We start from the raw sequence: 72,089 nt of genomic DNA on the forward strand, positions 1-72,089 counted from the left end.
AAAGAAGCCAAATAAATAAAATCAAGAATGAAAAAGGGGATATCACAGCTAACACAGCAGAAATACAAACAATAATAAGAGAATATTATGAGCAATTATATGCCAATAAAATGGGCAATCTGGAAGAAATGGAAAAATTCCTAGAAACATATACACTACTAAAACTGAAACAGGAAGAAATAGAAAATTTGAACACACCCATAACCAGTGAGGAAATCAAACTAGTGAACAAAAATCCGCGAAACAAGAGTCCAGGGCCAGATGGCTTTCCAGGGGAATTCTACCAAATATTTAAGAAAGCAGTAACACCTATTCTCTTGAAACTGTTCCAAAAATTGAAATGGAAGGAAAACTTCCAAACTGTTTCCATGAACTCAGCATTACCTTGATTCCAAAACCAGACAAAGACCCCATTACAAGGGAGAACTACAGACCAATTTCCCTGATGAACATGGATGCAAAAATCCTCAACAAGTTATTAGCCAACTTGATCCATTTTAAAAAATTATTCACCACGGCCAAGGGGTATTTATACTTGGGATGCAGGGCTGGTTCAATATCCAGAAAACAATCAATGTGATTCATCACATCAATAAAAGAAAGGACAAGAAACAAATGATCCTCCCAATAGATGCAGAGAAAGCATTTGACAAACTACACCATCCTTTCTTGATAAAAACCCTCATGAAAGTAGGGATAGAAGGATCATACCTCAAGATCATAAAAGCCATATAAGAATGACCCAACACTAATATCATCCCCAATGAAGAAAAACTGAGAGCTTTCCCCCAAAGGTCAGGAATAAGACAGGGATGTCCATTCTCACCACTGTATTTCAACATAGTATTTGAAGTCTTAGCCTCTGCAATAAGACAACACAAAGAAATAAAAGGAATCCAAATCATCCAGGAGGAGGTCAAACTTTCACTCTTCGCAGATGACATGATACTCAATATGGAAAACCCTAAAGATTCCACAAAAAAACTGCTAGAACTGATTCATGAATTCAGCAAAGTTGTAGGATATAAAATCAACACACAGAAATCTGTTGCATTCCCATACGTCAATGAAGCAACATAATGAAGCAACAGAAAGAGAAGTCAAGGAATAGATCCCATTTACAATTGCACCAAAAACCATAAAATACCTGGGAATGAATCTAACCAAAGAGGTGAAAAATCTATACACTGAAAATTATAGAAAGCTTATGAAAGAAACTGAAGAAGACACACAAAAGGGAAAAAGTTTCCATGCTCCTGGAGAGGAAGAACAAATATTGTTAAAATGTCAATACTACCCCAAGAAATCTACATATTCAATGAAATCCCTATAAAAATAACACCAGCATTCTTCACAGATCTAGAACAAATAATCCTAAAATTTATATGGAACCAGGAAAGACCCTGAATAACCAAAGCAATCTTGAAAAAAAAAATCAAAGCAGAAGGCATCACAATCCCAGACTTCAAGCTATACTACAAAGCTGTAATCATCAAGACAGTATGGTACTGGCACAAGAACAGACACTAAGATCATGGAACAGAATAGAGAGCCCAGAAATGAACCCAGAAACATATGGCCAACTAATCTTTGATAAAGCAGGAAAGAATATCCAATGGAATAAAAAGAGTCTCTTCAGCAAGTGGTGCTGAGAAAACTGGACAGCAACATGCAGAAGAATAAACCTAGACAACTTTCTTACACCATACAAAATAATAAACTCAAAATGGATGAAAGACCTCAATGTAAGACAGGAAGCCATCAAAATCCTCAAGGAGAAAGCAGGCAAAAACCTCTTTGATGTTGCCCGCAGCAACTTCATACTCAACACGTCTCCAGAGGCAAGGGAAACAAAAACAAAAATGAATTCTTGGGACCTCATCAAAATAAATAGCTTCTGCACAGCGACAGAAACAATCAGCAAAACTAAAAGGCAACCGACAGAATGGGAGAAGATATTTGCAAACGACGTATCAGATAAAGGGTTAGGATCCAAAATCTACAGAGAACTTATCAAACTCATAACTCAAAAAACAAATAATCCAGTGAAGAAATGGGCAAAAGACATGAATAGACACTTCTCCAAAGAAGACATCCAGAAGGCCAACCAACACATGAAAAAATGCTCAACTTCACTCATCATCAGGGAAATACAAATCAAAACCACAAAGAGATACCACTTACCCCTGTCAGAATGGCTAACATTAATAACTCAGGCAACAACAGATGTTGGCAAGGATGCGGAGAAAGAGGATCTCTTTTGTATTGGTGGGAATGCAAACTGGTGCAGCCACTCTGGAAAACAGGATGAAAGTTCCTTAAAAAACTAAAAATAGAGGAGGTACCCTAAGCCCCAGCAATTGCACTACTAAGTATTTATCCCAGATATATAGGTATGCTATTTCAAAGGGACACATGCACCCCAATGTTTATATCATCACTATCAACAATAGCCAAAGTATGGAAAGAGCTCAAATGTCCATCGATGGATGAATGGATAAAAAAGATATGGCATATATATATACATGCACAATGGAGTATTATTTGGCTATCAAAAAGAATGAAATCTTGCCATTTGCAACTATGTGGATGGAATTGGAGGGTATTATGCTAAGTGAAATTAGTCAGAGAAAGACAAATATCATATGGTTTCACTCATATGAGGACTTTAAGAGACAAAACAGATGAACATAAGGGAAGGGAAACAAAAATAATATAAAAACATGGAAGGGGACAAAATATAACAGACTCATAAATATGGAGAACAAACAGGATTACTTGAGGGGTTGTGGGAGGGGATATGGGCTAAATGGGTAACGGGAACTAAGGAATCTACTCCTGAAATCATTGTTTCACTATATGCTAACTAATTTGGATGTTAATTAAAAAATAAATTAAATTAAAAAAAAACTTGGGAGTAGTGGAAGATGGCAGCATAGGAGGATGCTGGGATCACCTCATCATGCTGATCACTTAGATTCCACCCACACCTGCCTAAATAACCTAGAAAACCGCCAGAAGAATAGCAGAATGGACTCTCTCGAGCCAAGCATAGACAAGAGGCCCACAGAAGAGAGTAGGAAGAGTGGAGAGGCAGTGTGTGTTACACAGACTGGCAGGAGGGAGCCGGGGAGGTGGAGAGGCAGCCTGCCCAGCAAGGCGGAATCCCTGAGTCTGGCTTGCAAAAGTGAAGGGGCTGGACTCTGTGACTTCTGACAGCCAGAGGGACATAACACCTGGAATGTTATAAGACAACAAATCTGCTCAGAAAGCGGGAGGGTGAGAGAACACTGGGAGGGAGATGTGTTGGTCCCTGGAAGACAGAGCTCAGCTCAGCGGGGAACAATGGTGCTGGCCAGCACCATTACCCTTTCCCATACCCCAGCCACAACCCCAAAGGGAACCAGTTCACCAAACTTTCTTGCACCACACAAACACCCAACCCTGTGCTTCTGTGGATCCATGCCTCCAAAGGGTTGTCATCCCACCCAGTGCTGCAGGGCCTGTCCCGCAGGGGACCACCAATGGCAAAGTGAGCCAAACCTGCCCCTCCCACCCCTGTGCACCTTGCGGATCCACCCCGCTAATATGCCAGATCCCATCAAAGCAGCACCACAAGCCTGGCAGTGTGCAAGTAGCCCAGACAGAGGCCACAGCACTCCACAGTGAGTCCTGCCCCTGGGAGAGGGGAAGATAATGTACACACCAGTCTGACTGTGGCCCCAGCTGAGGGCTGGGGACACACATCAGGTCTGACTGTGGCCCCACCCACCAACACAAGTTATTCCAGACACAACAGGGGAAGTGCCCTGCAGTTCCACCACCCCAGGGACTATCCAAAATGATGAAACAGAAGAATTCTGCTCAAAAGAAACTCCAGGAAGTAGCGACAGCTAACGAATTGATCAAAAACGATTTAGGCAATATAACAGAACAAGAGTTTAGAATAATCGTCATAAAATTAATCCCTGGGCTTGAAAAAAGTATAAAGGACAGCAGAGAATCTATTGCTACAGAGATCAATTGACTAAGAAATAGTCAGGAGGAGCTAAAAAAAATGCTATAAATGAGGTGTAAAATAAAATGGAGGCGACCACAGCTCGGATTGAAGAGGAAGAGGAGAGAATAGGTGAATTAGAAGATAAAATTAGAAGAAAAAGAGGAAGCTGAGAAAAAGAAAGATAAAAAAATCCAGGAGTATGAGGGGGAGAATTAGAGAACTAAGTGATGCAATCAAACACAACAATATCCATATTATATGAATTCCAGAAGAGGAAGAGAGAGAGAAAGGGGATGAAGGTGTACTTGAATAAATCATAGCTGAGAACTTCCCTGATCTGGGGAAGGAAAAATGCATTGATATCCAAGAGGCACAGAGAACTCCCTTCAGACATAGATTGAATCGATCTTCTGCATGACATATCATAGTGAAACTGGCATAATACAAGGATAAAGACAAAATTCTGAAAGCAGTTAGGGATAAAAATGCTCTCACATATAAAGGGAGACCAATAAGACTAGTGACAGACCTATCTACTGAAACTTGGCAGGCCAGAATAGAATGGCAGGAAATCTTCAATATGATGAACAGAAAAAATATGCAGCCGAGAATCCTTTATCCAGCAACCTTGTCATTCAGAAGAGAGAGAGAGATAAAGGTTTTCCCAAACAAAAACTGAAGGAATTCATCACCACTAAACCAGCCCTACAAGAAATCCTAAGGGGGATTCTGTGTGTGAAATGTTGCAAGGACCACAAAGTACCAGAGACATCATACAAGCATGAAACCTACAGATATCACAATGACTCTAAACCCATATCTTTCTATAATAACACTGAATGTAAATGTACTAAATGCTCCAACCAAAAGACATAGGGTATCAGAATGGATAAAAAAAACCAAGATCCATCTATTTTCTGTCTACAAGAGACTCATTTTAGACCTGAGGACACCTTCAGATTGAAAGTGAGGGGATGGAGAACTATCTATCATGCTACTGGAAGTCAAAATAAAGCTGGAGTACCCATACTTATATCAGACAAACTAGACTTTAAATTAAAGGCTGTAACAAGAGATGAAGGAGGGCATGATATAATAATTATAGGGTCTATCCATCAGGAAGAGCTAACAATTATAAATGTCTATGTGCCGAATACAGTAGCCCCCAAATATATAAAACAATTAATCACAAACAGAAGCAACCTTATTGATAAGAATGAGGTAATTGCAGGAGACTTTAATACTCCACTTACAGTAATGGATAGATCATCTAGACACACAGTCAATAAAGAAACAAGGGCCCTGAATGATACATTGGAACAGATGGACTTGACAGATATATTTAGAACTCTGCATCTCAAAGCAACAGATATACTTTCTTCTCGGGTGCACATGGAACATTCTCCAAGATAGATCACATACTGCATCACAAAACAGCCCTTCATAAGTATAAAAGAGTTGAGATCATACCATGCACACTTTCAGACCACAGTGCTATGACACTTAAAATCAACTACAGGAAAAGTCTGGAAAACCTCCAAAAGCATGGATGTTAAAGAACACCCTACTAAAGAATGAATGGGTCAACCAGGCAATTAGAGAAGAAATTAAAAGATATATGGAAACAAATGATAATGAAAATACAACAATCCAAACGCTTTGGGATACAGCGAATGCAGTCCTGAGAGGAAAATACATTGCAATCTAGGCCTATCTCAAGAAACAAGAAAAATCCCAAATACAAAATCTAACAGCACACCTAAAAGAAACAGAAGCAGAACAGCAAACACACCCCAAACCCAGCAGAAGAGAAACAATAAAGATCAGAACAGAAATAAACAATATAGAATCTAAAAAAAAAATTGTACAGCAGATCAATGAAACCAAGAGTTGGTTTTTTGAAAAAATAAACAAAATTGATAAACCTCTAGCCAGGCTTCTCAAAAAGAAAAGGGAGAGGACCCAAAAAGATCATGAATGAAAATGGAATTATTATAACCAATCCCTCAGAAATACAAGCAATTATCAGGGAATACTATGAAAAATTATAAGCCAACAAACTAGACAACCTGGAAGAAATGGACAAATTCCTAAACACCCACACACTTCCAAAACTCAAACAGGAAGACATAGAAAGCTTGAACAGACCCATAACCAGTGAAGAAATTGTCTCAGTTATCAAAAATCTCCCAACAAATAAGAGTCCAGGACCAGATGGCTTCCCTGGGGAATTCTACCAGACATTTAAAGCAGAGATGCTACCTATCTTTCTCAAGCTGTTCCAAAAAAAATAAAGGTAAGGAAAACTTCCAGACTCATTCTATGAAGCCAGTATTACTTTGATTCCTAAACCAGACAGACACCCAGCAAAAAAAAGATAACTACAGGCCAATATCCCTGATGAATATGGATGCAAAAATTCTCAATAAGATACTAGCAAATCGAATTCAACAGCATATAAAAAGAATAATTCACCATGATCAGGTGGGATTCATTCCTAGGCTGCAGGTCTCGTTCAACATTCGCAAATCAATCAATGTGATACATCACATTAATGAAAGAAAAAAATAAGAAACATATGATCCTGTCAATCGATGCAGAAAAAGCATTTGACAAAATTCAGCATCCTTTCTTAATAAAAACCCTCGAGAAAGTTGGGATAGAAGGAACATATTTAAACATCATAAAAGCCATTTATGAAAAGCCCACAGCTAACATCATCCTCAATGGGGAAAAACTGAGAGCTTTCTCCCTGAGATCAGGAACACGACAGGGATGTCCACTCTCACCACTGTTGTTTAACATAGTGTGGAAGTTCTAGCATCAGCAATCAGATAAAAAAAGGAAACCAAAGCATCAAAACTGGCAAAGACAAAGTCAAGCTTTCACTTCTTGCAGATGACATGATATTATACATGGAAAACCTGATAGACTCCACCAAAAGTCTGCTAGAATGGATACATGAATTCAACAATGTCGCAGGGTACAAAATCAATGTACAGAAATCAGTCGCATTCTTATACACTAATAATGAAGCAACAGAAAGACAAATAAAGAAACTGATTCCATTCACAATTGCACCAAGAAGCATAAAATACCTAGGAATAAATCTAACCAAAGATGTAAAAGATCTGTATGCTGAAAACTATAGAAAGCTTATGAAGGAAATTGAAGAAGATATAAAGAAATGTAAAAACATTCCATGCTCATGGATTGGAAGAACAAATATTGTTAAATATCAGTACTACCCAAAGCTATCTACACATTCAATGTAATCCCAATCAAAATTGCACCAGCATTCTTCTCAAAGCTAGAACAAGCAATCCTAAAATTCGTGTGGAACCACAAAAGACCCAGAATAGCCAAAGTAATTTTGAAGAAGACCAAAGCGGGAGGCATCACAATCCCAGACTTTAGCCTCTACTACAAAGCTGTAATCATCAAGACAGCATGGTATTGGCACCAAAACAGACACATAGACCAGTGGAATAGAATAGAAACCCCAGAATTAGGCCCACAAAATATGGCCAACTAATCTTTGACAAAGCAGGAAAGAATATCCAATGGAAAAAAAGACAGTCTCTTTAACAAATGGTGTTGGGAGAACTGAACAGCAACATGCAGAAGGATGAAACTAGACCAGTTTTTTACACCATTCACAAAAATAAACTCAAAATGGATAAAGGACCTGAATGTGAGACAGGAAACCATCAAAACCCTAGAGGAGAAAGCAGGAAAAGACCTCTCTGACCTCAGCCACAGCAACTTCTTTCTTGACACATCCCCAAAGGCAAGGGAATTGAAAGCAAAAATGACCTATTGGGACCTCACAAAGATAAAAAGATTCTGCACTGCAAAGGAAATAAGCAACAAAACTAAAAGGCAACCAACTGAATGGGAAAAGATATTTGCAAATGACATATCAGACAAAGGGCTAGTATCCAAAATCTATAAAGAGCTCACCAAACTCCACACCCGAAAAACAAATAACCAGTGAAGAAATGGGCAGAAAACATGAATAGACACTTCTCTAAAGAAGACATCCGGATGGCCAACAGGCACATGAAATGATGCTCAACGTCGCTCCTTATCAGGGAAATACAAAGCAGACTCAGACATCACCTCACGCCAGTCAGAATGGCTAAAATGAACAAATCAGGAGACTATAGATGCTGGAGAGGATGTGGAGAAACGGGAACCCTCTTGCACTGTTGGTGGGAATGCAAACTGGTGCAGCCACTCTGGAAAACAGTGTGAAGGTTCCTCAAAAAATTAAAAATAGATCTACCCTATGACCCAGCAATAGCACTGCTAGGAATTTACCCAAGGGATACAGGAGTACTGATGCATAGGCGCACCTTTACCCCAATGTTGATAGCAGCACTTTCAACAACAGCCAAATTATGGAAACAGCCTAAATGTCCAACAAGTGATGAATGGATAAAGAAATTGTGTTTTATATACACAATGGAATACTACATGGTAATGAGAAAGAATGAAATCTGACCCTTTGTAGCAATATGAATGGAACTGGAGAGTGTTATGCTAAGTGAAATAAGTCATACAGAGAAAGACAGATACCATATGTTTTCACTCTTATGTGGATCCTGAGAAACTTAACAGAAGACCATGGGGGAGGGGAAGGAAAAAAATAGGTTAGAGAAGGAGGGAGCCAAAGCATAAGAGACTCTAAAAAACTGAGAACAAACTTAGGGTTGATGGGGGGTGGGAGGGAGGGGAGGGTGGGTGATGGGTATTGAGGAGGGCACCTGTTGGGATGAGCACTGGGTGCTGCATGGAAACCAATTTGACAATAAATTTCATATTTAAAAAATCAAAATAAAAAAACAAAAAATAACATAAAGTAAAAAATGAAAACCCTAAATTAAAACAAACTATTAGAAGTAATAAATTCAGTAAAGTTGCAGGATACAAAATTAATATATAGAAATCTATTGCATTTCTATACATTAACAATGAACTATCAGAAAAAGAAATCAATATTATTTACAATTGAATCATATAGAATAAAATACATAGCAATACATTTTACCAAGAAGGTGAAATATCTTTCGTCTGAAAATTATAAGACATTGATGAAAAAGCTGAAGACAACACAAATAAATGGAAAGATATGCTATTCTCGTGGACTGGAAGAATTAAATATTGTTAAAACATCCACATTACCCAAAGCAATCTATAGATTCAATGCAATCCCTATCAAAATACCAACATTTTTCACAGAACTAGAATTTTAAAAATTCTAAAACTTGTATAAAACCATAAATGATTTCAAATAGCCAAAGAAATCTTGAAAAAGAAAAGCAAAGTTGGTGGTATCACAATCCCAGATTTCAAACTGTATTACAAAATATCACAACAGTGTAATACTAGCACAAAACAGACACATAGATTAATGGAACGGAATTGAGAGCCCATAAATAAACCCACATATGGTCAATTAATCTATGGCAAAGGAGGCAAGAATATAAAATGGGGAATACAGTGTATTCAATAAATGGTATTTAGAGAACTTGACAACTACATGCAATAGAATGAAACTGGATCATTTCCTTACACTGAATAGGAAAATAAATTCAAAATAGATTAAACACCTCAACATAAGTTCTGGAGCCATAAAACACCTAAAAGAAAACATAGGCAGTAAACTCTTGGATATCAGTCTTATTTCAATATTTTTTGTATCTGTCTCTTCAGCAAGAGAACAAAAACAAAAATAAACAATTAGAACTACATCAAACTAAAAGGCTTTTGCACAGTAAAGGAAACCATCAACAAAATGTAAAGGCAACCTAAAGAATAGGAGAAATATATTTTCAAATGATATATTCAATAAGGGGTTAATATCCAAAATATATAAAGAACTTATGCAACTCAACACCAAAAAGCCCGCAAATAATCTTATTTTAAAATGGGCAAAGGACCTAAATAGACATTTTTCCAAAGAAGACATACATATGGCCAACAGACACATGAAAAAATTTTCATCACTAATCACCAGAGAACTGCAAATCAAACTCATAATAAGGTATTCACTTCACACCTGTCAGAGCAGCTAATATCAAAAAGATAAGAAATAATAAGTATTGGCAAGGATGTGCAGAAAAAGGAACCCTGTTCACTCTTTCTTTTTCATTTGAGAGAAAGGGTGTGTGTGTGTGTGTGTTAACAGGGGAGAGGGCAGATAGGAGAGAGAGATTCTTAAGCAGGCTCCATGATCAGCATGGGGCCCAATGTGGAGCTCAATCCCATGACTCTGGGATCATGATCTGAGCTGAACTCAAGAGTTAGACACTTAACCGACTGAACAACTAGGCACCCCAAGGAACCCTTGTGCACCCTTAATGGGAATGTAAATTGTTGCAGCCACTATGGAAAACAGTATCAAGTTTCTTCAAAGAATTAAAAATAGAAATACCACATAATGCAGCAATTCCACTCTTGGGTATTTCCTTGGAGAAAATAAAAACATTGAAAATATATATGTACCCTTATGTTCACTGCAGCATTACTTACAATAATCAAGATACGAAATCAACCTAAATGTCCATCAACATATGAATAGATAAAGGAGACATGGTACACACACACACACACACACACACAGGAATATTACTCAACCATAAAGAAAAATAAAGTATTGCCATTTGCATCCCCATGGATGGACCCAGAGAATATTTTACTAAGTGAAATAAGCCAGACTAAGAAAGACAAATACCATACGATTTCATTTATATGTGGAATGTTTAACAAGACAACAAACAAAATAATATAAGACTCATAAATACAGAGAATATATGATGATTACCAGAGAAGATGGGGTGACAGAGATTAAGGTGCTCCAGCTTCCAGTTATAAAATAAATAAATCACAGTAATGTAGAGTATAGTACAGGAAATATCATCAATAATATTGTATTAACTTTGTAAGGTGACAGATGATAATTACATTTGTGGTGAGCATTTAATAATGTATTTAAATTTGGAATCATTAAATTGTATACCCAAAAGTAATTTACATTGTATGTTGACTATACTTCAGTTTAAAAATAAAAATAATAGTAATAGTAATAATAATAATAACATGAAGAGAGAGAATTGCACTGCACATACTGAAGAGGTAAGAATTTAAAAATAAAAATATGCTTAATATACTTCCAAAAATAAAAAAGAAGGAATAAAAGATGATCGTATTTGACCATATAGCTTTAATAAAGTACCAAGTAGAATTTCTGAAAATGAAACTAATAATATTGAAATTTAAAACTCAGGGTCCTGGATGACTCAGTAAGTTAAGCATTCAACTCTTGATTTTGGCTCACGTCATGATCTGATGCTTCATGCATTCAGCCTTGCATCAGACTCTGCACTGACAGTGCAGAGCCTGCTTGGAATTCTCTCTCTCCCTCCCCTCCCCTATTCATTTTCTCTCCCTCTCTGTCTCTCTCTCTCTCTCTCTCTCTCTGTCTCTCTCTCAATGGACAGGTTATATAACAGAATAGACTTCACTGAAGAGAAACTTAGTCGACCAGAAGGCAGAACCAGCAAAATTACACAGAATTCACACCTGAAAGAAATATAAATTCAAAATAAGAAAAGCACTAAAAGTATAAATCAATACATTAAGTAAACAGATAAGTAAAATTATACTTCTGGAATAGCAGTGTGAGGACCCCTGCAGAACTGTTTTCCCGTGAAACAACCATAACTGGTAAAAATTAATCTTTCTAAATAAAAACCATTTTTAAGTCTCTGGGAATTTCCCTAAGGGTACAGAACAACTGAAGGAATATTTGCTCAAGAAAATTTACTAAGTCTCAGTGGGAACTGCTATAACCTGTGGAACTTAAGCCCCAACTCTCTCCCTCCCCTGCCCCGCCTCAGCTTGATGGAAGCTCCACTCTGTAGGGTATGGTCATGGAGATGGGGCTCCCTATCACTTCCATTCCCAATCAATGGATATGATATCATATCAAGGAATATGGTATCACTGGGGAGGACAGGAAATCAACCTTTCTCTTCCACTCCAACTCTGAGTTGCAGAAGCTAAATTCCTGGTGAATGTGACTGAGAGTTCAAGAGCTCCCTTCCTACCCTCATGCCTTATTCATAAGGTAGAGAAAGTTAAAATACTGGGACCCTGACCATCCTCCCCCACAACTAACTCATAGGATGGAGGCTTCATCCTGTGAGAGGTAAGACGAGAAGACCACAGACTAATATTCTCGCCCTATCTCCAGAGTAGTGACTCAGAGATTGTGCCCAGGGGGAGAGACAGGCCACAGGGACAGAGAGCTTCACAGCAATTCCCAAAGGAAGTGAATGAATGTGAAACAAATAAGCAAGTCCAAATCTAAAGGTGCTCTAGAAAAAAATGGAGATTTTGAATACAAATATTTAAGAATAATCTGGTAGCTGTCTGAGATCAATAAGCTAAACCATAGGCCAGTTAGGTTACCAGAGAGACAATGGAAAGAGATAGTCAAAGAAAGTCTGCTAAACCACTGTCATCCCAGCGTGACTGCACATGCCCAAGGCATTGAGTGAAGGTGCTGCATGCCTGCTTTCTCTAGTCTCCCAAGTACCTGTTTGCCATGGTAGTCATCAGCAAATACTTAGTGATTCAAACTAATCAAATAATTAATGAAAGAATAAAATACAAGGGACACATTAAAATATAAGACTGCAGAAAATCTGGAACTAAGATGATAAACCCATTAGGCAACTACTAACAGAAAGAAAGCTGGTACAGAAATGCTAATATCAGACAGCAAGCAGAAGTGCAGATGAGAGACATTCCAAAATGATAAAAAGTGCCAACCAAACAAAAAGTACAACAATCCTAAACTTGGAACACACAATAACAAAGCCTCAAGACACATATAGTGAAAACTGGAGGGACTTAAGGAAGAAATAGACAAATCCACAATCACAGAGGGAGGTTTTAACTTCTCTCACTCAATAATGTAAAACAAGGGGTGCCTGGATGGTTCAGTTAGTTGGGCATCCAACTTCAGCTCAGGTCATAATCTCACAGTCTGTGAGTTTGAGTCCTACATCTGGCTCTGTGCTGACAGCTCAGAGCCTGGAGCCTGCTTCAGATTTTGTGTGTGTGTGTGTGTGTGTGTGTGTGTGTGTCTCTCTTTCTCTGCCTTTCCCCCACTCACACTCTGTCTCTCTCCCTCTTTCAAAAATAAATAAACATTAAAAAAACATTTTAAATAATTGGTAAAACACGCAGACAAAAAAAAAAGTAGAGAGGAGGCACAACACAATAAACAAATTTGACCTGACTCCTAATGATAATAAGATATGCATTGTTTCCAAGTACACATGGACCATTTACAAAAAAGAAACCATGCAAGGCACAAAGTGGGTCTCAACAAAGTTCAAAGGGCTGAAATCAACAGGGTACATCTACAGTAAAATTAAGCTAGAAAAAAAAATCATTTAAAAATAAATAGAAAATCATAGGGGCGCCTGGGTGGCTCAGTTGGTCAAGCATCTGACTTTGGTTCAGGTCATCATCTCACAGCTTGAGAGCTCAAGCCCTGCATCAGGCTCTGTGCTGACAGTTCAGAGCCTGGAGCCTCCTTCTGATTCTGTGTCTCCCTCTCTCTGCCCCTCCCCCACTTGCTGTCTCTCTCTCCTTCTCTCTCAAATATAAATAAATATTTTTTACATTTTTTAAATATATAAATAAATAGAAAATCACCATATGTTTGGAAATTAACTAATACACTTTTAAATAACACATGAGTCAATGAGTTAGTTCAGATTGCCAAATGACTCTTCTAAGCATTTGTATTAACCTCAACAATCATGTGTAAGAATTTCCATTTCCCCAAATGTCCATTGATTGATGAATGGATAAAGAATATGTGGTATACATATACAATGGAATATTACTCAGTGATTAAAAAGAATGAAATCTTGCCATTTGTTACAAAGTGGATGGAACTAGAGTGTATTCTGCCAGGTGAAATAAGTCAGTCAGAGAAAGACAAATATCATATGATTTCACTGATATGTAGAATTTAAGAAACAAAACAGATGAACATAAGGGAAGAGAAGCAAAATAAGATAAAAACAGAGAGGGAAGCAAACCATAAGAGACTCTCAAATACAGAGAACAAACTGAGAGTTGCTGGAGGGGAGGTGGGTGGGGGATGGACTAACAGGGTGATGGGGCATTCAGGAGGGCACTTGTTGGGATGAGCACTGGGTGTCATTTGTAAGAGATGAATCACTGGGTTCTACTCCTGAAACCAGTCCTACATTGTATGTTAACTAACTTGAATTTAAATAAACAAATTAAAAAAAAAGAATTTCCATTTCCTACATCCCTGTCAATACTTTGTATTTACCACTTATTGCTGCAAATCAGAAGGATAAATTTGTTTTTTGAGAGTTTATTTACATTACCCGATGACCCAAAAAGTCAATTACTTGTCCATATGTGTACTAGTTTCCACTTCTTGGAGTTTTCAGTTCAAACCCACTGTTTATTTCTCTATTGGATTTCCAGTCTATTTCTTTTTAGGTTGCAAAAGATTGTTGTACATTCATAATATACATCCTTATGTGCTATATGAAAAAAAAAACATATCCACAACAACACCATATGTTTGGAAATTTTAAAAAACATCTTCGAAATTACTCATGGAGAAAGGAAGTAATAAATAAGTCCAAGAAGACATCATCATGGACATAACAAATCACTTAGCATTGAATAATAAAAATACTGCACAGCAAGTCCTGCATCGTGCAGGCACAGTGACACTTATGAGAAAGCTTATGCCTTAAATGTTTAGGAGAGTATTAGCTAAGCCTCCCACTTAGGAAGTTGAGAACAACAGATAAATGCAAAAAATAGAGGGAAGAGAATAATAAAAATGAGAGAATAAGTTAATAAAATAGGAATAGATGCACTAGATACAGTCAATAATGCCAAATACTTACCTGTACAATTTTAAATGGTTGAGATGATTTTTAAAATGAGATTGCATATATTAAATACGTGCATTTTATCATATGTCACTTATATTTCACTAAAACTGTTTCTTAAAAAAGGATAGAAGGAGCCAAGTTGGCGGAACAGCATGGAAGTTTTTTTTGTGTCTCACGTCCATGAAATAAAGCCAGATCAACACTAAACCATCCTGCAAACCTAGAAAACTGATTTGAAGGTTAACACAACAATCTGCCCAACCTGAACACAGAACTTGGCAGGAACATGGCATAGAGAGGTGAATTGGGGAAGAGAGAAGCCACAGAGGGCAGGGAGCTATTTTTGTTTGTGGAGAGAGGACAGAGATGGGGAGAGAGTATGGGAAAAGCATCCCTCCCCAAAAGCAGTTGGAGAGAAAGTGGAAAAGTGGAAACAGCTGCAGGGACTGAACTAAAAAAGGGAGAAAGGAGAAAGGAGAGGGTTTAAATTCAATTAAGACTCTATAAACAAGGGGAGCACGGAGTCTGAAACTCTGCAGCTTGATACCTGGCAGTGCTCGGGTGAGAAGGGCGAATCCCCAGGAACAAAGTGAAGTCTGGGGGTCCTCGGGCCACACAGAGAGAGGTGATTCCCTTGCTAGGAGGACATTTGGTAGAGCTGTGCAGCCCCACCCCCCAGACAAAGGTGCCAGCAGACCCTGGAGACCTACCACATTTGCTGGTGATGGGACAAGGTCACTAAGGGCGAAGCCCAGTGCCAGATGTGTGTTGTGATTCTCCATAATCCTTTAAATACTGCTGCTACATGATTGCATGAACATTTTATGGGGCAGCCTGGCACCCAGCTTCAGTCTCTGGGCATCAGCAGCAGCATAGTCCTCTGAATGTTCCTGAGTGCATCTGGCACCTGGCTATTGCTTGGTGAGCTCCTCCCCCAGAATGCCTGAATGGGACAAAGCCACAGTACCTCAGAAGTGAGGAGCTGGGAAACACAGCCACATCTGAGATAAAACTCAGGAGTGAGGTGCCACCTGGCAACCTGATGGCTTGGTCACAGGCAGTGTAAAAGCGGGCAGTGGACAGAAGCCAGAGACAAAGGACAGGTGCGCAATTGTGGATTGGCAAGAACAGAGTTGCAATACTAGAGACTGGGTAGCTGGGTGACACCATTGTCACCACTCCCACGCATGCACATATGCACCTATAAGCGACACAACAATCCACCCCAGTGGGCTAAGCAGCGCCATCAGGTGGAGAAAGGAGCCATTATATTAAGCCACGCCCAACTGGGCCAACCTCGCTCTTCAGGACCACCACAATTCTCTCCACGTGCCTACTTTACAGACTATAAATTGCTTTGTTGTTGACATATGGAGAAAACGATGTAATTTCAATCGCATTTCAGTGTTTGCTGATCCAGCTATTCAATTTTCTTTTTTTCTTTTCCTTTTTTTCTCTTTTTTGTTTTTTCTTTCTTTTTCTTGAATACAGAAAAAGAAAAAAATTAGTTTTATTTTCAATTATTAAAATATTTTCCTTAATTTTTCTCTGCTATACTTTTCACTTTTTTGTAAATTTTTCAAATTGCATTTTACTTCCATCATTTCATCTTATTCTATTTCATTGTATTCATTTTTTCAAATTTTCAAATGTTTTCCTTTTTTTCTCTCTCTTTTCCCCTTTTTCTCTATTCTATCAAGCCCCTTTCAACACACAGACCAAAACACACCTACGCTCTAGCATCATCTATTCGATTTTGTGTGTGTGTATCTGTTGTTTTTAATTTTTTAATTTTAATTTTTTTAATTTTAATTTTTTTTCTCATTAATTCCTTTTCTTCCTTAAAATGCCAAAACGAAGGAATTCATCCCAAAAGAAAGAGCAGAAAGAAACGACTGCCAGGGACTTAACCAACACAGAAACGAGTAAGATGTCTGAATGATACTTTAGAATCACGATAATAAGAATACTAGCTAGAGTCGAAAATAGATTAGGATCCCTTTCTTCAGAGATAAAAGAAGTAAAACCTGGTCAGGATGAAATAAAAAAAAAATGTTAAAACTGAGCTGCAATCTCAACTGGATGCCATGGCAGCAAGGATGAATGAGGCAGAGCAGCGAATCAGTGATAGAGAGTACAAACTTATGGTGAAAAATGAAACAGAAAAAAAAGAGGGAGATTAAGGCAAAAGAGCACCATTTAAGAGTTAGAGAAGGACCGGCAGAAGATGGCGGCGTAGGAGGATGCTGGGCTCACCGCGCATCCTGTTGATCACTTAGATTCCACCTACACCTGCCTAAATAACCCAGAAAACCACCAGAAGACTAGCAGAATGGAGTCTCTGGAGCCAAGCGCAGACGAGAGGCCCACGGAAGAGGGTAGGAAGGATGGAGAGGCGGTGCGCGCTGCATGGACTGGCAGGAGGGAGCCAGAAGGAGGGGCAGCCTGCTGGCTAAGCAGAGCCCCCGAGTCTGGCTTGCAAAAGCAGAAGGGCCAGATGGAGTGTGTTCTGACAGCAAGCGTGACTTAGCATCAGGGAGGTCATAAGTTAACAGCTCTGCTCGGAAAGCGGGAAGGCTAGAGGACAAAGGGAGGGAGAGTTGCTGAGCCCCGGGACAGAGCTCAGTTTGGTGGGGAAAAAAGGCACTCGCCAGCGCCATCTCCCTCACCCATCCCCCAGCCAAAATCCCAAAGGGAGCCAGTTCCTGCCAGGGAACTTGCTTGCTCCGCGCAAACACCCAATGTTGTGCTTCTGCATATCCATCCCTCCGGCGGCAGGTCGACTCCCTCCCGCTGCCACAGGGCCCCTCACAAAGCGGATCACGGAAGGAGAAGTGAGCTAAGCCTGCCCCTCCCGCCCCCGTGCACTTTGCCTATCCACCCCAGCTAATATGCCAGATCCCCAGCACCAGAAGCCTGGCAGTGTGCAAGTAGCCCAGATGGGTCACGCCACCCCACAGTGAATCCTTCCCCTAGGTGAGGGGAAGAGAAGGCACACACCAGTCTGACTGTGGCCCCAGCGGTGGGCTGGGGACAGACATCAGGTCTGATTGTGGCCCCGCCCACCAAATCCAGTTATACACCACAGCACAGGGGAAGTGCCCTGCAGGTCCACACCACTCCAGGGAATACCCAAAATGACCAAACAGAAGAATTTCCCTCAAAAGAATCTCCAGGAAATAACAACAGCTAATGAACTGATCAAAAAGGATTTAAATAATATAACAGAAAGTGAATTTAGAATAATAGTCATAAAATTAATCACTGGGCTTCAAAACAGTATAGAGGACAGCAGAGAATCTCTTGATACAGAGATCAAGGGACTAAGGAACAGTCAGGAGGAGCTGAAAAACGCTTTAAACGAGATGCAAAATAAAATGGAAACAACCACGGCTCGGATTGAAGAGCGAGAGGAGAGAATAGGTGAACTAGAAAATAAAATTATGGAAAAAGAGGAAGCTGAGAAAAAGAGAGATAAAAAAATCCAGGAGTATGAGGGGAAAATTAGAGAACTAAGTGATACACTAAAAAGAAATAATATACGCATAATTGGTATCCCAGAGGAGGAAGAGAGAGGAGGAAGGAATGGTGCTGAAAGTATACTTGAAGAAATAATAGCTGAGAACTTCCCTGATCTGGGGAAAGAAAAAGGCATTGAAATCCAAGAGGCACAGAGAACTCCCTTCAGACGTAACTTGAATCGATCTTCTGCATGACATATCATAGTGAAACTGGCAAAATACAAGGATTAAGAGAAAATTCTGAAAGCAGCAAGGGATAAACGTGCTCTAACATATAAAAGGAGACCTATAAGACTCGTGACTGATCTCTCTTTTGAAACTTGGCAGGCCAAAAAGGATTGGCAGGAGATCTTCAATGTGTTGAACAGAAGAAATATGCAGCCGAGAATCCTTTATCCAGGAACTCTGTCATTTAGAATAGAAGGAGAGATAAAGGTCTTCCCAAACAAACAAAAACTGAAGGAATTCGTCACCACTAAACCAGCCCTACAAGAAATCCTAAGGGGGATCCTGTGAGACAAAGTACCAGATACATCGCTACAAGCATAAAACATACAGACATCACAATGACTCTAAACCCGGATCTTTCTATAATAACACTGAATGTAAATGGATTAAATGCGCCAATCAAAAGACATAGGGTATCAGAATGGATAAAAAAACAAGACCCATCTATTTGCTGTCTACAAGAGACTCATTTTAGACCTGAGGACACCTTCAGATTTAGAGTGAGGGTATGGAGAACTATTTATCATGCTACTAGAAGCCAAAAGAAAGCTGGAGTAGCCATACTGATATCAGACAAACTAGACTTTAAATTAAAGGCTGTAACAAGAGATGAAGAAGGGCATTATATAATAATTACAGGGTCTATCCATCAGGAAGAGCTAACAATTATAATTGTCGATGCGCCAAATAAAGGAGCCCCCAAATATATAAAACAATTAATCAAAAACATAAGCAACCTTATTGATAAGAATGTGGTAATTGCAGGCGACTTTAACACTCCACTTACAGAAGTGGATAGATCATCTAGACACATAGTCAATAAAGAAACAAGGGCCCTGAATGACACATTGGATCAGATGGACTTGACAGATATATGTAGAACTCTGCATCCCAAAGCAACAGAATATACTTTCTTCTCGAGTGCACATGGAACATTCTCCAAGATAGATCATATACTGGGTCACAAAACAGCCCTTCATAAGTATACAAGAATTGAAGTCATACCATGTATACTTTCAGACCACAATGCTATGAAGCTTGAAATCAACCACAGGAAAAAGTCTGGAAAACCTCCAAAAGCATGGAGGTTAAAGAACACCCTACTAAAGAATGAATGGGTCAACCAGGCAATTAGAGAAGAAATTAAAAAATATATGGAAAAAAATGAAAAGGAAAATACAACAATCTAAACGCTTTGGGATGCAGCGAAGGCAGTCCTGAGAGGAAAATACATTGCAATCCAGGCCTATCTCAAGAAACAAGAAAAATCCCAAATACAAAATCTAACAGCACACCTAAAGGAACAGAAGCAGAACAGCAAAGGCAGCCTAAACCCAGCAGAAGAAGAGAAATAATAAAGATCAGAGCAGAAATAAACAATATAGAATCTAAAAAAACTGTAGAGCAGATCAACGAAACCAAGAGTTGGTTTTTTGAAAAAATAAACAAAATTGACAAACCTCTAGCCAGGCTTCTCAAAAAGAAAACGGAGATGACCCAAATAGATAAAATCATGAATGAAAATGGAATTATTACAACCAATCCCTCAGAGATACAAACAATTATCAGGGAATACTATGAAGAATTATATGCCAACAAATTGGACAATCTGGAAGAAATGGACAAATTCCTGAACACCCACACTCTTCCAAAACTCAATCAGGAGGAAATAGAAAGCTGGAACAGACCCAAAACCAGAGAAGAAATTGGATCAGTTATCAAAAATCTCCCAACAAATAGGAGTCCAGGACCAGATGGCTTCCCAGGGGAGTTCTACCAGACGTTTAAAGCAGAGATAATACCTATCCTTCTCAAGCTATTCCAAGAAATAGAAAGGGAAGGAAAACTTCCAGACTCATTCTATGAAGCCAGTCTTACTTTGATTCCTAAACCAGACAGAGACCCAGTAAAAAAAGAGAACTACAGGCCAATATCCCTGATGAATATGGATGCAAAAATTCTCAATAAGATATTAGCAAATCGAATTCAACAGCATATAAAAAGAATTATTCACCATGATCAAGTGGGATTCATTCCTGGGATGCAGGGCTGGGTCAACATTTGCAAATCAATCAACGTGATACATTACATTAATAAAAGAAAAGATAAGAACCATATGATCCTGTCAATCGATGCAGAAAAGGCATTTGATAAAATTCAGCACCCTTTCTTAGTAAAAACCCTTGAGAAAGTCGGGATAGAAGGAACATACTTAAACATCATAAAAGCCATTTATGAAAAGCCCACAGCTAACATCATCCTCAAAGGGGAAAAACTGAGAACTTTTTCCCTGAGATCAGGAACACAACAGGGATGCCCACTCTCACCGCTGTTGTTTAACATAGTGTTGGAAGTTCTAGCATCAGCAATCAGACAACAAAAGGAAATCAAAGGCATCAAAATTGGCAAAGATGAAGTCAAGCTTTCACTTTTTACAGATGACATGATACTAAACATGGAAAATCCGATAGACTCCACCAAAAGTCTGCTAGAACTGATACATGAATTCAGCAAAGTTGCAGGATACAAAATCAATGTACAGAAATCAGTTGCATTCTTATACACTAACAATGAAGCAACAGAAAGACAAATAAAGAAACTGATCCCATTCACAACTGCACCAAGAAGCATAAAATACCTATGAATAAACCTAACCAAAGATGTAAAAGATCTGTATGCTGAAAACTACAGAAAGCTTATGAAGGTAATTGAAGAAGATATAAAGAAATGGAAAGACATTCCCTGCTCATGGATTGGAAGAATAAATATTGTCAAAATGTCAATACTACCCAAAACTATCTACACATTCAATGCAATCACAATCAAAATTGCACCAGCATTCTTCTCGAAACTAGAACAAGCAATACTAAAATTCATATGGAACCACAAAAGACCCAGAATAGCCAAAGTAATTTTGAAGAAGACCAAAGCGGGAGGCATCACAATCCCAGACTTTAGCCTCTACTACAAAGCTGTCATCATCAAGACAGCATGGTATTGGCACAAAAACAGACACATAGACCAATGGAATAGAATAGAAACCCCAGAACTAGACCCACAAACGTATGGCCAACTCATCTTTGACAAAGCAGGAAAGAACATCCAATGGAAAAAAGACAGTCTCTTTTACAAATGGTGCTGAGGGAACTGGACAGCAACATGCAGAAGATTGAAACGAGACCACTTTCTCACACCATTCACAAAAATAAACTCAAAATGGATAAAGGACCTGAATGTGAGACAGGAAACCATCAAAACCTTAGAGGAGAAAGCAGGAAAAGACTTCTCTGACCTCAGCCGTAGCAATCTCTTACTCGACACATCCCCAAAGGCAAGGGAATTAAAAGCAAAAATGAACTACTGGGACCTCATGAAGATAAAAACTTCTGCACAGCAAAGGAAACAACCAACAAAACTAAAAGGCAACCAACGGAATAGGAAAAGATATTTGCAAATGACATATCGGACAAAAGGCTAGTATCCAAAATCTATAAAGAGCTCGCCAAACTCCACACCTGAAAAACAAATAATCCAGTGAAGAAATGGGCAGAAAACATGAATAGACACTTCTCTAAAGAAGACATCCGGATGGCCAACAGGCACATGAAAAGATGCTCAACGTCGCTCCTCATCAAGGAAATACAAATCAAAACCACACTCAGATATCACCTCACGCCAGTCAGAGTGGCCAAAATGAACAAATCAGGAGACTATAGACACTGGAGAGGTTGTGGAGAAACGGGAACCCTCTTGCACTGTTGGTGGGAATGCAAATTGGTGCAGCCGCTCTGGAAAACCGTGTGGAGGTTCCTCAGAAAATTAAAAATAGACCTACCCTATGACCCAGCAATAGCACTGCTAGGAATTTACCCAAGGGATACAGGAGTACTGATGCATAGGAGCACTTGTATCCCAATGTTTATAGCAGCACTCTCAACAATAGCCAAATTATGGAAAGAGCCTAAATGTTTATCAACTGACGAATGGATAAAGAAATTGTGGTTTACATACACAATGGAGTACTACATGGCAGTGAGAAAGAACGAAATATGGCCCTTTGTAGCAACATGGGTAGAACTGGAGAGTGTGATGCTAAGTGAAATAAGCCATACAGAGAAAGACAGATACCATATGCTTTCACTCTAATGTGGATCTTGAGAAACTTAACAGAAACCCATGGGGTAGGGGAAGGAAAAAAAAAAAAAGAGGTTAGAGTGGGAGAGAGCCAAAGCATAAGAGACTCTTAAAAACTGAGAACAGGGGCGCCTGGGTGGCGCAGTCGGTTAGGCGTCCGACTTCAGCCAGGTCACGATCTCGCGGTCTGTGAGTTCGAGCCCCGCGTCAGGCTCTGGGCTGATGGCTCGGAGCCTGGAGCCTGTTTCCGATTCTGTGTCTCCCTCTCTCTCTGCCCCTCCCCCGTTCATGCTCTGTCTTTCTCTGTCCCAAATATAAATTAAAACGTTGAAAAAAAAATTAAAAAAAAAAAACTGAGAACAACCTGAAGGTTGATGGGAGTGAGAGGGAGGAGAGGGGGGGTGATGGGTATTGAGGAGGGCACCTTTTGGGATGAGTACTGGGTGTTGTATGGAAACCAATTTGACAATAAATTTCATATATTGAAAAAAATACATAAATGCAAAAAAAAAAAAAAGAAACTCTATGGGACCTACACAGCTTGAAGGTTGATCATTTCCGTTCACTTGTATTCTGGGAACATTTATTTTCCAGTCATCTCAAGTTTATCAGTCTTAAATAGCAACAACCATCTCTTTATCTACTTTAGATTTATTTATTACTTACCAAGAAATAAACTGATGTCAAGACACCCCCCAAAAAAAAGAGTTAGAGAAATCAGTGACTCATTAAAAAGCAATAACATCAGAATCATAGGAGTCCCAGAAGATGAGAGAGAGAAAAAGGGGTAGAAGGTTTATGGGAGCAAATCATAGCAGAAAACTTTCCTAACCTAAGGGAAAGATACAGACATCAAAATCCAGGAAGCACAGAGGACTCCCATTAGATTCAACAAAAACCGACCATCAACAAGGCATATTGTAGTCAAATTCACAAAATACTCAGGCAAGGAGAGAATCATGAAAGCAACAAGGGAAAAAAAAGTCCTTAACCTACAAGGGAGAACAGATCAGGTTGCAGCAGACCTATCCACAGAAACTTGGCAGGCCACAAAGGAGTGGCAGGATATATTCAATGTGCTGAATTGGAAAAATATGCAGCCAAGAATTTTTTATCCAGCAAGACTTCATTCAAAATAGGAGAGATTAAAAGTTTTTTAGACAAACAAAAATTAAAGGAGTTTGTGACCAGTAAACTATCCCTGCAAGAAATTTTAAGAGGGACTCTCTGAGGGGAGAAAAGATTTAAAAAATATAATAATAATGATGATGATAATAATAATAACAATAACAATAATAATAATAAAGATCAAAAACAAAGACTAGAAAGGACCAGAGAACACCACCAGACACTCCAACTCTATAGGTGACATAATGGCAATAAATTCATATCTTTCAGTACTCACTCTAAACATCAATGGACTAAATTCTCCAATAAAAGACATAGTATAACAGAATGAATAAGAAAACAAGATCCATCTATATGCAGTTTACAAGAGACCCACTTTAGACCTCAATACACCTTCAGATTGAAAGAAAGGAGACAGAGAACCATCTACCATGCCAATGGTCAACAAAAGAAAGCCAGAGTAGCCATACTTATATCAGACTATCTAGACTTTAAAATAAAGACTTTAACAAGAGATGAAGACATTATATCATACTCAAGGGGTCTACAGACCAACAAGACCTAACAATTGTAAACATTTATGCTCCAGGGGCACCTAGGTGTCTCAATGGTTGAGTGTCTGACTTTGGCTCAGGTCATGATCTCACAGCTCATGAGTTAGAGCCCCATGTCGGGCTCTGTGCTGACAGTTCAGAACCTGGAGCCTGCTTCGGATTCTGTCTCCCTCTCTCTTTGCCCCTAACCCACTTGCATTCTGTCTCTGTCTCTCAAAAATAAACATTAAAAAAAATTTAAACATTTATGCTCCAAATGTGGAACACCCAAATATATAAATCAATTAATCACAAACATAAAGAAACTCATTGATAATAATACCATAATAGTAGGGGACTTCAACACCCCACTTATAACAATGGATGCATCATCTAATCAGAAAACCAACAAGGAAACAATGGATTTGAATGACACACTGGACCAGATGGACATAACAGATATATTCAGAACATTTCATCCTAAAGCAGCAGAATATACATTCTTCCCCAGTACACATGGAACGTTCTCCAGAATATATCACATACTGGGGCACAAATCAGCCCTCAACAAGTATAAAAAGATCGAGATCATACTGTGCATATTTTCAGACCATAACATTATGAAACTCGAAATTAACCACAATAAAAAATTTGGAAAGGTGACAAATACTTAGAGACTAAAGAACTTCCTACTAAAGAATGAATGGGCTAACCAAGAAGTTACAAAGGAAATTAAAAATATATGGAAGTCAATGAAAATGATAACACCACAACCCAAAACCTCTGGGATGCAGCAAAGGCAGACATAAGAGGGAAGTTTATAGCAATCCAAGCCTTCCTAAAGAATGAAGAAAGGTCTCAGACACAGAACCTAGCCTTACACCTTGAAGAGCTGGAAAAAACAACAGCAAATAAACCCCAAAGCATCAGAAGACAGGAAATAATAAAGATTAAAGCAGAAATCAATGCTATCAAAACCAAATACAGTAGAACAGATCAATGAAACCAGAAGCTGGTTCTTTGAAAGTTTTAACAATATTGATAAACCACCAGCCAGTTTTATAAAAAAGAAAAAGGAAAGGACCCACATAAATAAAATCAAGAATAAAAGAGGAGATATCACAACCAACACAGCAGGAATACAAACAATAATAAGAGAATATTATGAGCAATTATATGCCAATAAAGTGGGCAATCTAGAAGAAATGGAAAAATTCCTAGAAACATATAAACTACTGAAACTGAAACAGGAAGAAATAGAAAATTTGAACAGACCCATAACCAGTAAGGAAATAAAATTAGTAATCAAAAAACTGCCAAAAAACAAAACTCCAGGGTCAGATAGCTTTCCAGGGGATTCTACCAAGCATTTAAGGAAGAGCTAACAACTATTCTCTTGAAGCTGTTACAAAAAAATAGAAATGGAAGGAAAGATTCCAAACTATTTCCATGAACTCAGCATTACCTTGATTCCAAAACCAAAGACCCCATTACAAGGGAGAACTACAGACCAATTTCCCTGATGAACATGGATGCAAAAATCCTCAACAAGATATTAACCAACTGGATCCAACAATACATTAAAAAAAATTATTCCCCATGACCAAGTGGTATTTATACCTGGGATGCAGGGCTGGTTCAATATCCAGAAAACAATCAATGTGATTCATCACATCAATAAAAGAAAGGACAAGAACCAAATGATCCTCCCAATAGATGCAGAGAAGGCATTTGACAAACTACAGCATATTTTCTTGGTAAAACCCTCAAGTAAGGATAGAAAGATCATACCTTGAGGTCATAAAAGCCATATATGAAAGACCCAATGCTAATATCATCCTCAATGGGGAAAAAATTAGAGTTTTCCCCCCTAAAGTCAGGAACAAGACAGAGATGTCCACTCTTACCACTGTTATTAACATAGTATTGGAAGTCTTAGCCTCAGCAGTCAGACAACACAAAAATAAAAGGCATCCAAATGGGCCAGGAGGAGGTCAAACTTTCACTCTTTGCAGATGACATGATACTCTATATGGAAAACCCAAAAGATTCCACCAAAAAACTGCTAGAGCTGATCCATGAATTCAGCAAAGTGGCGGGATATAAAATCAATCCACAAACTGAGGGTTGATAAGGGGTGGGAAGGAGGGGGTGTTGGTGACGGGTATTGAGAAGGGCACCTGTTGAAATGAGCACTGGGTGTTGTATGGAAACCAATTTGACAATAAATTTCATATTAAATAAATAAATAAATAAATAAATAAAATCAATGCACAGAAATTGGTTGCATTCCTATACACCAACAATGAAGCAACAGAAAGAGAAATCAAGGAATAGAAAACCATAAAATACTTAAGAATAAATTTTGCACCAAAAACCATAAAATACCTAGGAATAAAGCTAACCAAAGAGTGAAAAATCTATACACTAAAAACTATAGAAAGCTTATGAAAGAAATTGAAGACATGAAAAAATGGAAAAATATTCCATGCTTCTGGATAGGAAGAACAAATATTGTTAAATGTCAATACTACCCAAAAATCAATCTACATATTCAATACAATACCTATCAAAATAACACCAGCATTCTTCACAGAGCTAGAACAAATAATCCTAAAATTTGTATGGAACCAGAAAAGATGCCGAATAGCCAAAGCAATCTTGAAAAAGAAAACCAATGCTGGAGGCATCATAATCCCGGTCTTCAAGCTGTATTACAAAGCTGTAATCATCAAGACAGTATGGTACTGGCACAAAAACAGACACTCAGATCGATGGAACAGAATAGAGAAGCCAGAAGTGGACCCACAAATGTATGGCCAACTAATCTTTGACAAAGCAGGCAAGAATATCCAATGGAATAAAGACAGTCTCTTGAGCAAGTGGTGCTGGGAAAACTGGACACTGACATGCAGAAAAATGAACCTGGACCACTTTCTTCCACCATACACAATAATAAACTCAAGATGGATGAAATACCTAAGTGTAAGACAGGAAGCCATCAAAATCCTCGAAGAGAAAGGAGACAAAAATCTCTTTGACCTTGGCCATAGCAACTTCTTACTCAACATGTCTCCAAGGCAAGGGAAACAAAAGCAAAAATGAACTATTGGGACCTCATCAAAATAAAAACTTCTGCACAGCGAAGGAAACAATCAGCAAAACTAAAAGGCAACTGACAGAATGGGAGAAGATATTTGCAAACAACATATCAGATAAAGGGTTAGTATCCAAAATGTATAAAGAACTTATCAAACTCAACACCCCAAAAATAAATAATCCAGTGAAGAAATGGGCAAAAGACATAAATAGACACTTCTTCAAAGAAGACACCCAGAAGGCCAACCAACATGTGGAAAAATGCTCAACATCACTCATAACCAAGAAAATACAAATCAAAACCACAATGAGGTATCACCTCACACCTGTCAGAATGGCTAACATTAATAACTCAGGCAACAACAGATGTTGGTGAGGATGTGGAGAGAGAGGATCTCTTTTACACTATTGAGAATGCAAACTGGTGCAGCCACTCTGGAAAACAGGATGGAGGTTCCTCAAAGAATTAAAAATAGAACTACTCTATGACCCAGCAATTGCACAACTAGGTATCTATCCAAGAGATACAGGTATGCTGTTTCGAAGGGGCACATGCACCCCAATGTTTATAGAAGCACTGTCAACAATAGCCAAAGTATGAAAAGAGCCCAAATGTCCATCGATGGATGAATGGATAAAGAAGATGTGGTATATATATATACAATGGAGTATTACTTGGCAATCAAAAAGAATGAGATCTTTTCATTTGCAAGTACCTGGATGGAGCTACAGGATATTATGCTAAGTGAAATTAGTCAGTCAAAGAAAGACAATTATCATATGAGACTTCACTCATATGAGGACTTTAAGACACAGAACAGTTGAACACAAGGGAAGGGAAGCAAAAATAATATAAAAACAGGGAGGAGGACAAAACATAAGAGACTTTTAAATATGAAGAACAAACAGGATTACTGGAGGGGTTGTGGGAAGGGAGATGGGCTAAATGGATAAGGGGCATTAAGGAATCTACTTCTGAAATCATTGTACTATATGCTAACTAACTTGGATATAAATTAATAATAAATGAATAAATAAATAAATAAATAAATAAATAAATAAATAATAAAATTAAAAAGGTATGGGATTGACCCTGATACAAACATGGAAAAATTTAGACAGTATGCTGTGAAATGGACAAAGGCAATTTGCAGAACAATGTAATCTCATTTTTGTTGCTCAAAAAGGGGAGCTGGAGAAAAGGAAGATTGAAAGACATCTCTTCAGACAGAGGTCACCTCCAGGAAGGGGACAGGCCATGAGGTGAGGACAGAGGAGGACATAGAGATGATGGGCTGGGTGCAAACTCAGGAAGGAGAAAGACAGTCCTGATGTCTGTCGCCTCCAGCTCCTTCTGCCAGGGCTCTGTCTTCCATCTTGGAAAGAACAGTGACATGAAGAAGGCCCCAGACTGCTCCCTTCATCCATGAAGTGGTGGTCCTCACTCATCTTATGATCTTAGTGGCATCTGTCCTTCCTTCTTGGGCCAGATGCCTGTAAATAGAGCAGCTGCTAGCCCTGTAGGGCCACATGATTTGCAAGGCAATGTCACCAGGTGGAGTCCGCATGCTCTCCCAGAGTTCCCTGGCCCCATGTTGATGGGCTGCACAGAATGTGTGTTATCAAGAACTATTAAACGGGGTGAAAGACAACTTGTTAGCAGCAAAGGAATCCTCATCAGCTTTTCTGCTCCACTGTGCCGCCCTGGCTCCACTGAACACCAACTGCCCCCCAATTCCCCACACAGAGAAGGAGCTGCTGATCTTACTGGCTGGGATGGGCATTTGCTAGGCCTCACTTACTAAAGGGCAGGGCCACTATGTCTTCAAAATCACCAGCCTTGGGGCGCCTGGGTGTCTCAGTCGCTTAAGTATCCAACTTCAGCTCAGGTCATGATCTCACAATTCATGAGTTTGAGCCCCACAACAGGCTCTGAGCTGTCAGCACAGAGTGCTGTGCTGACAGCTCAGAGCCTGGAGCTTGCTTCAGATTCTGTGTCTCCCTTTCTCTGCCTCTCTCTCTCTCTCTCTCTCTCTCCCTCTCTCTCAAAAAATAGATAAACATTAAAAATTAAAAAAAAATCACCACCCTTTTAGGGCCCTGAGCTTTCCTGCCTGCTTCCTGTCCATCTCATCCTCTTCCTCACCCCACCCAGCAGGCTTGGCTGAGCAAACTGGTCCCAAGATTTATACTTGTTTGGAGAAAGAAGGTCCACTTGGGAGGTCAGCATAAACTACACCTCCCCCTCAACTTCCTGCAGAGAGTTCTTCATGTGGCTGCCAGCAGGGCACACCTTTGTTCACAGCTGTGCCTGCAGAAGTCTTCCCAGTTTACACCCTCCCAGTAGAGAGGCACTGGATTCTAACACCCAGTTCATACAACAGACATCTCACAGCTCATTTTTTAAAATATTTTCTGAAACAATTTTTACTGAGCTATAATTCACGTAACATGAAATTTACCCCCAGCAGGGCACAGCAATTGGGGTCAAGTCTGTCTGAGGTCCAGCAGAGGCAGGTAACTGTGTTCTTGGGGTTGAGTGCCCAGGCCTAGTCCACAGCATAGCCTGCAGACCCAGCGGGAGAGGGCGGCGTGGTGACCTTGGCTTCTTTTGTCTGGTAATGCACACTGTGTGGGCAGGAGTTTGGTAGCAAGCCCCAGCAATTCAGACCAGAAAGACCTGGCCTCCCCTACTCCCCTACTGGCAGAGGGTGAACCCTTGGGCCTGGGCCCCCATGTGACTCCTCTCCTGCTCCTCTCTCATCAGAGCTGGCGTGAACCTGAGTGGGGCCCAGGGTTCTTGGGTATAAGGACAGGTTGTCCTGGTGCTGTGGGGGCATCCAGTGCCTGAGCCAGTATGGGGAAAAGGTGCACGGTACCGTGTGCTGTTGGGGCTCAACAAAACCTGTGCTTGGCTCATCCCAGGCAAGGAAGGAAGTAGAGACACCACCAACTGCCACAATGGAAAGCAAAATGAAGGGAGAAGGTGGCCACCCAGACCAAATGAATAACTTCAGGGTTCTCATGGTCAGCAGCCATGTGGCATCAACAGCATCTGTGGCTTCCATAGCAGGGGTCTGTGTGGCATGAATGGCTATTCCTCCTATCCTGCTGGCAGCACACAAAGGATTGAAATAAAATTAACAACCACTGGAGTGCAAAAGTCCCAAGTGACCCCCACAAAGGCTTGTGCAGACAAGGCTACAGAGCAGAGCAGAGCACATTGGGGAACAGGAGATGCAGTCTCCAGGGCCACCAGGAGAGCCACGGGCCCCAGGCTCTGAGGATCCAAACTTACAGCACAGCCTTGTGGGCTGAAATAAAATATGGGGCCAAAAACATGTGTGTGGGTCAGACTGAGAGAAGACTTCTGCCTGGCCAGGAGTCTTAGGCCAGCATAGAGAGGGGCTGAGGAGGAAGGAGGCACAGGAGATGCTGAGGGTTCACTTCCTGACACAGAAAGCACGAGGCTGTAACTCAGCCTTAGCACTGTACCTTGTGGTCATGGCCTCAGGGGAGGGTCAGATCTGGAAGCACACAGAAGAGAGCAGGAGGCCTCACAATGCTTCACTCTGCCCTGTGACTTTCCCATGCTCCCTTCCCTGGGAGACCTCCATTAGGAGCAAGGAAGCTGATGGTTAGTGCTTCAAACAAGACAAAGTTCAGTGTTAGAGTTGGAGCCACCACCACCAACCATTTTATATAAAAAGGAAGTTATGAAAAAGAACAAGAATCCAAAGGGATAAAGGAAACTACCTGCTCGTACCTATGGCATTTGGAACCGATTCAGGGTCTACCCACTGGCCTCTCTAGGGGCCCTGCCACATAAGTGTGCCCCAGTGGCTTCACCCCGCACCACATACCCCTCAACTCCCACCTAGGGCTCCACCAATGCTGCTTAGGTGGGAAAAGGCCTGGAAAGGCTGGGGACCAGCCCCCAGAAGCGCATCACCCAGTGGAGACGGGGCACCACTCCCCTGATCCGAGGGACCGCTTGGACAGCCTTTTTCCTCCATCCCTACTCACTCACTCTGCCCTCATTCCTGCTCCAGGACAGCACAGAAGTGTTTGCTGGGCTCCCAAATGTTTGCCATGGCTTTTGCAAAGGACCTCACTGTGAGAATCTGCATACGAACTGTTAGGTTTTATTTTCTTGAATAAAGGGCTTAGGTGAAAACTTTTCTGGCTGATGTTTGCTTGTTAGAGTTCTAAACCTTTTACTTTCCATCTCATAGAGTTGGTTTATGCATCAGTTGGGGGCCTGGCAAGGAGAAAAAGAAAGTGCCTTGATGTCTGGCCAAAATCTCCCCTACAATACCCTCAAACACTGTCCCAACAGTGCAGGGCCACCCCCAAAGGTCCCACTGAGAATGAAGCAAGCTCTGGGTCTCCGTTACAAGGTAATCCTGGGTCTCATCTGCTGCTCCTGCACCGATGTCATCCCCACCTCCCACGTTCCCAGTGTTCTCCTCCATGGCCCTCACACTGCCTCCTGCCTTCCTGTTCAGACACAGATGGCCCTTTCTAGCTCTCCAGACTCCAAAATGCCCTTTCAAAGACACTTATCAGCATCCTTCATGATAGGATATAATGACTGCCTGGGTTCCTGACTCCTATGTATATTTGCCTTCTAAGAGGACCATTCTGGTCCCAGGCTTACTATACATGCTTGTCTCTCCTCCCTTCAAAGCCAGAAAATAAGTTTAAAGGGGAATATAACCCTGTTACCAAAAAAAGAATTGGAAGCAGACCATCAGTGAGCAGACATGAGATTTCAATCAATTTCTGGGAGACAGAAGGCAGATGGAAATGCAGTGGTAGATGAAACAAAGGGTGGGGAGCCTCAACACAAAATACAGGCAGACGGGGGTGAGCATGTCTGGAAGGACCCAGAGAGGCCCCAGCCCATAGAAAGGGGGTAAATCTGAGGAGACATATCTGGAAAGAATACCACGGACACACCCAACAGGTTGTGAGGTCTGACTTCCTGCCCCTTAACCATGAAAATCCATAAGGAACAGCTCCTATCAGGCCAGAACAGGTTGCATTTTCTTTCCTTGGACTGTGCAGCACCTGGGATAGCATAAAGCAGAGTGAACACTTTTCAAATCGAGGTGACCACTCTCACCTCCTTTGCTTCATTCTCTTTTCCTTGTGACCAATGATCAGTAAAACAGGTTACACTATAAGGAAAGCAGCACCGACATCCAGAAAAAGTCCCACCTAACTGGGGAGACAGGGCTGAGGCCCCAAAGGCTGGACGTCAGGGCTACAGCATCGAAGGCCTCCTGCCACCACCAGGGATCAGGAGGCACAGTCCAGCTCAGCCCAGCTGTCCCCTCAGGCCATATGTCCAGGGCATGAGAGATGCCATGGGTGACACAGAGCATCCCACTCAAACGTGGTACAGTGTGACATGAACAAATAAAGTCAAGTGACAACAGAGTACTTTACAAGGACTAGAAATTTTCACTCCATCATCTTCTTCCCCCACAGATAGACACCCTCCCTTGGGGTCTGAAGATGCACATGGTGATAACAATCCTTTACATGGCAAACCAACCTGTCCTACTAGCTTTGTATGACCACACAAAATTAATCCTCATTCCAACTCTATGCAATAACAACTACCACCTTTCTTTTACAGAACAGGAGACCCAACACTCAGTGGTTGCCAAGGTCAAGCAGCTGGGAAGCAGGGGAGTTTAGACTTGAACCCAGACCATCTGCTCCCAGGGGACGCTCTCACCCAATGCTCTGCTGCCTGTTAACAGCACCATTGTTTGCTCTCTAATTTCTGTTTTAAATTAACATAAAGTAAAAGTCATTGCTTTGGAATACAGTTCTATGAGTGTGAACAACTGTATGCAGTCATGGAACCACCGCAACAATCAAGATTCAGAACAGTCTCATCACCCCCCAAACTCCCTCATGCTGCCATTTTGGGGCCAGCTTCACCCCCAATCCCTGCCTCTGGAAGCCGCTGAGCAGCTCTCCATTTCTACACCAGCAACACCTTTTTAAGGACAGCATGTTGGTATCCAGGACTTTACCCCATCCTACAGCCATGAGCACTGGAGTCTGGGGGTAAGTTGAATGGAGACAGAAAACATGTAGGTAATGAAAGTATAGAATAGATTTTGACACATGACTTCACACAACTGGAGTCAAACAAGGTGCTAGCCAAGCCCAGAATGAATGGAAAGCCTGCACAAAGATTCTCTAAGCCCCAGAGCATGTGACTCTCCACATCTTCTCTTTCCTGCCTATCAAACATGAACAGTGATCACCACCTTACATGGTATTCACATGCAAGAGAATGAAGTGGGACCCTCACCTCACACAATCTACAAAAATTAACTCAAAATGGATTCATGATCCTAATGTAAAACCTAGAACTATAAAATCCTTAGAGGAAAACTTAAGGGGAAATCTTCATGACATTGGACTTCACAACAATTTCTTAGATATGACACCAAAAACACAAGTAACCTAAGGACAGCAACATGTTGCTAGTTTGGACTTAATCGAAACTAAAACCTTTTGTGCATCAAAGGGACTATCAACAAAATAAAAGCGCACCTCACAAAATGGGAGAAAATATTTCCAAATTACATGCCTCATAAGAGATTAATACCCAAAATATATATATTTTTTTTATTTTTTTATTTTTTTTATTTATTTTTATTTTTTATTTTTTTAATTTATATATATATATATATATGAATTTTTTTATTTATTTTTATTTTTTATATATATATATGAAATTTATTGACAAATTGGTTTCCATACAACACCCAGTGCTCATCCCAAAAGGTGCCCTCCTCAATACCCATCACCCACCCTCCTCTCCCTCCCACCCCCCATCAACCCTCAGTTTGTTCTCAGTTTTTAACAGTCTCTCATGCTTTGGCTCTCTCCCACTCTAACCTCTTTTTTTTTTTTTTTCTGGAAAAAAAGTTTTTTAATGGATAAAAGACTTGAATAGACATTGCTTCAAAGAAAATATACAGAGTCAATAAACACATGAAAAGATGCTCAACATCGCTAGTTATCAGAGAAAAATCAAAACTACAATGAGATATCACTTCACATCCGTTAGGATGGCTATTATTAAATAATTAATTAAGTTTTTAAAAAAAGAAAATAACAAGTGTTAGTGGGAATTTGGGGAAATTGGAACCCTTGTCCATTGCTGGTGAGAATGTAAGATGGGGCAGCTGCTGTGGAAAGCAGTCTGGCCATTCCTCAAAACAACAAAAATAGAATTACATGTAATCCAGCAATTCCACTTGTGAGTATATGTGGAAAAGAATTGAAAACGTGGATTCAAGTAGATGTTTGGACCTCCATGTTCATAGCAGCATTATTCACAATAACTGAAAAGTGGAAACAACCTATCAGTAGAACAAAATGTGGTATTTACTTTACAATGTAATATTATTAAACCACAAAAAGGACTGGGGTTTGATACATCCTACAACATATATGAACTTCAAAAATACTAAGCTAAGTGAAATAAGCCATACACAAAGGGACAAATATATATGGCTCCACTTATATGATGTATCTAGAGTAGGCAGGTTTGTAGAGATAAAAAGTAGACAAGTTGCCAGGGGTTGGGGGAGGAGAGTGGAGAGTCACTGCTGAGTGGTTACAGAATTTCTGTTTGAGATGATGAAAGAATTGTTGGAATAGACAGTGGTAATTGTTGCACAACATTGAGAATGTAATTAATGTCACTGAATTTTATGCTTAAAATGTTTAAAATGGCAAATTTATGTTATATATATTTTACTAATTTTTTTTTAATAATGTAGTATATAAGAAAAGAATTGTAAAGGACTGAATTGTATGGAGTGTAAATTGTATGTCAGTAAAGCTATTTTAAAAGAGGGAAAGAGAAGGAGAGCAAGAGAGAGAGAAATGAGAAACTTAGTGGCAAAGACCACATGATTTGGGACATAGGGAAGGCTGATGCCCTTGGCCTTCAATGCTGGATACAGCATTTTGAAGTCATTATCTGCCTGTTAATAATGAGACCTACAACAAACCTCAAAATTCCAATTTTTTGTACCAGAAATGAAAATGGACAGTCCCCACATTTCCTGTTTACATGAGAACAAAGTTGTGCACAAGTGTGAAGCCATGTTTGTGCAGCAGAGTCAAGGACCTTGGAAGGACAGGGACCAAGGGAACCACTTGTGCACCTGCACAATGCTGCAAGGCCCCACATGTAGGAAGTGCTGGGAAGGGTGGCAGCCAATCTGAAGTTCTCTGTCCCACTCCTTAACAGCTCTATTTCATAATCAATCTCAATATGAGTAGTCAACATTATGAATCAAAGTACATATGCGAACTATCAACTTCATTTTATTGTAACCAATCTACTCAAGGCATTATATATGATTTATTGATTTTTTTGAAGAGCAAAAGGACCTCATTTCTTTACATGCACATTCTGTTCTGGACATTGCCAGCATTGTTTATACACAGAGCTCAAACTGAATGAGAAATCTGGACCTGATATAATAAGCACTGTGGGCTCTTTACTGGAATTGTCAGCGGAGAGAAGCAGAAACAGATTATTCTGATGCCCCTATGCAGCACTGGACAGCAGAGACTGATCCAACCAGAGTCCAGTGCGGAAGTGAAACTGTGCCCACAGGGTTATTGATGTTGACTAGCAGAAAGTTTAAAGTTTCTTTGTCAGAAAACTGTGTCACCCTAATCAGCTGTTGTGTCTTTTCGGACCCCACTAACAAGCCCACTAGCTGTCTCTACAGAAGCCTGGACTCAAGATCAACTGATATGGTTCCAGCCTAGGAATGAGCAAAGTCCTGAATTTCTTACCTGCAATAATAAGCTCAAGACCCCATCCAATTTATACAGGCTCTCAAAACATGCCCACAGCCCCTTCTCCTTGTCCTGAGATAACCTCCTGACATCAGGGACTGAATTTTGCCTTGGTGTGATGCTAAGTGTCCACTCCAAGTGAATATGGGAGGTATGTTACATATATGTTTGTTCAATGTGCATGCACCATCTCTCCTCATAAATAGTCATAAGTTTCCCCACCCTTTTTATCAATATGTATGTAAGCTCATGCCTATGGTTATAAAAAACTGATTCTCTCCCCCTTCAGGGAGGTAGATTCAAGACTTGCCTTCCTGTCTCCTCATTTGGCTGCCTCTCAAATAAACTCTCTCCTTGCTGCAAACCTGAAGTCTCAGTGACTGTCATTGCTACACATCAGGCAGACAGACTTGGGTTGGGTTACAGAAGAATTGCCATTGCTGCATCCAGGACTCATGCCCACCATGGGCGCTGGAGCTATCCAGAGGGACCTCATGGAAGCAACAGTGACCATAACCATTAAGAGGACTATTTCTACATGCCAGACCCAATTCCCTCTCAGGGCAACCTGGGAAAACTGAGCGTTGGGGAATTTGAAACTCCAGAAGTCATACACTAGGTGCAACAAAGCCTGGATGCCAAAACTAAGCCACTCTGGACCTGAAGCCAGCACCTTCAACCACCGAGCTGGACTACCTCCCCTATGCATGTGCTCCCTGAATCCATTAATGAGTGCCATAGGTTTCAAACATCTCCAAATAGAAGTTATGAGGAGCAACAGAAGAGTGACTAACACACAGAACCCCCAGAATTGTATTACAGCTCAACAATATTTGTTAAAATTATTTCCATCTTGTGTACAAACAGGTGAATATTCCTCTCTCCTTCTAACTAGCACTTTTGTTTCCGAAACAATCCAATCCACCATACTTCCTCCCTCCCAGTAGCAAGAAGACCCACACCCATGACATCACCTACCACTTGCAGTCCCCCCACTAGAAAAGCAGAGGGTTTTCCCCTGCCCCTTGCTTCTAGTGTGGCCAATAGCATAAGGCAGAAGTGATGGTATGCCAGCTCATAGCCAGGTCCCAATAGGCCTTGTGTGTTTCCACCTGCCCTCCTGTGGCGCTGCCAGAGCCATGGGACCATGTCCAGGTCAGCCTACTGGAGGATCTGAGACATATGGAGCAGACCACCCTGGCCTGTATTAGCCAGCTCTCAGCTAGCTGCTCATGCAGCTGATCTTTAGAGCACTGGTTATATGGCAACAGTTGACAGGTTCTGTGGTCATTACCTGCTTGAGGTGGGCACTCTGGGTGTCACACTTCCATCTCACAGCCCAGCCTTGGAACCCAAGGTCATACAGATTGCATGTGAAGGGGCTGAGAATTAAATGTAAGTCATCAGACTTGAAGGACAGTGCACTTTACCCCCTTCCTGCCATGCCAGAGCTCCTGAAATTACTTTGAACCAAATGGCTGTTTTTCCACTGGAGCTTTCTCTTTCTCTTCCTTGGATTCTGTGCATCAAATCTTCTGGTCCACTAAAAGCCAACAGAGATGTGAAGAGGGAAGCTTTGGAGATTGGATGAGGCCTTTCTTCAAGGGAGGTGGCCATCAGCTCTATCACACTGGGATTTAATTACGTTCTCTGCGTTAACAGGTCTTCATGGACATCTACTTGTGGTCTCCAGCTTCCCACCTATGCCTTGTAACTAATATGTGAAAAATAGAGCTAACCCTTTTAAGATTTAACACCAGCTGTGAACTCAATTCAAACCCCACTATGAAGACATGTGGGACATTCTAAAAAACAAAACAAAACAAAACAAAAACCTTGTTTGACAGCTTCCTTAGCTCAGGGGCAGAGTCTTCTGTTGCTTGTATTTATACAGAACAGGTCTAACTTCTATACTGCTAATATTACTAAATAGTATCACCTGCCTAGGGGCACCTGGGTGGCTCAGTCAGTTCAGCATGTGACTTCAGCTCAGACACGATTTCCCATTTGTAAGTTCAAGCCTGGCATTGGGCTCTCTACTGTCAGCACAGAGAGCGCTTCAGATCCTCTGTCCCCCTCCCTCTCTGCCCCTCCACTGCTCCCTATCTCTTTCTCTCCCTCTCCCTCTCTCTCTCTCTCTCTTTCTCTCTCTCTCTCCCTCTCTCTCTGTCAAAAATAAATAAACATTAAAAAGAAAGCAACTTAAAAAAATAGTGTCACTTTCTGAGAACTCAGGTCATTTTCAGGAGCCCAGTTCACAGGCACATATCGGCTCTTAAAACATGGGCCAAGGCTCCTCCATGGACAGTTACCAACCTACTAAATTTATTGGATACAAGTGTCTCAAATAAAGTTAGTCAAAAGATATTTCTCCTTTTCACGTCCAACAAATCTCACTGGTATTTAGACAACAGTGACACAACTCTAATGTGGAGCAGGGAGTGTTGGCAGGGAGTCATAACTTGTCAGAAGCAGACTTTGGAGCCTAATTCCTTTAGTAGTGCTTGTTTAATGTATGGGCATATGACCCAGTTCTTCTGCAATGAAACATTAGGAGAAATCCTCTCTGGATTTTGAAGGAAGCCATTTTTCCTCTGAGGTAAAAAGAAAGAAGAAGCCAAGATATCTATCTATCTATCTATCTATCTTTCTATCTATCTCACCTCCCAGGCTTTCTACTTGCTCTTGTACTTTGAACAAGATAATGTGGTGAGATAGTATGGCCTGGAGCTTTTGCAGCCATCTTGTAACCATGAGGCAATAAGCCTGAAGACAAAAAGTCAACAAGATGAGTATGGCAGAAAGATGGAAAGAGTTTGCATCTCAGATGACAACGATGAGCCCCCAAATCAGCCCTCCAACCATCTCCCTCACTACTCTTTCTGATGTGAAATAATTATGTGGCTTTTTAAGCCACTACTAAGCTGGTAATGAATTCCTTGCAGTTGAAAACAATAAAGTGACACATAGATACAGCAACTTGTTTTATGAAGCTACCATAATCTTGATTCCCAAACCTGAAAGGACACTTCGAAAATAGAAAATTACAGCTTAATCTTCTCATAAGCATACATACAAATATCTTAAAGGAAATATTAGCAAATCAAACCTAGCAATATATTTAAAGAGTAATAGAATGTCCAAATTGGATTTATCCCAGAAATGCAAAGTTGGTCTATCATTTGAAAATCACTTATAGTGTTTCACCACATTAACAGATTAAAAGAGAAAATAGAACCATTTCAATAAATGTAGACAAGCATTTGATAAAACACCCACATGAGGACATGAATGGCTGATCTGGATGAATGGTCCATGGATGTGTTTACTGCAAAACTTCATCAAGTTGTAACAGAAACTGGGCATTTTGTATGTATGTTACACTCAAAATGAAAAGCCTACTTAAGAGATGGCCCAAATTTCCTCATAACAATTTCAAAAAATTGAATAAGAAGATAAAATCTTCCCACATAGAAAGCACCAGGCCCAGATGGTTTTACAGTCAGCTGATATGTCAGATGACAGAGCTCTGCAATCACATTACCTCCCCAGAACATGTAAAAAGATTTTGATTCAGGGGCGTCTGGGTGGCTCAGTAGGTTAGGTGTCTAACTCTTGATCTCATGGTTCATGATATTGAGCCCCCACATCAGGCTTCCAGTGCAGAGCCTGCTTGGGATTCTCTCTCTCCTGCTCTCTGCCCCTCCCCCACTCAAGCTCTCTCTCCCTCTTTCTCTTCCTCTCTCTCCCTCTCTCAAAATAAATAAATAAACTTTTTTTTTAAAAAGAGCTTGATGAGGCACCTGGGTGGCTCAGTCAGATAAGCGTCATGATCTTGTGGTTCTCATGTTCAAGCCCTGCATTTGGCTTTCTGCTGTCAGCATGGAGCCTGCCTTGGATCCTCTATCTATCCACTTCTCTCTCTGCCCCTTCCCCACTTGTCCTCTCTCTCTCTCTCTCAAAAATAAACATTAAAAAAAGAGCTTGATTCATGAGGATAGTAAAACCTTGATATCAAACCCAAATGACTGACAAGATAAACTCACCCACAAACATAAATTCAAATCCCATACAAATTTCAGGAACTTGAATATAGCACTTAAAAATTGATAGCTTGGCAGTACACCTGGTGGTCCTGCAGATCTATTTCTTGCTCCAACACTGTTTGGATGGAACAGACCCAGGGATGCCCCTTCTACCAGCCTCTGACCACCCTCCAAACTTTTTTTCCAGTTTGAACCTTTGGAGGCATCTTCTCAGCCACCCTCTGCCTCTGGAACCAGCCAACACCTTATTTTGAGCTTAGCTCCATATTATCAATCAACCATGAGCTCTCAGATTCATAAGAATTATTCCACCAAGGTGGAGGCTGCCATCAACCACCTGGTCAATACGCACCTGTGGGGCTCCATACATACCTCTCTCTGGGCATCTATTTTGACCACAATGAGTTGGCTCTGTAGGGCATGGGCATTTCTTCCACAAGTTGACTAAGAAGTGCAAGGGCACTGAGTATCTCTTGAAGATGCAAAACCAGCTCAGCAAGTGGCCACACCCTCTTCCAGGATGTGCAAAGTCCATCTCAAGATGAGCGAAGTAAAACCCTAGAGGTCACAGAAGCTGCCCTGGTTCTGGAGAACCTGAACGAAGTCCTTTTGAATCTGCACGCCCTGGGTTCTTCCCACACAGACCATCATCTCTGTGACTTCCTGGAGAACCACTTCCTAGATGATGAGGTGAAACTCATCAAGAAGATGGGCAACCACCTGACTAACCTCTGCAGACTTGGTTGGGCAAGTGTCTCTTCAAAAGGCTCACCTTCAAGCATGACCAGGAGCCCCTGAAGCCCAGAAGCCTTTGAGGGGCCCCTTTAGCATCCCCTTGGTGCCAGGGCTTGTTCTTGAACCTCTCCCTGAAGATGCAGTAGGCAACTTTTTATCCATCTTGGAGCCTTCTCCCAAGACATGGACCAAATGGAATCAATAAAGTTTGTTGCAGGAAAAAAAAAAAAAAACACCTAATAGCTTGATCAAAAAGGGTTTATCTCAGAAATGCAAAGTTGGCTTAAAGTTGTGGAATGAGGTTTATCACATAATAGATTGAAAAAAAAGAAATGTCAATATCATCAACAGATGTAGAAAAGGCATTTGATAAAATTCAGTACCTTATACAAGTTAAAAACTCTAAGGGTGCCTGGGTGGCTCAGTCGGTTGGGCGTCTGACTTCGGCTCAGGTCAATCTCACAGTCGGTGAGTTTGAGCCCCATGTCAGGCTCTGTGCTGACAGCTCAGCACAGATTCTGTGTCTCCCTCTCTCTCTGCCCTTCCCCTGCTCATGCTCTATCTCTCTCTGTCTCAAAAATAAATTTTTAAAAAACATTTTAAAAAATTAAAAAAAAAAACTTCTTAACAAACACACTGGGAAGATGGCACAGTAGAAAGCACCAGGAATCCATATCCCCACAGAGACGGGACAATTGCACTGGCAGAATCCCCTGATGTAGCTATTTTGGAACTCTGGAGTCTATTGAAGGTTTGAAACTTCCAGGGGAAGGCTTGAGCAGTAAGCTATGGTTAATTTTAGTCAATTTCAGCTTTTAGCACAAAGCAGCTACCCATCCCCCACCCCCAGCCACATGGCAGAAAACTGTGCATGTGCTCCTAGAGTAGCTTGCACACACCTTGCAGGAGCAAGAGTGGACAAAAAGAAACTTATCCTCTAAATACTGAGGATTATGCCCTGATCACTGCTGCTTCTGCTCTCAGAAGTGCAAAGTGGAGGGCAGACATTGTTGCACTTCCTCCCATTATTGCACTGTTCATTTCCCTCTGGCAGAAATAACTTCTAGGGATTGTAAAGGGCCGACATCTTTTCCCTGCCTTTTGTCTTTCTCTTTTTCCATTTTTGGGAGATATACACTAAAAACTAGGACATTCAAAAGCAACATATACAGGGGAAATTAGAATGTCACCACACATGCCCAGGGGGAGGTGAAGGCTCAGAAAAGACCAGAAAAATACCTTGAGTTTATAGTTCTGTCTGATCTTAAGCACAGTCAGGTGACAGATTGGACAACAGATCAAAAATAAATAAAAACAAAAACAGCAAACTCTGTAGATGGGAAAGAATCAGATTTCTGGAGTTATCACATTACTAGATTCAAATGTCTAGTTTTCAACAACAACAACGACAAAATAACAAGTCATAGAAAGAAATAGAAAAGTATGGCTCCTCCAAAGTAAATAAATAAACAAACAAACTGTCCTGAAAGAAGACTTGCTGGCAGACCTACTTGACAAAGACAACTATATTAAGATACACAAAGAACTAAAGAAAGATGTGGGAAAAGTCAAGAAAAAAATGTGTTAACAAACTGGAAATACCAATAAAGAAATAGAATATCTAAAAAGATACCAAAAAAGAAATTCTGGAACTGAAAAATATAATAACTGAAATGAAAATTTACTAGAAGAATTCAAAGGCAGGTTTGAGCAGGCAGAAGAAAGAATCACTAAATGAGAATTATTGACTCTGAGAAAAAGATTAAAGAAAAGTGAACAGAGCCTAAAGGAACTATGGGCATCATCAAGCAGACCAGCAAACGCATCGTGGAAGTCCCAGAAGGAAGAGAGAGAGAGGAAGGGGCAGAGAGAATATTTGAAGAAATAATAGCCAAAAATTTAACAAATCTGATGAAAGAATGATATAAACATGTAAGAAATTCAACAAACTTCCAAAGGATGAACTCAAAGAGACTCACACCTAGACACATTAAAATCAAACTTTCAAAAGGCGACAAGAACATTTTGAAAGCAGGAAGAGAATTGTGACTCTTTCCAAACAAGGAGTCCTCAATAAGATTACCAGAAGATTTCTTGTCAAAAATTTTGGAGTCCAAGAGCTCCTGGGTGGCTCAGTTGGTTAAGTGTCTGACTTCGGCTCAGGTCATGATCTCACCATTCATGAGTTTGAGCCCCACATCAGGCTCTCTGCTGACAGCACAGAGCCTGCCTCAGATCTTCTGTCTGTCTCTCTCTCTCAAATAAAATTTATTTATTTTGAGAGAGAGAGAGAGAGAGAGAGCACTAGCAGGGGAGGGACAGAGAGTGAGACACAGAATCTGAAGCAGGCTCCAGGCTCTGAGCTGTCAGCACACCTCAACCCAGGGCTCGAACCCACGAACTATGAGATCATGATCTGAGCCAAAGTCGGACGCCTAACTGACCCACCCAGGTGCCCCTCTCTCAAATAAAATTCAGAAGAAAAAAAAGAAAAACAGAAAAACATAGTCAACCAAGGATCCTATCTATATATGAAAAAACTGTCCTGCAGATTGAAATGAAAACACACTAAGCAGTAACTTAAAGTCTATATGAAGAAATAAATATCTCAGTAAAGGTAAATACATGGGCAATTACAAAAGCTTGTATTATTGTAACAACGGTATATAACTCCAGGTTTTGTTTCATACACAAAAACAATTATTAGTCTAAAAACTAATATTATTTTAACTTTGCAACTACACATTTTATTTTCTACATATTTTTGGAGACTAATGCATTAAACAATATATTAGTTTACATTTTGGAAACATAAATGTATAAAGATGCAATTTGGAGAAAACAACTGGAAGAATGGGGATGGAAATGATAAAGGAGGAGAGTTTTGGGTTTTTTCAAATTTTCATTCAAACTCTAGTTAGTTAACATATAGTTTAAAATTGCCTTCAGGAGTAGAATTTAGTGATTCATCATATGCACATAACACTCAGTGCTCATCATAACAAGTGCCCTTCTTAATACCCATCCCCCACCTACCTCCTTCCATCAACCCTGTTTGTTCTCTATGTTCAAGAGTCTCTGGTGGTTTGTTTCCCTCTCTCTCTCTTTTCCCCCCTCCTAAGTGCTCATCTGTTTTGTTTCTTAAATTCTACATAAGGGTGAAATCATATGGCATTTATCTTTCTCTGACTGACTTAATTCGTTTAGCCAAATGCACTCTATCTCCATCCACTTCATTGCAAATGGTAAGATTTCATTTTTTGATGGCTAAATAATATTCCATTAATCTTCTTTATCCATTCATCAGTCAGTGGATATTTGGGGTCTTCACATAGTTTGGCTATTTTTAATAACGTTGCTATAAACATCAAATCTTTATGATTTGGTAAATACCTAGTTGTGCAATTGCTGGGTCATAGGATAGTTTTATTTTTAACTTTTTGAGTAAACTCCATACTATTTTCCAGAGTGGCTGCATCAGTTTGCATTCCCACCAATATGTAAGAAGCTTCCCCTTTCTCCACATCCTCGCCAATATCTGTTGTTTCCTGTGTTGATAATTTTAGCCATTCTGGCAGGTGTGAGGTACTATCTCCTCATGGGTTTGATTTGTATTTCCCTGAGGATGAGTGATGGTAAGCATCTTTTCATGTGTCTGTTAGCCATCTGGATGTCTTCTTTGGAAAAATTTTAATTTATGTATTCTGCCCATTTTATGAGTAGATTATTTGTTTTGGGGGCATTGAGTTTGGTAAGTTCTTTATAAATTTTGGATACTAACCCTTTATCAGATAGGTCATCTAAAATATCTTCTCCCGTTCTATAAGCTGCCTTTTAGGTTTTTTTGAATGTTTCCTTCACTGTGCAGAAGATTTTTATCTTCATGAAGTCCCAATAGTTTATTTTTGCTTTAGTTTCCCTTACCTCTGGCAACATGTCTAGTAGAAGCTGCTCCAGCCAAAATCAAAGAGGTTGCTGCCTGTGTTCTCCTATAGGATTTTGATGGTTTCCTGTCTCATCTTTAGGTCTTTCACCCATTTTGAATTTATTTTTGTGTATGGTGTAAGTGGTCCAGTTTTATTCTTCTGCATGCTGCCACTTAGTTTTTGCAACACCATTTGTTGATGAGACTGTTTTTTCCATTGAATATTTTTTCCTGCTTTGTTGAAGATTAGTTGGCTTTATAGTTGTGGGTCCATTTCTGGGTTTTCTATTCTGTTCCATTGATCTATGTGTCTGTTTTGTGCCAACACCACACTATTTTATGACTACAGCTTTGCAATATAACTCAAAGTCTGAAACTGTAATGTTTCCAGCTTGACTTTTCTTTTTCAGTAATGCTTTAGCTATTTGGCATATTTTGTGGTTCCATAGAAGTTTTAGGACAGTTTGTTCTAGCTCTGTGAGAAATGCTGGTGGAATTTAATAGGGATTGTATTAAATGTGTACATTGATTTTGATACTATAGACATTTTAGCAATGTTTGTTCTTCCAATCCATGAGCATGGAATGTTTTACCATTTAATTATAACCTTTTCAGTTTCCTTCATAAGTTTTCTATTGTTTTCAGAGTACAGATTTTTTACCTCTTTGGTTAGGTACCTTAATTCTTAGGTAGCTCATGGTTTTTGGTGCCATTGTAAATGGATTTGATTCCTTTACTTCTTTTTCTGCTACTTTGTTATTGGTGCACAGAAATGCAACAGATTACTGTACATTGATTTTATAGCCTGCAACTTTGCTGAATTCATGTATTAGCTCTAGCAATTTTTTGCTAGAGTCTTTCAGGTTTTCTACATAGAGTATCATGTCATCTGAAAATACTCAAAGTTTGACTTCTCCCTTGACAATTTGTATGCCTTTTATTTACTTTTGTTGTCTGACTGCTGAGGCTAAGCCTTCCAGAACTATGTTAAATAACAGTGGTGAGAGTGGGCATCCCTGTCTTGTTCCTGACTGTAGAGGAAAAGCTCTCAGTTTTTCCCCACTGAGGATGATATTAGTTGTGGATCTTTGGAATATGGCCTTTATGATATTGAGGTATGTTTCATTTATCATTACTTTGTTGAAGGTTTTTATCAAGAATGGATGCTATATTTTGTCAAATGCTTTTTCTGCATCTATTGACAAGATAATATGGTTCCTATGATTTCTGTTATTAAGGTGGTGTATCATTTTGATTGATTTGTGAATATCGAGCCAGCACTGAAGGCCAGGAATAGGTCCCACTAGATCATGGTGAATAATTCTTTCAATGTACTATTGAATTTGATTTGCTAGTATCTTGTTAAGAATTTTTGCAACCCCGTTCATCAGGGATATTGGCCTGCAATTCTTCTTTTTAGTGGGCTCTTTGATTTTGGAATCATGGTAATGCTGACCTTGTAGAAGGAGTTTGGAAGCTTTCCTTCCATATATATTTTTTGGAAACATTTGGGAAGAATAGGTATTAGCTCTTCTTTAAATGTCTGGTAGAATTCCCCTGGGAAGCCATCTGGCCCCAGACTTTTGTTTGTTTGATTACTGATTCAATTTCTTTGCTGGTTATGGATCTGTTCAAATTTTCTATTTTTACCTGTTTCAGTTTTTGCTACTTTGTATGTTTCTAGGAATTTGTCCATTTCTTCCAGATTGCCCAGTTTTTTGGCATATAATTTTTCATAGTATTCTCTTACAATTGTTTGTATTTCTATGGTGTTAGTTGTGACCTCTCTTCTTTCATTTATTTTATTTATTTGGGTCCTTTCTCCTTTTGATAAGTCTGGCTAGGGGGTTATCAATTGTATTAATTCTTTCAAAGAATCAGTGCTTAGTTTTGTTAATCTGCTCTACTGGTTTCTTTGTTTCTATATTATTTATTTCTGCTGTAATCATTATTATTTTCCATCTTCTGCTGGCTTTAAGCTTTATTGGCTGTTCCTTTTCTAGCTCCTTTAGGAGTAAGGTTTGGTTGTGTATTTCAGACTTTTCTTTCTTCTTATGTAGATGTGTATTGTAATATACTTTCCTCTTAGGACTACCTTTGCTGCATCCCAAAGGTATTGGACTGTTGTGTTTTCATTTTCATTTCCTTCCATGTATTTTTTATTTCTTCTTTAATTTCCTTGTTAACTCAGTGGGATGTTCCTTAACCTCCATGTATTTGTGGTCTTTCCAAATTTTTTCTTGTGGTTGACTTCAAATTTCCTTGTGCTGTGACCTGAAAATATGCATGGTATGACCTCAATCTTTCTGGACTTGTTGAGGACTGATTTGTAACCCAGCATGTGATCTATTCTGGACAATGTTCCATGTGCACTGGAGAAGAATGTATATTCTGCTGCTTTAGGATGAAATGTTCTGAATATATCTGTTAAGTCCATCCAGTCCAGTGTGTCATTCAAAGCCATTGTTCCCTTGTTGATTTTCTGCTTATATGATCTGTCCATTGCCAGAAGTGGTGTGTTAAAGTCTCCTACTATTATTGTATTATTATTGTATTCCTTTATGTTTGTTGTTGATTTATATATTTGGGTGTTCAAGTTGGGGGCATAAATATTTACAATTTTTAGATCTTGATGGATAGACCCTTAATTGTGATATAGTGTCCTTCTTCATCTCTTGTTACAGTCTTTGGTTTAAGATCTATCTTGTCTGATATGAATATGGCTACTCCAGCTTTCTTTTGACATCCATTAGCACGGCTGTTGGTTCTCCATCCCCTCTCTTTCAATATGCAGGTGTCTTTAGGTCTAAAATGAGTCTTTTGTAGGCAACATATAGATGGGTTTTGGTTTTATATCCATTCTGATGTCCTAAGTCTTTTGATTGGGGCATTTAGTTCATTTATATTCAGAGTGATTATTTAAAGATATGAATTTAGTGCCATTGTGTTACCTGTAAAACTGATTTTTCCAATGACATTCTCTGTTCCATTCTAGTTTTTTTTTTTTGATTATAGTATTTCTTTCCCACTCAAAGAGTCTCCTAAATTTAATATTTCTTTCAAAGGGGTGTCTGTGTGGCTCAGTTGGATAAACATCAGACTTCAACTCAGGTCATGATCTCATGGTTCAAGAGTTCGAGCCCCACATCAGGCTCTGTGTTAACAGCTCAGAGCCTGGAGCCTGCTTCTAATTCTGTGTCTCTCCCTCTCTCTGCCCATCCCCTGCTTGCCCTCTGACTCTCCTTCTCTCAAAAATGAATAAACATTAAATTTTTTTTAATATTTCTTGCAGGTCTGGTTATGAACTCATTTGGTTTTTTTGTTCTTGGAAACCTTTTATCTCTCCTTCTATTCTAGATGACAGTCTTGCTGTATAAAGTATTATTGTCTGCATATTTTTCCCATTCAGCACATTGAATATATCACACCACTCTCTTCTGGCTTGTGAAGTTTCTGTGGACAGATCTGCTGTGACCCTGATCTGTCTTCCATTGTAGGTTAAAGATTCTTTTTCCCTTGTTGCTTTCAGGATTCTTGTCTGTGTATTTTGTGAATTTGAATATGATATATCTTGATGTGGATCGGCTTTTGTTGAACTTGATGGGAGTTCTCTATGGCTCTTGGATTTTGATGTCTGTTTCCTTCCCCAGGTTAGGGAAGTTTTCAGCTATAATTTGCTCAAATAAAACTTCTGCCCTTTTTCTCCCTAATTGTTCTTCTGGGACTCCTATGATAAGAATATTTATTATGCTTTAAAGAGTTGCTAAGTTCTCCAGATCTACATTTATGATCCAATACTTTTCTTCCTTCTTTTCAGCTTCATTATTTTCTGTAATTTTATCTTCTACATCACTGATTTCATGTCTTGGCTATTGTAAACAATGCTGAAATAAACATAGGAGTGCATATATCTTTTTAAATCATTATTGTTTTTACTTTGGGTAAATATCCAGTAATGGAACTACTGAATCATATGGTACTTCTCTTTTTAATTTTTTTTAATTTTTTAATTGTTTTCTACAGTGGCATTCCCACCAACAGTGCATGAGAGTGCCTTTTTCTTCACATCCTCACCAACACTTATTACTTCTTATCTTTTTTATTCTAGCCTTCTGACAGGTGTAAGGTGATAGCTTGCTGTGGTTAGCATCTTTTCATGTTGTCTGTTGGCCATCTGTACATCTTCTTTGGAAAAATGTGTATTCATGTCATTTTTTAATTGGATTTTTTAATTTGGATTTTTAAATTGGATTATTTGTTTTTTTGGTGTTGAGTTGTATAAGTTCTTTATATATTTTAGATCTTAATCCCTTATTGGATATATTATTTGAAAATATATTCTCCTATTCTATAGGTTGTCTTTTAGCTTTGTTGATGGTTGCTTCAGCTGTGATGTTTTACTTCTTTAAAAAAATATGTAATCCAGGGGAACCTGGGTGGCTCAGTTGGTTAAGTATCTAACTTTGGCTCAGGTCTTGATCTTGTGGTTCATGAGTTCAAGCTCTACGTCAGGCTCTGTGCTGACAGCTCAGAGCCTGGAACATGCTTCAGATTCTGTGTCTCCCTCTCTCTGCTCATCCCCCACTTGCACTCTGCCTCTTTCTCTCTCAAAAATAAACATTAAAAAAATTAATATATTTTTCAATTTTTTAATTAAAATGTTTTAATTTTAATCTGAAGCAAATGATGCTCATTGGTTGAATCTGAGTGGTAGATGTATAGGTGCTTATGGTACTCTATTGATTTTCTGTATGTTTGAAATATTTCATAAGCTTAAAAATTAGTACCAGTTGTAAAGAATAAAATTTCAGACAGGTTTTTAACCCCCCCAGAGTGGTTGGTCCCTCTTCCTTAGAGCCAAAGACTGTCCTAAAAGTTAAGAGCAAGAAACAAAAAGATGATGCTGCATTAGGACCAGGAAAAGTGCAAGTCCACAGTGTAAAGCAGAATAACAAGAGGCAGTGTAGTGCCTTCGGTGCTGACTCCCAGCAGGCTTGCCAATTTGCAGTGTTGACTGTTTTAGGAATATAGTCAACTCTCCTAAATATAATGGTATAGGGACAAAGGGGGCTTCCATGCCAGGGAAGGCAGAGGGATGCAGAGGGTTCACTCATCAGTTTCTTGTTTATTTTTTTTAATCAAGTTGAAATTTTTTTTTAGTTTTTTTAATGTTTATTTATTTTAGAGAGAGACAGAATGTGAGCAAGGGAGGGGCAGAGAGAGAGGGAGACACAGAACTCGAAGCATGCCCTAGGCTCTTTGCTGTCAGCACAGAGTCCAGCACAGGACTGGAACTCATGAACTGTGAGATCATGACCTGAGCTGAAGTCAGACACTTAACCAACTGAGCCACCGAGGCACCCCGAGTTTCTTGCTTATTGAAAGCATTGATAGGATTCTGGGAAGATGGCGGCTTAGGAGGACGCTGGGCTCACCACGCGTCCTGCTGATCACTTAGATTCCACCTACACCTGCCTAAATAACCCAGAAAACCACCAGAGGATTAGCAGAACGGAGTCACCGGACCCAACTGCAGACGAGAGGCCCACGGAAGAGGGTAGGAAGGGCGGCGAGGCGGTGCGCGCTCCACGGACTGGCGGGAGGGAGCCGGGGCGGAGGGGCGGCTCGCCAGCCAAGCAGAGCCCCCGAGTCCGGCTTGCAAAAGCGGAGGGGCCTGACGGACTGTGTTCCGACAGCAAGCGCGACTTAGCGTCTGGGAGGTCATAAGTTAACAGCTCTGCTCGGAAAGCGGGAAGGCTGGAGGACAAAGGGAGGGTGAGCTGCGGAGCCCCCGGACGACAGAGCTCAGTTTGGCGGGGAACAAAGGCGCTCGCCAGCGCCATCTCCCCCGCCCATCCCCCAGCCCAAATCCCAAAGGGAACCGGTTCCGGCCAGGGAAATTGCTCCCTCCGCGCAAACACCCAACTCTGTGCTTCTGCGGAGCCAAACCTCCGGCAGCAGATCTGACTCCCTCCGGCTGCCACAGGGCCCCTCCTGAAGTGGATCACCTAAGGAGAAGCGAGCTAAGCCTGCCCCCCCCCCCCCCGCCGCTGTGCACCTTGCCTTCCCACCGCAGCTAATACGCCAGATCCCCAGCATCACAAGCCTGGCAGTGTGCAAGTAGCCCAGACGGGCCACGCCACCCCACAGTGAATCCCGCCCCTAGGAGAGGGGAAGAGAAGGCACACACCAGTCTGACTGTGGCCCCAGCGGTGGGCTGGGGGCAGACATCAGGTCGGACTGCGGCCCCGCCCACCAACTCCAGTTATACACCACAGCACAGGGGAAGTGCCCTGCAGGCCCTCACCACACCAGGGACTATCCAAAATGACCAAGCGGAAGAATTCCCCTCAGAAGAATCTCCAGGAAATAAAAACAGCTAATGAGCTGATCAAAAAGGATTTAAATAATATAACAGAAAGTGAATTTAGAATAATAGTCATAAAATTAATCGCTGGGCTGGAAAACAGCATACAGGACAGCAGAGAATCTCTTGCTACAGACATCAGGGGACTAAGGAACAGTCACGAGGAGCTGAAAAACGCTTTAAAGGAAATGGAAAACAAAATGCAAACCACCACGGCTCGGATGGAAGAGGCAGAGGAGAGAATAGGTGAACTAGAAGATAAAGTTATGGAAAAAGAGGAAGCTGAGAAAAAGAGAGATAAAAAAATCCAGGAGTATGAGGGGAAAATTAGAGAACTAAGTGATACACTAAAAAGAAATAATATACGCATAATTGGTATCCCAGAGGAGGAAGAGAGAGGGAAAGGTGCTGAAGGGGTACTTGAAGAAATAATAGCTGAGAACTTCCCTGAACTGGGGAAGGAAAAAGGCATTGAAATCCAAGAGGCACAGAGAACTCCCTTCAGACGTAACTTGAATCGATCTTCTGCACGACATATCATAGTGAAACTGGCAAAATACAAGGATAAAGAGAAAATTCTGAAAGCAGCAAGGGGTAAACGTGCCCTCACATATAAAGGGAGACCTATAAGACTCGTGACTGATCTCTCTTTTGAAACTTGGCAGGCCAGAAAGAATTGGCACGAGATTTTCAGGGTGCTAGACAGCAAAAATATGCAGCCGAGAATCCTTTATCCAGCAAGTCTGTCATTTAGAATAGAAGGAGAGATAAAGGTCTTCCCAAACAAACAAAAACTGAAAGAATTTGTCACCACTAAACCAGCCCTACAAGAGATCCTAAGGGGGACCCTGTGAGACAAAGTACCAGAGACATCACTACAAGCATAAAACATACAGACATCACAATGACTCTAAACCCGTATCTTTCTATAATAACACTGAATGTAAATGGATTAAATGCGCCAACCAAAAGACATAGGGTATCAGAATGGATAAAAAAACAAGAACCATCTATTTGCTGTCTACAAGAGACTCATTTTAGACCTGAGGACACCTTTAGATTCAGAGTGAGGGGATGGAGAACTATTTATCATGCTACTGGAAGCCAGAAGAAAGCTGGAGTAGCCATACTTATATCAGACAAACTAGACTTTAAATTAAAGGCTGTAACAAGAGATGAAGAAGGACATTATATAATAGTTACAGGGTCTATCCATCAGGAAGAGCTAACAATTATAAATGTCTATGCGCCGAATACCGGAGCCCCCAAATATATAAAACAATTACTCATAAACAGAAGCAACCTTATTGATAAGAATGTGGTAATTGCAGGGGACTTTAACACCCCACTTACAGAAATGGATAGATCATCTAGACACACGGTCAATAAAGAAACAAGGGCCCTGAATGAGACATTAGATCAGATGGACTTGACAGATATATTTAGAACTCTGCATCCCAAAGCAACAGAATATACTTTCTTCTCGAGTGCACATGGAACATTCTCCAAGATAGATCATATACTGGGTCACAAAACAGCCCTTCATAAGTATACAAGAATTGAAATTATACCATGCATACTTTCAGACCACAATGCTATGAAGCTTGAAATCAACCACAGGAAAAAGTCTGGAAAACCTCCAAAAGCATGGAGGTTAAAGAACACCCTACTAACGAATGAGTAGGTCAACCAGGCAATTAGAGAAGAAATCAAAAAATATATGGAAACAAACGAAAATGAAAATACAACAATCCAAACACTTTGGGACGCAGCGAAGGCAGTCCTGAGAGGAAAATACATTGCAATCCAGGCCTATCTCAAGAAACAAGAAAAATCCCAAATACAAAATCTAACAGCACACCTAAAGGAACTAGAAGCAGAACAGCAAAGGCAGCCTAAACCCAGCAGAAGAAGAGAAATAATAAAGATCAGAGCAGACATAAACAATATAGAATCTAAAAAAACTATAGAGCAGATCAACGAAACCAAGAGTTGGTTTTTTGAAAAAATAAACAAAATTGACAAACCTCTAGCCAGGCTTCTCAAAAAGAAAAGGGAGATGACCCAAATAGATAAAATCATGAATGAAAATGGAATGATTACAACCAATCCCTCAGAGATACAAACAATTATCAGGGAATACTATGAAAAATTATATGCCAACAAATTGGACAACCTGGAAGAAATGGACAAATTCCTGAACACCCACACTCTTCCAAAACTCAATCAGGAGGAAATAGAAAGCTTGAACAGACCCATAACCAGCGAAGAAATTGAATCGGTTATCAAAAATCTCCCAACAAATAAGAGTCCAGGACCAGATGGCTTCCCAGGGGAGTTCTACCAGACGTTTAAAGCAGAGATAATACCTATCCTTCTCAAGCTATTCCAAGAAATAGAAAGGGAAGGAAAACTTCCAGACTCATTCTATGAAGCCAGTATTACTTTGATTCCTAAACCAGACAGAGACCCAGTAAAAAAAGAGAACTACAGGCCAATATCCCTGATGAATATGGATGCAAAAATTCTCAATAAGATACTAGCAAATCGAATTCAACAGCATATAAAAAGCATTATTCACCATGATCAAGTGGGATTCATTCCTGGGATGCAGGGCTGGTTCAACATTCGCAAATCAATCAACGTGATACATCACATTAACAAAAAAAAGAGAAGAACCATATGATCCTGTCAATCGATGCAGAAAAGGCCTTTGACAAAATCCAGCACCCTTTCTTAATAAAAACCCTGGAGAAAGTCGGGATAGAAGGAACATACTTAAAGATCATAAAAGGCATTTATGAAAAGCCCACAGCTAACATCATCCTCAACGGGGAAAAACTGAGAGCTTTTTCCCTGAGATCAGGAACACGACAGGGATGCCCACTCTCACCGTTGTTGTTTAACATAGTGCTGGAAGTTCTAGCATCAGCAATCAGACAACAAAAGGAAATCAAAGGCATCCAAATTGGCAAAGATGAAGTCAAGCTTTCGCTTTTTGCAGATGACATGATATTATACATGGAAAATCCGATAGACTCCAGCAAAAGTCTGCTAGAACTGATACATGAATTCAGCAAAGTTGCAGGATACAAAATCAATGTACAGAAATCAGTTGCATTCTTATACACTAACAATGAAGCAACAGAAAGACAAATAAAGAAACTGATCCCATTCACAATTGCACCAAGAAGCATAAAATACCTAGGATTAAATCTAACCAAAGATGTAAAGGATCTGTTTGCTGAAAACTATAGAAAGCTTATGAAGGTAATTGAAGAAGATTTAAAGAACTGGAAAGACATTCCCTGCTCATGGATTGGAAAAATAAATATTGTCAAAATGTCAATACTACCCAAAGCTATCTACACATTCAATGCAATCCCAATCAAAATTGCACCAGCATTCTTCTCGAAACTAGAACAAGCAATCCTAAAATTCATATGGAACCACAAAAGGCCCCGAATAGCCAAAGGAATTTTGAAGAAGAAGACCAAAGCAGGAGGCATCACAATCCCAGACTTCAGCCTCTACTACAAAGCTGTCATCATCAAGACAGCATGGTATTGGCACAAAAACAGACACACAGACCAATGGAATAGAATAGAAACCCCAGAACTAGACCCACAAACGTATGGCCAACTCATCTTTGACAAAGCAGGAAAGAACATCCAATGGAAAAAAGACAGCCTCTTTAACAAATGGTGCTGGGAGAACTGGACAGCAACATGCAGAAGGTTGAAACTAGACCACTTTCTCACACCATTTACAAAAATAAACTCAAAATGGATAAAGGACCTAAATGTGAGACAGGAAACCATCAAAACCTTAGAGGAGAAAGCAGGAAAAGACCTCTCTGACCTCAGCCGTAGCAATCTCTTACTTGACACATCTCCAAAGGCAAGGGAATTAAAAGCAAAAGTGAATTACTGGGACCTTATGAAGATAAAAAGCTTCTGCACAGCAAAGGAAACAACCAACAAAACTAAAAGGCAACCAACGGAATAGGAAAAGATATTTGCAAATGACATATCGGACAAAGGGCTAGTATCTAAAATCTATAAAGAGCTCACCAAACTCCACACCCGAAAAACAAATAACCCAGTGAAGAAATGGGCAGAAAACATGAATAGACACTTCTCTAAAGAAGACATCCAGATGGCCAACAGGCACATGAAAAGATGTTCAGCGTCGCTCCTTATCAGGGAAATACAAATCAAAACCACACTCAGGTATCACCTCACGCCAGTCAGAGTGGCCAAAATGAACAAATCAGGAGACTACAGATGCTGGAGAGGATGTGGAGAAACGGGAACCCTCTTGCACTGTTGGTGGGAATGCAAATTGGTGCAGCCGCTCTGGAAAGCAGTGTGGAGGTTCCTCAGAAAATTAAAAATAGACTTACCCTATGACCCAGCAATAGCACTGCTAGGAATTTACCCAAGAGATACAGGAGTACTGATGCATAGGGGCACTTGTACCCCAATGTTCATAGCAGCACTCTCAACAATAGCCAAATTATGGAAAGAGCCTAAATGTCCATCAACTGATGAATGGATAAAGAAATTGTGGTTTATATACACAATGGAATACTACGTGGCAATGAGAAAAAATGAAATATGGCCTTTTGTAGCAACGTGGATGGAACTGGAGAGTGTGATGCTAAGTGAAATAAGCCATACAGAGAAAGACAGATACCATATGGTTTCACTCTTATGTGGATCCTGACAAACTTAACAGGAACCCATGGGGGAGGGGAAGGAAAAAAAAAAAAAAAAGGACGTTAGAGTGGGAGAGAGCCAAAGCATAAGAGACTGTTGAAAACTGAGAACAAACTGAGGGTTGATGGGGGGTGGGAGGGAGGGGCGGGTGGGTGATGGGTATTGAGGAGGGCACCTTTTGGGATGAGCACTGGGTGTTGTATGGAAACCAATTTGTCAATAAACTTCATATATAAAAAAAAAAAAAAAAAGAAAGCATTGATAAAGTGATGAACATGGTGGGTGCACTTGTTACCCACCCAAACTGATGAGCAAGAACACAAAAAGCTCCAGAAGGATGCCTGCACCATGCCACCCCCATGTTCAGGTCTCTAGGCCAGGGCCCACTCAGGAGAGGGCAAGGAAAACAGAGGGCTTGGCTAAGTCAGACTCTGAATTCTGATTCTCCTGAGGTAAATGGTTGCCCCCATTCACAGGGCCTCAGTACTATATACACCCAAGTCCCCATCTGTCTTCCATACTAAGCCTCTTTGTTCTGGCAGAGACCCTGGGGTTGGACGGGCTGGGAAGACCCTCAATGGTTCAGGGTCCTTGGGGAAAAGAATCCACTCCCCCAGACCAGGAGCATTGTCTCCAGAGCAGATTCCCTCCTGGGAAAGCTGCTGCATAAACCCAGGCAGGCTGGAGTTTTATGCTCCTGCAGCCAGGGTAAAAATGGTCATCATCAAACGACAGGAGAAAAGGCAGTCAAACCTCACACATGCCACCTGCAATGAGGAAGGGGGCTCAGCACACTGAAAGAAAATATTGGTAACTAAATAGCTCTAACTTCCCAGATTTAGAAGCTGTTTCATAGCTTTGCAATTAAGCCATTTTGAATTCTCCAGATTTTTCTTTAGATAAAACTAAAGGCCTCATTCCATTTTGTGGTGCTCTTATCTTCAAGCTGCTTGGAGTGGTTTTGGCAGCGTAATTATGTTTTCTGGGAAAATGTATTTCGCTGGAGGAAAAGACATTTCAGGCTCTGTTTATGAAGCTGCCCTGCACTTCACCTCCTAAGCTCATTTTCCCACAGAGGCAACTAGGTGGGACTCCTCACCTGCAGCTGCAAGCTGCAGAGGGGGCCCACACAGTGCCTGCCACTTGGGGGTGAGGCCTTTTGCTATAGCAGCCAACTCAGCCTGCCTGCACTCACCTCCTGCTTTTTCAAGTCAGAAAACTACACCTTTTCTTTTGCAAGCTCATTCCTTCTTCCTCGCTTGAGATCAGGGGCTATGCATAAGGCCTATGGGGAGAGAAAGCAGGTCTGCCTGCCCAGCTGGGGCAGAAGTGAACCCCTCCCACAGATGTGGGAGAACAGGCACCCTAGAAGCTGACAACATGCTTCAGAGTGAGCAGCCTGATATATTTATCCTTGACAAGGAAAGAATTTTCCCAGAGAGACAGTATTTTAGTTTGAAAACAGTGAAATTTTTACATGGAACTTTTTCCTAATAAAATATTTTGCAAGTTCTGCATTGAAAGGTCAATAGCAGACATTTAAGTGAACATGAACTCCTTCCCCATCTCACACCATAGCACCACAAGAGCATGGAGCACACAGCTCAGCTGGATTTTCTCAATTCTTCTCTAGTCCCTGGTACTCAAATGTGGCCCACAGGCCAGCAGCATGGACTTCCTTGGGGAGCTGGTTAGAATGCACACTCTCAGGCCCAGCCCAGAGGCCAGAATCTGCATATTAGCAAGTCTCCAGGAGAGGTTAGATCACAGATGAGTGATTTTATATCTCCCAAAGTTGAATATCCACATACCTACGTAACCCTGCATGTTTCACCTTCACATTTACCCTCAGGGCTGACTCTTCTCCTCAACCTGCTAAGATGGCATTGTCCACTCCCACCAACATCCCAGAGCTATTGCGAAGTAACTAAATTTTACATAGAGTTCAGTTTTGGAATAAGGACTAGGATACATACAAACATCTTAACAGGGATTTTCTCTGGTGAGTGATTTCTTGTTTCTTATTTGATCTAAATTTTAGTTTTTAAATTTCATCCACTGGATGCTTTTCTTCTGTCATCACAATAAAAGGGATAGTTTATTTTAAAAACAAGTAAGTGTGAACCTCAACTAATAGGGCATGAGAAATGGTAAATTCCTCTTGGATGACCTGTTGCACTCAGTACCTGTGTAAACCGCTGGGCCCTGGAGCTGCCTGCCTAGCTTCTCCATCTGGTAAATTGTGACCTACTCCCAGCTCCCGGGTCTCCTGGCTTCTGGTGCACTGATGTTCCCGGTGTGCTGGAACCCTTGAGCAGAAGCACATCTAGGTACCACGCTTCCGTCAATACCCACACTGCCGTCAAGCCAGCCCTTCCACCCCTTAGAGAGAGACGCCTGGCCCAAACTGCAGGCTGGCAGCTGCAAGGTGGCCCTTCTCACAGGAGAGCCACTCAAATGCTTTCATGAGTGCAGGCACTGCTGGAGTGCAGCGCATGGAGCCCAAGCATTCACCACACTTAAGAACTGGCACAACTCCGAGAGAAGGAAAGGAAACCACCAATTCCCCCAGCCTGTGTCGGCAAGAGTGAGCTGGCTGAGCATGGGATGTGAGCAAAGCTGGCTGAGAAAGGCTGAGCAGATTGCAAAGCTCAAAAACAAATGCTGGTCTGAAGCTGTAGGTCTCAAAAGTATGGCTGAGCAATCAGCTGGGGAGGTTTTCAAAATTCCAGCAGCCAGGGCATCCCCACACCACCCAAATCAGGATCTCTGGGCTTGGGTATTGGCTTCAGTGGGTCTTTTTACTTCCCTGGGTAATCCTGATGTGCAGCTTAGGCTGAGAACCAGGGTCAGCCATGTTTTTCTATAAAAGACCAGATAGTAAATATTTTAGTGTTGTGTGCTACACAGGCTCTGTCACAACCACTCTGCAGTTGAAGAGTAAAAGTGGCAGCAGATGACACGTAAATGAATGGGTGGGTTGTGTCCCAGTAAAACTTTATTTATTCGACAGCCTCAGCTAGATTTGGCCACAAGGGCTCAGCCACCCTTGGTTCACAGCAGAGGATCTCAGATTTGAGAAAGGATCATCAGCATCCCCACTCCTACAGTGTTTGATTCAGTAGGCCTGGGGGAGGCCCAGAATTTGTATTTCTGACAAGCTCCCAGGAGCTACTGGTGCTGGTCAGAGAAGCACTGGTTAACAGCCACTGTAAATTGTATTTGACCCCAGAACCAATCCTATGACAGTAGAATGCCTGCAGACTGCTCTGGTAACACCTGCCCGAGTGACACACTTGGGAGGCGCTGGGGAATGGGTTGCCCTACATAATTCACAGGTGTTCCACTAGTGCCAATGAGGGGCTAGGCAAGAGAAGAAAGCCGTGGCAGCTCCCCTTGGCTGGTGCCCATAGCCTTTCCTGGGCCAGCCCCAAAAAGAACTTGCTCCATCTGAAATGAGTATACTCATCCAACTCAAACCAGCCTCAGTTTCAGTGTCCTCTGCTGGAAGGTCCAGAGGGCAGCCTTGCCAGTCAGCAGCCCCAATCCTGAATTGCCTGCCAACCATATACCCAAGACATCCTCACCCTTCACTGTCCAATACCTCTAAAGGTTTTCAGAAAATGACCTTGTCCTCAAGGGTGGGAGTGAGAGGAAAGACACCATGATCTCACACAGCGTTGGTAACAGCAGTAATTCAACAAGAATGATATCCGGGGGTGATTAAGCCAATGAAGCGTTTTAAGGACTTTATTTAGGGGCACTTGGGTGGCTTAGTTTCTTGAACATCAGACTTCAGCTCAGGTTATGGTCTCACAGTTTGTGGGTTCGAGCCCCATATTAGGCTTTCTGCTGTCAGCATGAAGCCTGCTTCAAATCTTCTGTCCCTGTCTCTCTCTCTGCCTTTCTCCCACTCGTGTTCACTCTCTCTCTCTCAAAAATAAACATTAAGAAAATAAAGTTATTTAAAACTTTATTTCTTTAAAGCAGCAAAATTGAAAGAAAGTACAGAGGTTTTCCAAATATCTACTGCCCTCACACATACACAGCCTCCCCTCCAAAGGGATTACATCATGGTTCATCCTCAGTGTTTGGACAAATGTATGACCTATATCCACCATTATAGCATCATACAAAGTAGTTACACTGCCCTAAAAATCCTCTGTACTCTTCCTATTCATCCTTCCTTTCCCCATCTCACCCCTAGCAACCACTAATCCTTTTACTGTCTCTGCAGTTTTGCCTTTTCCAGAATGTCATATAGGTAGAATTACACAACATGTAGCCTTTTCAGATTGATTTCTTTCACTTAATAATATGCATCTTAATTTCATCCCTGTCTTTTCATGGCTTGATAGCTCATTTCTTTTTATTGCTGAATAATATTCCATCGTCTGGATGCACCACAGTTTATTTATCCATTCACCTACTGAAGGACATCCTGGTTCTTCTAAGTTTTGACAACGATGAATAAAGCTGCTATAAACATCCATGTGCAACTTTTTGGGCAGACATAAGTTTTCAACTTCCTTGGGTAAATAAATACCAAGGAGCACAAATGATCGCATGATAAAAATATTTCTAGTTTTATAAGAAACTACTAAACTGTCTTCCAATATGGCTGCACCATTTTGCATCCCCACCAGCTGTGAGTGAGAGTTCCTGTTGCTCCACATTCATTCCAGTACTTGGTGCTGTCTACTGGGTTTTGACCATTCTAATAGGAGTGCAGTGGTATCCCATTGTTGTTTTCATTTGCAAGTATCTGATGAGTATAATGTGGGGCATCTTTTCATTTGCTTATTTGGCATCAGTACATCTTCTTTGGTGAGGTTTCTGTTAAGGTCTTTGGCCCATTTTTTAATTGGGTTTTTTTTTTTTGGTCTTATTGTTGAGTTGGAAGAGCTCTCTGCATATTTTGGATTACAGTCCCTTATCAAATGTATCTTTTGCAAATATTTTCTCCTAGTCTGTGGCTTCTCTTCTCTTTCTCTTGACAGGGTGTTTCACAGAGCAGAAGTTTCTAACTTTAATGAAGTTCACCTTTTCAACTATTTCTTTCATGGATCATGCCTTTGGTGTTTTATCTAGATAGTCATCACCATACCCAAGGTCGTCTGGGTTTTCTACGGTGCCTTTTAGGAGGTTTATAATTTTTTACTTTACATTTATGTCTGTGATCCATCTTGAGTTAACTTTTGTGAAGGGTATAAGGTCTGTGTCTAGATTTATTTATTTGCATATTGATGTTCAGTTGTTACAACACTGGTGCTAGAGACACCATCTTTGTCTCATTTCATTGTCTTTTCTCTTTTGTCAAAGATCAGCTGACTACTTATGAGGCCCTATTTCTAGGCTCTCTATTCTGTTTCATTGATTTATTTGTCTTATCTTTCTCCAAGCCAGTGAATGTTTGCCCTCAATAATTCTGCTTCAAACAGCCCCAAGGTTCTCACAACTCAAGGACCCAGATCAGCCCCCTCCCACCTCACCTCGACTGTGGCAGAGGCAGCCTGCCCCTTCGTATTTGGTTCTCATGGGTGTAACAAAGAGTCTGTGATGTCCACAAAACCAGCTCCTAAAAAGGCAGATGTCAGTGCCACCACAATTGCAGTCCCTGTTGCCATCTCAAGTCAAAACGGGAACATCTTGGCTCAAAATCTGGGAACATCTATGTGAACTCTGAGCCCTAAAAGCCCCCTCCTTTCAGTCAATAACACCTCTAATATAGAGGAGCTCTTGCCCATTAATAGAAAGTTGGTGCTTCAGAAGGAAGGTGTTCCCAGGGAGTACAGCTATTAGGAACCCCTTGCCTGCTGCTCCAAGAGCAGGGGGTTTCTGGAACATTCTCATATGCCTGCAGACCAGCCACCCCCAGGGCCTGTGGGTTCCTTGAGAACAGACTCTGGCACAGATAAGCCCTATAGAAGTTATTGATAGGATCTCAATGGCCTCCTACATTGTTATGACATCCAGGCTGGACTGAGAGCCAGTTTCACAAATGAGATAACTGAGGCTGAGGGACTGTCCTGAAGTATATCCTGGGTAAGTGGCAGGCCTAGATTTCTCCCACATCTCCTGTGAGACTCCTAGCACATATGCCTGTTGCTTTTTGGAGCACTCAGTAGGTGCTCAGTAAACATTTGTAGAGCAGATGACAGAAGAATGGATGAAGCATTGTTGGCTTCACTTCAAAATCCATTTTCTGCCATGAACTTTGCTTCTAGCCAGCCCAGCAGGGCACCTTCAGATCCTTAGTACTGAAGACTCCCTGCTCACCTCCCTGTCTTGTGGTTTGTTCCTTCCTGGTGCTTTTGCATTGGCCACGAGGGAGCCAACCATCTGTGCACATTCTGCTTGGACACAATGGATCTCAGCAGCCAGCTCTGTGGCACCAATACATCAACATGAGGCAGGGGCTGGGTCACACCAACACCTGCATTTCCAAAGAGGTTCTGCAACACAACAGAAGTGTTGTTGTGTTCCCAAAACAATTCCAAATGCCACAAGTCTCCAAGAGTGGCAACAATTAGGAACACCATCCCCTCACATGACTTCAGATGATTCATAATGACTCCAGGGCATCTGGTCCAGCAAGGTAGTGAGGGGCCACCAAAGTGTCATGTCCCCTCCTTGCAGAAGTATCTTCCCTTCTGACTGCCAGGCCTTCTCCGTCTCAGGCCTGACTCAGACGCAGGAGCATCTCCTGCCTTCCATAGTCCATTACAGGCTCACTTTTCCCTTCTCATTAAGCTCTCTGCTTGCCAGCACCATTGTCCTGAAAGGGCCATCTGGCAGACAATACAGTTTCTCATTTTATGGAGCCCTTCTCCAAGATCCCTAATGCCCCTATGGCCTGAGCAACAGCCTTTCTGAGAATAAGAAAAGCTGAGCTAGCTGAGATGGAGGGCAGAGGCTAGAGAGGAGTGAGCAGGGATACACATGGGACAGAAGGAAGGAAGGGCAGCAGCCCCAGACGTGTGGTCAGCTCTGGCCCGTTCATGAGATGTCCCACAGTTCTGATTGGGTGGTGTGGCCACCTCAGGGGTCTCTGCACAGTTAGGATGTAGCCCGCAGGAAGTAATACCCCTCAAGAAACCATTTTGGACACAACACTGTGTTTTATTACCAAGAAGCATCAAAAGCAGGTGTCTTGCGAGACTTCTTTCTCCTAGAAGTGGTTTTTGGCCTCGACCACAAAGTGGGATCACTTGGTGAGCCCAGGCCCACCCCAGGGACCCTGATGTGGTTGCTGTGGTTATAGGCCAGGTTTGAGAATCACTGGCCCAGGGCCCTTCCCCCATGCCAGTGGGAATGCAGATCCAAGTGTAAAGGGTGGTGAGAGTACAGAGTGGCTTTGGGGGGAGACAGTGAGGGGGTGATGTGTAGGAAGGGAAAGGAAGTGGGAGAGTGAAGATGTGTGCTGGAATGTGGGTCAGAAACAGACAGGACTAGAAAGGCCATGGGTGCTGGATGATACTCATGTGGAAAAGAATAGTGTATCTTAGGCTGTATAGACAAATCCTCTGCATCCAAGCCCCTGCTCCTGGTGATGGCCAAGCAAGCACTTAGACAGACTTTCCCATGGACTACAACAACTACATAAGGATAAAGTCTAAAGTCAACCACTGGAGGCACTAGGAAACCACCCAGAGTAGGCAGATGCCAGCCGGGCATTGACACTTGGAGGAAGAGAGATGCACCATGACTTTCGAGACCCACGGCTTCCAACAGGCAGGCCTAGCACTGAGAGTAGCTGCAACTCCAGAGAGCACAGGAAGCCAGAGAACCACGTCAGTGCATTCACTATTCCAGGAGTCTCAAAAAGGAGAGGGCCAGAGGGCAGATCCTGGTTCCATGCATGCCACCTGATCCCTCTTGAGCTTGAACCTCACCTACCATGGTCCCTTGCTCAGCCCCTATGAGACTCCACAGGTGTGCTTTTTCAGCCCAGAAGGAATTTGGGGCCAAGACTTAGAATCAGCATTCCTCCCTCTGAGCTCTACAGACTTTTCTGGGAATTCTCTTACTTAACATTATATCATTACTATTTATCCATGTCATTAAGTATTCTTTAAAATTGTAATTTTTATTGAAGAAAGCTTCATCATTCATTCTCCCTGGCCTGACTGTAAAGTGGACAAGACAACTACCTTCACAGGTTTTTCTGAGGATTGGTCACAGGGTATGGAGCACCAAGTCTGTCTGGTGCTCCATAAATGCTAATTCTTCCCATGAGGACTATGCAAGTCCAGGCAGCCAGGAGAATGGGGTACCTCCAAGGCAGCCTCTCCCAAGGTCTTAGCTCTTCTCAAGGACACTTCATTCAAGGGAGACAATCCCAACTCTAGCTTAACAAAGAGGAAGTTATGAGAAGCTGGGATCTTTTCAGGGTGCCATAGACTTGAGGCTCTCTGAGGATGGCTTGGGAACATATGCCCTCCACTCTGCTGTCAGACAGTGAGTCCTAATACCACCTGATTCCCTCCACTGGGAGATGTAGTCTCAACAAGAGCTTTCACAGCTGGTTTGTCTTGATCTGGCTTCAGACCAGTTTCCCACACTGAGTGCTGGACTGTTAGAAGCAGACCCCACGGGAAAGACAGGGTGGTTACAGGACACTCAGGAAACACACTGTCCTCAACGTGACTCACAGGGTCTGTGACTGGAGTCCCCAAATCTGCATGTCTGAGAGGGTCCCAGGAGTTGGCTGCCCCAACTTCCCTTCCATGATATTTCCAAATTCGAGTTAACGCCTTTAGCTGCCTCATCTTAGTTGGCAGACCTTATTTTCAGTGGACTGGAAATAGATTGTCACTCCATGCTTAGTCTGGCTTTGGAATTTCTTTCTTGACTGATTTAGTCAATGTCACTCTTAAAGGAGGAGCCCAGGGCTATCTTCTCACCCAGTAGTAAGGCTCCTTGGGAATGTTGTTCCCTGGGACCCCCGACTCCCTGACTTTGCCCTGTGGTGTCCCCTTCTCACAGGACACAGCCAGCATGAAAAGTTGAGGGCTTGCTGGGTCTCTGTGCCTTTCCCAGAAAAGGCAGCCATGTCTTGCATCTCCCAAATGGGGTTATGATGAGCACTGTTTATTGAGCACTTAATGTGTTTGGATCCTCTTCTATGCAATTTAAGCTCATGTTAACCCTCACAACATTTCCATCTCATGAGGTACGTGCTGTGATTACCTGCATTTTATGGCTGTGAACACCACAGCACAAAATGGTCATGTAACCTACCTGAGGTCGGCAGCCAGTGGTGGCAAAGCAGGACCTCTGAACCCAGGATGTCTGAGTCTGGAACTTGCACTGGTAGCTGCTGTGTCACATCCCTTCATAACCAATGTGAGCTTGTTTGCATTACCTTCTCCTTTCTGTCTTGTCTATCAGAACGTGGAGGGCCACCCAGAGGCAGCTCTGGGGCTCTGGAGATGTGGGGGTTAATGAACCCCACATTCAGGCAGAGGGTAGGATCAGGGAACATCATGTATGCGTATGACTGGGCTCTGAATTTAGTTGGGAACAGAGGGTATGTGAAACTGACCCTTCTCAGAGTTTCTGCATCCTGCTGCTTACTTTGCTGGTGTGAAAATTGTGCACATGATTTTTTATTTAAAGAGAATTGGACATACAATGTGAGACAAATTTTAAATATATATAAAATGCTTAAATATATATGTGTTTGTGTGTGTTTGTGTTAATTACTTACTGTGGGATATCTGTGGATAGTGAGACTATACACAAGTTTTCTTATAGTTGTTATATTCTCTGGTATAATAATTCAAATTTTCTACATAACACATAATCTGATGATAGAGCGATCGATAGATAGATATAGATGATAGATAGATATAGATATATAGATGATAGGCAATAGATGATAGATGATAGATAGATAGATAGATAGATGAGAGAGAGAGAGAGAGACACCACAGGATGGAATACTATTCATCCTAAACAAGAAGGAAACACTGTCATTTGTGGCAGCATGGATGGACCTTGAGGGTACTGAGCTAAATGAAATTGATGTGATTTGAAGTTTGGGTTCTAGAGCAAATGACCAAGAAAGAATTCTTAAGACGTTTTTGATGCAAAAAAGATGATTTTGTTACTGCACAAGGACAGGACCCCTGGGAAGAAAGAGCTGCACTAGGGTTGTGACGAGTGACTGATTATATACTTTTTAATTAGTGGAGGTTAGGGATAACATAAGTCTGTAAGGAATTTGGAAGCAAGACTTTCAAGACCTTGAGGGACTAACTATTAAGATAAGGTTACTCTTAGTCTTTAATAAAACATAACCATTAAGACATAAGGGCAGCCATGAGTTCCTTGCAGAATGTAATGCTCTGCATGTTTCATGTATCAGCCAGCTGTAAGGAAATTTAGTTTTGGCTACCTTTTTCTTGCCTTTGTTCTCCTCATCAAAATAAGTCAGAGAAAGACAAATACTGTATGATTTCACTTATATGTGGAATCTTAAAAAAAAAAAAAAAAAAAAAACCTCATATGAAACAAGATCAGATGTGTGGTTACCAGAGGCAGGGGTGGTGGGGGAACAGATGAAGGGGGTCAAAAGGTAAAAATTTCCAGTGGTATACTTACTGTGGATGTACACATGAGGACTATAGTTAACACTGCTGTTGGTATATTTGAAAGTTGCTATGAGAGTAGATCCTAAAAATTCTCATCACAAGGGAAAAAGCAAAAAACATTTTTTTAATTATCCTTTCTTCTTCCCCCCCCCCACTCTGTATAGATGATGGGTGTTAACTGAACTTACTGTGGTCATCATTTCACGACACACGTAAGCTAAGACATTACACCTTGCTATACACCTTAAATTTACACAGTGCTCCATGTCAACTACATCTCAGCAACACTGAAAGAAAGAAACTTCTGTGGTTTGGTTTTCTATGAAGTTCTTCAAAAGTTATCCAGAGTCGATGAGGAGAAAGGTACTCAGAAGGTCCAAGACTCTCCCCAAACTTCCATTTGCCTGTGGCCAGCAATGTGGTAGCTCTGAGTCTGCTTGCCTCTCTCCCTGTGAATGGGGCAGCATGACCCAACCTGCACACCTGCTCACTGCCATCAAAGGGTCTGTTGCCCCCACAGGGCACAGAGACCCTTCTGGTCGTTGGCTGGGATATCACGGTGCTGTGGGGGGTGGTGCTGCTTCCACAGAGGCCCCGAGCCTCTCCCAGCCATGAGAAGAAATGCTCAGAAATCAGCTTAGCCTCCACACAGGAAGTTCAGATTCAGGCAATATGCATTTGATCTCAGACAGGATCAGTTTTCGAAAAAATGCATTCAGAACCCTTGGACCCAATTACAAAACTGAAGAGTTTCCTACATAGCAGGCCGTGATAAAAGTTTTATCTAGAAATGCTGATGCTGAAACCCCAGGGAGCTCATGAGCAGGCACACTGCTCTGTAAGCAAGGCTTGAGAACTGGAGGAAATCACGCATAAAAATAACTGCGAATCGAGGATCTCCTGGGACATGTTTAAACACATCTGAAACATGTCTGAAACATGTCATTTGAGAAATAACAAGGTGAAGAGCAAGAGAAAATGCTGGAGAGGAAAAAGGGGAGAATAAAAAAAGAAAACCATTTCTGAACAGAAAAAAAGTACATAAATTTTAAAAATCAGTTTTTAAAATGAGTTAATAGAAAAGCATGGTTGGGCTGCAGTGAGATAAGAGTTTTCTTACTTGTGAGTCTGAAAAATGAATTCAGCAACAACACCTTGTGCTTGCAGACACAGGGACACAGAACCTCACCTACAGCTTGTGAATTCCTATGGCCTTTTGGGGAAGAAATCTGCAGTAGCTGTTAAGTTTCAAAATACACACACTCCATGACCCAACAATCTCATTGTTGGAATTTATCCCACAGGAAAAAAAACAACAGGCTTCGCAGAGCTGTGCACTTGGTGTGTTCGTTGGTTCACTTGTGTGCGTTGTTTGAGGCGGCAAGACGTTGGAAACAACCCGAATGTCCAGCGGCAGAAAGAGAGAAAAGTCGTTAAAAAGAGAGGGGTTAAATCAATGGTTGTATATTCATTCTCTGGAATATTAAACAGCAACCAAAAAGAAATGGTTGAGAACTCTGCCTCTAGCCTCAGTGGATAAACCCACCTATCATTTTGTCTTTGTTTATTTTTTGCAGCCTGTTATTTTGTCCTTGTTTTCCATTTCCTATGTCTGTGTTTTAGCAGAAGTATTTCTAAAGCAGCACAGCCTTGAATATAATTTAAAATGGCATAACAAAATGGTCAGGGAAAAAAATGTGTTTTTTTGTTTGTGATATTTTTGCACAGGGATATATCCCTGGAGTGGATATGATGTGAAGTGTACAGGGGTCCTGGCAACACTCACTCACAACCTGGTTCGGTCTTAGCTGCAAAAGCACTTGCTGTGGTTTCATTCTTTGTTCAGTCCACATGTTTAGGTGTCCTTCAAGTGTGTATGTCAAATTTCATAATAAATGAATTTCAACACTGCATTTGAAATCGGTAACCCATGTCATAAAATGTAAGTTACAGTTCAGTTTTTCCTATACAGTGTAAAAAAATGGCAAAATGTTCGTCAAACTAGCGAAAAATAAAACAATGTGCATTATCTGGTGGAGAAATCTACCAAACATTTGGGCCCCCGCTAACCCTTTCAGTTTTGTTATACTTATGCTAGCCTTAGTCTTTCTTTTTTTTAATCTTTTGACAACCCTTTGTACCCATTTCTCTCATCCCACCCCCCCACCTCTGACAAATACCAATCTGTTCTCTGTATCTATGAGCTTGGTTTTCTTTTTATTTTTTTCTTTTTAGATTTTCCATATAAGTGAAATCAGACAGTATTTGCTTTCTCTGCCTATTTCACTTAACAGATTAGGGTTCGTTCATGTTATTGCCTATGGAAAGATTTCCTTCTTCTTTGTGGCTGAATAATATATTTCCTTATATAATATATATATAATATATTATATATTATATTATTATATATTATATATTATAATATGTATTATATTATATATAATTTATATTATTATATATATTTCCTTCTTCTTTGTGGCTGTATAATTTTACATATATATATATAATGGATTATATATCCTATATATATATATACCCTATAATGGATTATATACCATATATATATATGGGTATATAATATATGGTATATATATACATATATATATATACACATATATATATATATATTCCATTCATCTATCAGTGGACACTTGGGTTGCTTCCATGTCCTGGCTATTGTGAATAATGCTACAGTGAGCATGGGGATGCAGATATCTTTTTGAGTTAGTGTTCAGTGTTTTTGTTTTCTTCAGATAAATTACCAAAAGTGGAATTATGGGGCAGTATGGTAGTTTTATTTTTAATTTTTGAGGAACCACAATACCATTTCCATAGTTGTTGCACCAATTTACATTCCCACCAACAATGCATGGAGGTTCCCTTTTCTCTACATCCTCAACACTTCTTGTCCTTTTTATAATAGCCATTCTGACAAGTCTTTTCATGTACCTGTTGGTCAGTGTACTGTTAAATGAGAAGAATAGTTTCCTTGGTCTATAGTGTGCTCCCATTTAAGTAAAAAAAAAAAAATCTCATACATAAGTATATGTTGGTAGGAGCATGGAAACAGATGTGGAAAGATACATAGGAAGCTGCCAACACAGGTTACCTTGGGGTAAAGGGTGTGTGTGTGTGTGTGATGGGAATAATTTAATTTTTTTTAACATTTATTATTGACAGACAGAGACAGAGCATGAGCATGGGAGGGCAGAGAGAGAGAGGGAGACAATCCGAAGTAGGCTCCAGACTCTGAGCTGTCAGACAGAGCCCTACTCGCAGCTCGAACCCACAAACCGCAAGATCATGATCTGAGCCAAAGCCAGACGCTCAACCAATGGAGCCACCCAGGTGCCCCAAGATGGGAATAATTTAAAATCCTAAAGTTACAAACCCAGCTCCAAGAGTCTAATTACACCTCCATCTAAAAAGTACAATGCACTCATCAAAATTAAAAACTTCAGTTTATGAAGGCAACATTTAGATGATGAAAAGACAAGCTACAGGCTAGGAGAAACTATGAACTAGGTATACCTAATAAATGATTTATATAAAGAATATATAGGGGCGCCCGGGTGGCTCAGTTGCTTAAGCATCTGACTTCAGCTCAGGTCATGATCTCATGGTCCGTGGGTTCAAGCCCCGCATCAGGGGAGCCTGGAGCCTATTTCAGATTCTGTGTCTCCCTCTATCTCTGACCATCCCCCGTTCATGCTCTGTCTCTCTGTCTCAAAAATAAATAAATGTTAAAAAAATATATTTAAAAAAAAAGAATATATAAATAAATACAAATTAATAATTTAAAATACAATCCAATTTTATTATTTTTAAATTAATTTATTTTTTAATTTGCATCCACATTAGTTAGCATATAGCACAACAATGATTTCAGGGGTAGATTCCTTAATGCTCCTTACCCATTTAGCCCATCCCCTCCCACAACCCCTCTAGCAACCCTCTATTCTCTGTATTTAAAAGTCTCTTATGTTTTGTCCCCCTCTCTGTTTTTATATTATTTTTGCTTCCCTTCCCTTATGTTCATCTGTTTTGTATCTTAAATTCCTCATATGAATGAAGTCATATAGTATTTGTCTTTCCCTAATTTTGCTTAACATAATACCCTATCCACATAGCTGTAAATGGCAAGATTTCATTCTTTTTGATTGCCGAGTCATACTCCATTGTGTGTGTGTGTGTGTGTGTGTGTGTATGTACATACATACCACATCTTCTTTATCCATTCATCCATTGATGGACATTTGGGCTTTTTCCATACTTTGGCTATTGTCAATAGCACTGCTATAAACATTGGGGTGCATGTGCCCCTTCGAAACAGCACACCTGTATCCCTTGGATAAATACCTAGTAGTGCAATTGCTGGGTTGTAGGTTAGTTCTATTTTGAATGTTTTGAAGAACCTCCATACTGTTTTCCATAAGACAATCCAGTTTTAAAATGAGTAAATAACAGGGCACCTGGGTGGCTCTGTCAGTTAAGTGTCTGACTCTTGATTTTGGCCCAGGTCACCATCTCACAGTTCATGAGATTGAGCCCCACATCAGGCTCTGTGCTAGGAGCACAGAGCCTGCTTGAGATTCTCTCTCTCCCTCTCTCTCTGCCCTTCCCCCACTCCCTCTCTCTTCCCCTCTCTCTCAAAATAACTAAATGCACAGTTTTTAAATATGAGCAAAAAAACATGAACAAATGCTTCACAAAATAAGATACAGAGAATTAAGTATATGAAAAGATGATCGATACCATTAGTTGTCAGAAAATTGCAAATTATGTACACAATGAGATGCTGTTATGCACCCACCAAAATGACTAAAAAAGACTGACAGTAGCAAGTGCTGGTGAGGATGTGGAGCACCAGGAACTCACGCACCCTTCTTGGGAGTAAAAATGGTACAGCCAATTTGGAGAAGCGTCTGGCAGTTTTTTGTGAACTTAAATATACACCCACATTATGACTCAGGGAAATGATGTCCCCAAGAGAAATGAAATCATGTCTACATAATGAACAAATTGTATAAGAACATTTATATCAGCATTTCTCATGATAGCTAACACCAGGCAAAAATGTCATGTACATCAACAAGTACCTGAACAAACAAAATGTGGTCTGTTCACAGAATGGAATACTCCCCAATAAAAAGGAACGAACACTCCATACAAGCAAGCACCTTCAACCTCAAGAACGTTATGACACAAAAGAAGTGGGACAGGAGTGT

At 40.8% G+C, this 72,089-nt stretch overlaps 1 pseudogene; it reads left to right on the plus strand.

Moving 5' to 3' along the window:
- The first annotated feature begins 40,795 nt into the window (after positions 1-40,795).
- On the plus strand, positions 40,796-41,330 carry LOC124504283 (ferritin light chain-like; annotated as a pseudogene).
- Positions 41,331-72,089: the final 30,759 nt, after the last annotated feature.

Source organism: Lynx rufus, unplaced genomic scaffold, assembly GCF_022079265.1.
Source record: "Lynx rufus isolate CCGP_SWC_20201006 ecotype Redwood Valley unplaced genomic scaffold, mLynRuf1.p SCAF_8, whole genome shotgun sequence".
Taxonomy (NCBI): domain Eukaryota; kingdom Metazoa; phylum Chordata; class Mammalia; order Carnivora; family Felidae; genus Lynx; species Lynx rufus.